The sequence below is a fragment of the Microtus pennsylvanicus genome, chromosome 1, assembly GCF_037038515.1.
Source record: "Microtus pennsylvanicus isolate mMicPen1 chromosome 1, mMicPen1.hap1, whole genome shotgun sequence".
NCBI lineage: Eukaryota > Metazoa > Chordata > Mammalia > Rodentia > Cricetidae > Microtus > Microtus pennsylvanicus.
The window spans coordinates 150,468,969-150,541,057 of NC_134579.1; the positions used below are offsets into that span (position 1 = coordinate 150,468,969).

The following is a 72,089-nucleotide window of genomic DNA, read 5'->3' on the forward strand; positions in this document are numbered from 1 at the left end:
TGCCTAGGTAGGTAATCTTCAACCACTTCAAAGAGCTACAGAATATGGCATTTAAATAACTTAGGTTCTGTTGGAGTGAGACAAGATTGCTCCTGGCAGCATCGGTCTATTTCTGAGAGAATATTGAGCAGCGAAGACACTCCACTTGGAGCTTGTTTTCTTCTTGGCAAAACTGGCCTTTGGGCAAGGAACTGCTCATGCATTGACTACTGACAAAATGCACAATGTCTGGACAAGACAAGCAGGATATAAGAAAAAAGACTGTCAAATCTTGCCAAGACAGGTAAGTCAGTTTTGAAAAATTTTCCTGCCACTGAACATGGTCTGTCAGTTACTCTAGGCCTTAGCCAAAGTTGGTTTCTCCAACATTGCAAAAGAGACTTGGGTGATTGCCCAGGTAGCCAGTTGTCTCTATTATTTGTTGCATATTTTGGAAGTTGCTTGATTGCACTTCATGATTACTCAAGTAATATTATTTCCCTTCTTGGGCTTCCATGGGGTTGAAGACTAGATAGTTGCAGTTACTTTCCTCTCATGACTTGGCCAAATTATTTATAATACAAGATTTAGACTCCTTCGGATAGATAATTATTGAAATATTTATCACATGTTTCTTGCTTGATATTTTTTATGCTGGTTGTAATTAAAATTTTTATGCCTGATATTTGTTCTTTTGTATACAATTTTGTATTAGGTTTAGAACTCTCTTATTTAAACCAAAGGGGGAGGTGCTATAGGAAATCCTTCAGCCAGTAGTCTTTAAGATACCAGCCCACTTGGGTGTGGCCTCTTATGCACTGGCTGCCCTCTCTCTTCCAGCTGCTGGATTCAGTTGCTCTTCCTGAGCGGAGGACTGTGATCTGTGAGCCCATCCTTAAACAAATAACCCTTTATTATACTCAATTCTGACCTAGTGTTGGATTTCTTTTTAGCATCCATCTTCATGGAACTAGCTCTTATAGACCAGCCTGGCCTCGAACTCACAGAGATATGCCTACCTCTGCCTCCCAAGTGCTGAGATTAAAGGCCTGCGCCGCCACCAGTGACTTAGAAAAATAGTTTTATTATCCATCAGTGTGACCCAAAATGTTTCCTAAGAAGGCCCCAGTTCTCTGGTCGGACAGTGCACCCTTCATGTCCTCAGATATTCACATGGGAAAAAATTCATTGGCAAAAGAAGTGAAATTTATTTATTTACTTACCTACTTATTTATTTTTGGTTCTTCAAGACAGGGTTTCTTTGTACAGCTCTGGCTGTCGTCTGGTCTCAAATTTGCAGTGATCTGTCTGCCTCTGCCTCCACAGTGCAGGGATTAAAGGTGTGCACCACCACCCCAGGACTTTTTTAAAGATTTATTTGTTTTATGTATGAGTTCTCTGTCTGCATGTATGCCTTTATGCCAGAAAAGGGCATCAGATCCCACTATGGATGGTTACGAGCCACCATGTGGGTATGGTGGGAATTGAATCAGGGCTTCTGGCAGAGCAACAAGTGCTCTTAACCACTGAGTCATCTCTCCAGCCCCCGCAATAGAACTTTATTTTATGTGGCTTTCTGTATGTTAATTTTTATACAGGTGAGACAGGTCCTGGAAAGCGTTCTCAAGTCATCTCCAGCTACCCACAGCCACACATAAAACCATAAACACGATGAAAATGACATTTAAATTTATTTTTTTTTTGTTTGAGTGCTAGGGTTTTTTTTCCCTATATCTTTGCTAGTTCTCTGTTTTACATAGAGAAATCAGGTTCACCCTGGAAACAACCTAAATGCCCTTCAATGGAAGAATGGATGAAGAAAGTGTGGAATATATACATATTAGAGTACTACTCCGCGGTAAAAAAAATGACATCGTGAATTTTGCATACAAATGGATGGAAATAGAAAACACTGTCCTGGGTGAGGTAACCCAAACCCAAAAAGATGAACATGGGATGTACTCACTCATAATTGGTTTCTAGCCATAAATAAAGGACATTGAGCCTATAATTCGTGATCCTAGAGAAGCTAAATAAGAAGGTGAACCCAAAGAAAAACATATAGTTATCCTCCTGGATATTGGACAAGATTGCTGGGCAAAAATTGGGAACCGGGGGGTGGGGTGGGATGGGGGAAAGGGGAGATGGGGAGAGACAAGTGAGAAGGGGAGGATGGGGAGAGCTTGGGGGAATGGGATGGTTGGGATAAAGGAAGGGTGGATATGGAAGCAGGGAAGTATATATCTTAATTACGGGAGTCATTTTAGGGTTGGCAAGAGTCTTGACTCTAGAGGGGTTTCCAGGGGTCCAGAGAAATGTCCCCAGCTAGGTCCTTGGGCAGCTGAGGAGAAAGAGCCTGAAATGGTCCAATCCTATATCCATACTAATGAATATCTTGCATATCATTATAGAACCTTCATCTGGCAATGGATGGAGATAGAGACAGAGACCCACATTGGAGCACTGGACTGAGCTCTCAAGGTCCAAGTGATGAGCAGAAGGAGGGAGAACATGAGCAAGGAAGTCAGGACCGCTCACCAAGGCCAGCTGGACTGGGACTGAAAAAGCATGGGATAAAACCGGACTCTCTGAACATGGCGGACAATGAGGGTTGCTGAGAAGCCAAGGACAATGGCACTGGGTTTTGATCCTACTGCATGTACTGTCATGTGTCTTTGAGCCTGTTTGGATGCTCACCTTCCTAGACCTGGATGGAGCGGGGAGGACCTTGGACTTTCCACAAGGCAGGGAACCCTGACTGCTCTTTGGACTGGAGAGGGAGGGGGAGAGGAGTGGGGGAAGGGAGAGAAGGGTGGGAGGAGGGGGAGGGAAATGGGAGGCTGGGAGGAGGCAGAAACTTTTTTTCTTTTTCTCAATAAAAAAAAGGGAAAAAAAAGAAAAAAACAATGTCAGACGCATTACTTTGAGGGAGGACCAAGGCCCTCCCCCTATATCTAAGCTGAGCAAGGGATCCCTCCAGGGTCAGTGGGCTCCAAAAGGCCAGTTCAAGCACTGGTCCTACTGCCAGTGGTTTGACAGACTTCCCAAGCCACACAACTGTTGCCCACATGTACAGGGCCTAGTTTGTCCTGTGCAGGTTCCCTCACTGTCAGTCTGGAGCCAGTGAGCTCCCACTATCTCAGGTCAGCAGTTTCTGTGGGTTCCCCATTATGGTCTTAACCTCTTTGCTTATATTATCATTCCTCTCTCTCTATGATTGAACTCTGGGAGCTCAGCCCAGTGTTTAGGTGTGGATCTCTGCATCTGCTTCCCTCAAGTGCTGGATTAAGGTTCTATGATAACAATTAAGATATTCATCAGGTCCCCGGATCATTGGGCTACCCGGCGGCCCTGCTTAGGTGCTGTGGAGTTCCATCTGGACGGGTGAGTGTGTGCTATCCAGGGGCGGATTGTGCCTGAAGAGAGCACAGTCCCCCCTCCCCCAGCTTCTTCTGCAGGGCTGTCTTTCTTGCACGCGACCCCCCCTCCCAAGCCTGCATTTTCTGCTGGGTCCTTTGCTTGGGAACAGTTTTCTGCTCCTACACTGGGGCTGCCCACCCAGAGCAGTGAGTGCCTGCCTACCGGTTGGGCCTCAGGGACCCCCGAAAGGGAGCACGCTCACCTCCAGCTTTGGGGGCAGGGTGTCCTGTGTTCTACTCGTCCCCGCCCTGCCCCCCAAGTTCTCCCTTTTGTCTGCGGGTCATTGGACTACCAGGCGTCTATGTTTCGGTGCTGAGGAGTTCCATCTGGGCAGGACGGTTCCTGCTTCTACACTGAAGAGATACACCCAGAGAGTCAGTCACAGCAAAGACTGGACCAAGACACCAGGCCTCTCCTGGCTCCATTTGAAGGAAGAGATGGGAAGGCACCAATGCAAGAATTCCTCCAACAGAGCCTAGGCAGTTTGGATGTTCAACTTACTAGACCTGGATGGAGGTGGGGGTTCCTTGGACTTCCCACAGGACAGGGAACCCTGATTGCTTTTCGGGCTGGGGGGGACTTAATTGGGGAAAGGGGGGAAATGGGAGGCGGTAGCAAGGAAGAGACAGAAATCTTTAATAAATAAATAAATTTAAAAAAAAAGAATTCCTCCAACAACCTGAAAGGCAACATGACATCACCAGAATCCAGTGATCCCGAAACAAGAAGAATTGTACACCCTACTCTAGAAGAATTAGAAGAAATCGACTCAAAAGTGAATTATATGAAAATAATAGAAGACCTTAAACAGGAGATGAAAAACTGCCATAAACAATTAGAGATCACAAACAAAAAGGTAGAGGAAATGAATAAATCGCTCAAAGAAACCCAAGAAAACCAAGAGAAACAAGAAAAATTAATCAAACAGGTAAGGGAAGCGGTTCAAGACTTGAAGAATGAAATGGAAGTAATGAAGAAAACATAAACCGAGGGAAGGATGGAGATGGAAAATCCGGGTAAGCGAAGAGGAACTACAGAGACAAGTACTAACAACAGATTACAAGAGATAGAAGAAAGAATTTCAGACACTGAAGATACCATAGAGAAAATAAACACACTGATCAAAGAAAACAGCAAGTCCAACAAACTCTCATCACAAAACATTCAGGAAATATGGGACACAATTAAAAGACCAAACCTAAGAATAATTGGGATAGAAGAAGAAGAAGAAGTAAAGCTCAATGGTCCAGAAAATATTTTTAATAAAATTATAGAAGAGAACTTTCCAAACGTAAAGAAAGATATTCCTTTGAAGGTTCAAGAAGCATAAAGAACACGAATAGTCTGGACCAAAAAAAAAAACATCTCCTCGACATATAATAATAAAAACACAAAACATACAGAATAAAGAAAGAATATTAAGAGCTGCAAAGGAAAAAGGCCAAGTTACTTATAAAGGTAAACCTATCAGACTTACACCTGATTTCTCTATGGAAACAATGAAAGCCAGAAGGTCCTGGATAGATGTAGTGCAGAAACTGAGAGACCATGGATGCAAGCCCAGACTACTATATCCAGCCAAGCTTTCGTTCACTATAAATGGAGAAATCAAAATTTTCCAGGATAAAAACAAATTTAAACAATACGTGGCCACAAACCCAGCATTAAGGAAAGTAATAGAAGGAAAATCACAAACCAAGGAGTCCAACAAGGACCACAATAACTCAAACATCTAGAGATCCTTCATCAGTGCAAATCAAAGAAGGGAAACACACAAACCCTACTACTAAAAAAGTGACCGGAGTTAACAACCACTGGTCATTAATATCACTTAATGTCAATGGACTCAACTCACCTATAAAAAGGCACAGGCTAAGAGATTGGATACGAAAACAGGATCCAACATTCTGCTGTCTACAAGAAACACACCTCAACCACAAAGACAGGCACCTACTCAGAGTAAAGGGCTGGAAAAAGGCTTATCAAGCAAATGGACCTAAGAAACAAGCAGGTGTGGCCATACTAATTTCTAACAAAGTTGACTTCAAACTTAAATCAATCAGAAGAGATGGAGAGGCACATTTTATACTCATAACAGGAACAATTCATCAGGATGAAGTCTCAATCCTGAATATCTATGCCCCTAATATAAAAGCACCCATGTACATAAAAGAAACATTGCTAAAACTCAAGGCTGCCATCAAACTGCACACACTAATAGTATGAGACTTCAACACTCCACTCTAACCAATGGACAGGTCAATCGAACAGAAACCTAACAGAGAAATAAGAGAATTAATGGAGGTAATGAATCAAATGGACTTAACAGACATATATAGAAAATTCCACCCAAATAGGAAAGAATATACCTTCTTCTCTGCAGCTCATGGAGCCTTCTCGAAAATTGACCACATACTTGGTAACAAAGCAAACTTCCACAGTTACAAAAAAATATGCGTAACCTCATGTGTCTTATCAGATCACCATGGATTAAAGTTAGAATTCAACAACAAAGCTACCCCCAGAAAGCCTACAAATTCATGGAAACTGAACAGTCAACTACTGAACAACACCTAGGTCAAGGAAGAAATCAAGAAAGAAATTAAAGTCTTTCTTAAATTCAATGAAAATAAAGAAACAACCTACTCAAACTTATGGGACACTATGAAAGCAGTCCTGAGAGGAAAGTTCATAGCACTAAATGCCCACTTAAAGAAAACAGAAAAAGCTCACATTGGAGACTTAACAGCCCACCTGAAAGCTCTAGAAAAAAGAAGCAGACTCACCTAGGAGGAGTAGAAGACTGGAAATAATCAAACTGAGGGCTGAAATCAACAAAATAGAAACACAGAAAACAATCCAAAAAATCAGTGAAACAAAAACCTGGTTTCTGGAGAAAATCAATAAGATTAATAAACCCCTATCCAAACTAATCAAACGGCAGAGAGAGAATATGCAAATCAATAGGATCAGAGATTAAAAGGGGGACATAACCACAGACACAGGAAATTCAGAGAATCATTAGATCTTATTACAAAAGCCTGTATAACACAAAACTGGAAAATGTAAAAGAAATGGACACGTTTTTAGATAAATACCATATACCAAAGTTAAACCAGGACGAGGTGAACAATCTAAATAGACCTATTAGTCGCGAAGAATTAGAAGAGGTTATCAAAAACCTCCCTACCAAAAAAAGCCCAGGACCAGATGGTTTCAATGCGGAATTCTACCAGAACTTCCAAGAAGACCTAATACCTATACTCCTTAATGTATTTCACAATATAGAAACAGAAGAGTCATTGCCAAATTCCTTTTATGAAGCTACAGTCACTCTGATACCAAAACTACACAAAGACTCAACCAAGAAAGAGAATTACAGGCCAATCTCACTCATGAACATCGACGCAAAAATCCTCAACAAAATACTGGCAAACCGTATCCAAGAACACATTAGAAAAATTATCCATTATGATCAAGTAGGCTTCATCCCAGAGACGCAGGGCTGGTTCAACATATGAAAATCTATCAATGTAATCCAGCATATAAATAAATTGAAAGAAAAAAACCATATGATCATTTCATTAGATGCTGAGAAAGCATTTGCCAAAATTCAACATCCCTTTATGATAAAAGTCTTGGAGAGATTAGGGATACAAGGGTCATACCTAAATATAATAAAAGCTATATACAGCAAGCCGACAGCTAACATCAAATTAAACGGAGAAAAACTCAAAGCCATCCCAGTAAACTCAGGAACACGACAAGGCTGTCCACTCTCGCCATACCTCTTCAATATAGTGCTTGAAGTTCTAGCAATAGCAAATAAGACAACATAATGGGATCAAGCGGATTCGAATTGGAAAGGAAGAAGTTAAACTTTCGTTATTTGCCGATGATATGATAGTGTACATAAGCGAACCCCAAAACTCCACCAAAGAACTTTTACAGCTGATAAACAGCTTTAGCAATGTGGCAGGATACAAGATCAACTCCAAAAAATCAGTCGCCCTCTTATACACAAAGGATACGGAAGCAGAGAGGGAAATCAGAGAAGCTTCACCTTTCACGATACCCACAAACAGCATAAAATATCTTGGGGTAACTCTAACCAAGGAAGTGAAAGATCTATTTGACAAGACTTTAAGGCATTGAAGAAAGAAATTGAAGAGGATACCAGAAAATGGATGGACCTCCCTTGCTCTTGGATTGGGAGGATCAACATCGTGAGAATGGCAATTCTACCCAAGGCAATTTATAGATTCAATGCAATCGCCATCAAGGTCCCATCAAAATTCTTCACATATCTGGAGAGGACAATAATCAACTTTATATGGAAAAACAAAAATCCCAGGATAGCCAAAACAATCCTATACAATAAAGGATCTTCTGGAGGTGTTACCATCCCTGACTTCAAACTCTACTACAGAGCTACAGTAATGAAAACAGTGTGGTACTGGCATAAAAATAGAGAAGTCGAACAATGGAATTGTATAGAAGACCCGGATATTAACCCACAAACCTATGAACATCTCATTTTCGATAAAGGAGCTAAAAGTATACAATGGAAGAAAGAAAGCATCTTCAACAAATGGTGCTGGCACAACTGGATGTCAACCTGTAGAAGAATGAAAATTGACCCATATCTATCACCATGCACAAAACTCAAGTCCAAATGGATTAAAGACCTCAATATCAGTCCGAACACACTGAAAATGATAGAAGAGAAAGTGGGAAGTACCCTACAACAGATGGGCACAGGAGATCGCTTCCTAGGTATAACCCCAGCAGTACAGACATTAAAGGCAACATTGAATAAATGGGACCTCCTGAGACTGAGAAGCTTCTGTAAAGCAAAGGACACTGTCACTAAGACAAAAAGGCAACCTACTGACTGGGAGAAGATCTTCACCAACCCCGCAACAGACAAAGGTCTGATCTCCAAAATATATAGAGAACTCAAGAAACTAGACTTTAAAATGCTAATTAACCCAATTAAAAAATGGGGCACTGAATTGAACAGAGAATTCTCAACAGAAGAAGCTCAAATGGTCAAAAGACACTTAAGGTCATGCGCAACCTCTTAGCAATCAGGGAAATGCAAATCAAACAAATTTGAGATATCATCTTACACCTGTCAGAATGGCTAAAATAGAAAACACCAATGATAGCCTTTGCTGGAGAGGTTGTGGAGGAAGGGGAATCCTCATCCATTGCTGGTGGGAATGCAATCTTGTGCAACCACTTTGGAAATCAGTGTTTCGGTTTCTCAGGAAATTCAGGATCAACCTACCCCTAGACCCAGCAATACCACTCTTGGTAATATACCCAAGAGATGCTCTATCATATGACAAAAGCATTTGTTCAACTATGTTAATAGCAGATTTGTTTGTAATAGCCAGAACCTGGAAACAACCTAGATGTCCTTCAATGGAAGAATGGATGAAGAAAGTGTGGAATATATACACATTAGAGTACTACGTTGCGGTAAAAAACAATGACTTCTCGAATTTTGCATGCAAATGGATGGAAATAGAAAACACTATCCTGAGTGAGGTAACCCAGACCCAAAAAGATGAACAGGGGATGTACTCACTCATAATTGTTTTCTAGCAATAAATAATTGGTGAACCTAAAGAAGCTAAATAAGAAGGTTAACCCAAGTAAAAACATATAGTTATCCTCTTGGATATGGGAAGTAGACAAAATTGCCGGGGAGAAAATTGGGATCTTGGGGGTGGGGTGCAATTGGGGTAAAAGGAGATGGGGAGAGAAAAGTGAGAAGGGGAGAATGGGGGGATCTTGGGGAAACAGGATGATTGGATAAAGGAAGGATGGATAGGGGAGCACAGAAGCACAATTCTTAGTTAAGGGAGCCACCTTAGGGTTGGCAAGAGACTTGAACCTAGAGTGGCTCCCAGGAGCCCAAGGCGATGTCCCCAGTTAGTTCCTTGGGCAGCTGAGGATAGGGAACCTGAAATGACCCTATCCTAGTGCAATACTGACAAATATCTTGCATATCACCATAGAACCTTCATCTGGTGGTGGATGGAGATAGAGACAGAGACCCACACTGAAACACTGGACTGAGCTCCCAAGGTCCCAATGAGGAGCGGAAGGAGGGAGAAGATGAGCAAGGAAGTCAGGACCACGAGGGGTGCACCCACCCACTGAGACAGTGGGGCTGATCTATTGGGAGCTCACCAAGGCCAGCAGGACTATGACTGAAAAAGCATGGGATAAAACCAGACTCTCTGAACATGGCGAGCAATGAGGGCTGATGAGAAGCCAAGGACAATGGCCCGGGGTTTTGATCCTATGCAATGTGCTGGCTTTGTGGGAGCCTAGCCAGTTTGGATGTTCACCTTCCTAGACATGGACGGAAGGGGAAGGACCTTGGACTTTCCACAGGGCAGGGAACCCTGACTGCTCTTTGGACTGGAGAGGGAGGGGAAGAGCAGTGGGGGGAGTGGAAGAAGGGTGGGAGGAGGGGGAGGGAATTGAGAGGCTGGGAGAAGGCAGAAACTTTTTTTTCCTTTTCTCAATAAAATAAAAAAAAAGATATTCATCAATCCCATTACAGAGAAAGCCAGTTCAGGCACCCTCTCCACTATTGCTTAGGGTCTTAGCTGGCGTTATCCCTGTGGATTCCTGGGAATTTCTCTAGTTCCAGGTTTCTTGATAGCCCACAATGATCCCTCAATCAAAATATCTCTTTCCTTCTAGCTTCTAATTTTCATGTGAGTGTATTTATGTGAGGATGAATGTTCTCAACGCCAGGAAACTAGAAAGGAACCCAGGAAAGGTGGGGGGACGGAAGCTGTAGAGGAAAATGGTGGCAAGGATGATAAAAAGTGTGACCCTGAGATATTAAAGTGCAGAGGGAGTCACTGGGATGGGAAAGGGAAGCGGGGATGAAGGGCAGGGAGGTGGTGGGTGGGGAGGGGAGTCAACCAAGACTGTGTGAAAATGCCACAAGGAAGCTGCTGCTTTCTAAGCTCAACTCAAAAGCAAAAGGTGAACAAACTTGTCAGGGTCACTATTCGTCCTGGAAACACAGGTTTCAGAATGAGAAGCCATCTAACTCAAGGTCGTGCCAAAGAATAAAGAAGAATAAAGGAGATCACAGCTGCTCTTGCCTTGGACCTGGGTTTGGCTCCCAGTACCTGTGTTAGGGAGCTGGCTCTGAGGGAACTGTCACCCTCTTCTGGCCACAGTGGGCACTACACATACATGCACACATGCATAAAGAATATATGTAATAATAGTAACCCTTGGAAGAGATGTATAGAGTACACACTGAGGTATATTAACAGATACATACTGATGGAGAACTATTCAGGGTTTCTAAGGCAGCACATTATAGGAGCAACAGAAATAGAAAATCTAGTGTAAAAGAGAGATGCAGAAATGGCAGAATCTATGTGAGGCTGTTTCATATCAAGTGGGGAGTGCTCGAAAATCGATAAGGGCAACTCTGAGAAGGGTCAGTGGGTTAAAGCTCTTGCTGGTGCTGATCCAAGTTCAATCCCTAGGACCCACATGGTGGATGGGGAGAACTGACCCCTGAAAGTTGACCTCTGATCTCCGCACATGTGCCATGGTGTGCATGCATGTGCACGTACAGAGAGAGAGGGGGAGAGAGAGAGAGAGAGAGAGAGAGAGAGAGAGAGAGAGAGAGAGGAAAAGGGACAGGGAGGGAGGAAGAAAGGGAGGAAGGGAGGTAGAGAGGGAGAGAGCAAATAAAATGTAATGAGAAAAGCTTAAACATTCTTTGAAAAAATATTTATTATTTCACACGCGTTTGCATGCAGTGAGAGGCCAGAAGAGGGTGTCAGATGCCCTGGGACTGGAGTTACAGATGATTGTGAGACACTATGTGGGTGCTGGGAATCAAACCTGGGTTCTCGACAAGAGCAGCAAGTGCTTTTAGCCATGGAGCCATGGTCTAGCCCCCAAAAGACAGTTCAGAGAGAGGCTAGGCAATATATATGTGGATGGGATCGCTATGGTAAGTCACTCAATGAAACCATATCCGCACATCACATCATAGAGGCTCAAAATTTACATATGTATTAATTTGTGGAAGAAAATAGAGAAGAATAATTAAATTTCAGGGTTGGAAAGATCATCATACAGAATGAGATTGATCCAATATGTTACATTAAGTTTTAAAACAATTCTACTCTCTCGATACCATAGACAATACATTGAAAAACCCAAATCTTGGGATGATTTGAGTCTCCACTTAATTTGTATTTATATATACATACCACACATGTAGAGTCAAGCTCATGTATGATTTTATATATTTCTAAATTGTATATAATTATATTATATGTAAATATATTTAATTTAAATATGCTCAATTTAAATATATCTTAATTTATTTTGTCTTTTACTGTATCAAATAATATATTCTGCATGTTTATTCATATATTATGTATATACTTTATGTACATTTATTTATGTATATACAGATATAGAGTCAAGTTACATCGTCATATTTAGAAGAAAAAACACGGGCTAACTGACACCATCACAACAACCACAGTCATTTCCATCACTGACATCTTCTTCATCATCTTCTCCATCTCCATCCTCATCACCAACAGCACCATATTTATTAGAATAGCCATTTTCCACAGGAGGAAGTTCAGCTATTGCTTGTGGCCACAGGAATCACTAAGAATAGGACCCAAGCAATGAACCTCCTTTACTCTCTTCAGGATCCCCAGCACTATAGACACTTTGATTCATTAACTGGTTATTGTTTACTTATTTATCTACTGTTTTGTGGATGTGTGTGCCTATCCATGTCACATATGTGGGGATCAGAGGACAGCTTAGGACTTTGTTCTCTCTGTCCATCTTCATGACATTTCTGGAGATTGAACTCAGAGTGTTAGTTTTGCCCAGGGGATGCTCTACCCACTGAACCATCTCACCAGACCTTAAGATATAAGGGGACGGAGGGAAGGACGCAGGAAGGAAGAGAAAGATGGAAGAAGAATGGAAAGGGGAGAAAGAAAGAAAGGAGATAGATAGATAGATAGATAGATGATAGATAGATAGATAGATAGATAGATAGATAGATAGATAGATGATAGATAGATAGATAGATAGATAGATAGATGATAGATAGATGGATAGATAGATAGATAGATAGATGATAGATGGATGAATAGATAGATAGATAGATAGATAGATAGATAGATAGATAGATAGGGGCAATGAGATAGCTGAATAGGTGAAGGCTTTTGCCACCAAGATGACAACCTGAGTTCAATCCCTGGCACCTAACAAGGAGACAACTGGCTCCCCCATGCTGTCCTCTGACCTTCACAATCCACCCTGGCATCTGCATGCTGTCCAATAAATAAACATAATACAATTTTACAAAGACACCTGACACAGTCTCTCTAATGTGTTACCTGTGATACAGCTAAGGATCACTAGGAAAGCCAAGGTGGGCGAGTCAGATCAGAGTTTCAAGAGAGGACTAAGGTGTTGGATGGCGAAGGAGATCGTGGGGGGAAAATGGGTCAGGAGGCTCCAAGCTCCACTTCACCAGGTACAACTGAGTCCCTTCTGCCCCACACAGGACCTTCTAACAAGGTCCAGGTTTGCTGAAGGGCAGTGGTGCTCAATCTGTGGATCCTGAGCACCCAACGACCCTTTACAGAGTCCTGAGACCTTGGAAACCACAGATATTTACCTTGTATTTCATAACTGTAGCAAAATTACAGTTATGAAGTAGCAATAAAAATAATTCTACGGTTCGGGGGTCACTGTAACGTGAGGAACTGTATTAAGGGCCTCAGCATTAGAAGGTGAGGATCCCTGCTGTGGGGCAATGGAGAGAGAGAGTTAACATGTGCGCTGCCCAGGCAGCGGTTTCCTCAGCTGTAGCCTCTGCTCTGATGCCTTCAAGTGCTTGGAAAGACAGGGAAGTGACGTTACCGCAAACATATGCCAGGTAGATAGGGTGGCGCCCTGATGAGAAGGACCTCACTCATGTTATCAGCTTTCGTCAGATGCCAGAGTTGCAAGAGGAACTCAGGGTGCTGACAGACACCCAACAGTGAGTGTCTGCGCTTCATAAATGGAACCAGTCATTCCCGAAACATCGTCCTTTTCCTCACACACCATACTAAGACACCACTGCGAAAATTCAGACCCACAAATCACAAAATAAAAGAAGCCAGCTATTCAGATTAAAGCAGAACAGAAGCCATGACCACTCTTGCTCATCAGGAGCAGAAGGTTGTTCAGAGAGGCCCTAAGATTACACTAAGGACACGGTGTGATACTGTAGAAATGGAAGTCACATTAGTAGCAGCATCTTGGGAATTTCCCGTGGGCAGCCTGATGGTGATCGTTTACACTGGGGCCTAAGAGCACAGGCAAAACATTTTGACCAAGCCTGCAGCCTATGATAGAGCCATAGCAGCCAATGAGAGGGAGAGAGTCTACTGCCAATAAAAAGCTAGCTTGGCTTCTTCCTAGTTTTGACGGTGGCCTTTGATAAGTACCAGCCCACAGGACTCTTTCCAGACCGGGGAAGGAGTCATTTCCACCAGAGAATTGTCTTTACTGCCTGTTTGCTCCACTCGGTGCTTTACTGGCGGCTACTGAACCGGAGTTCCTTTGGCCCTCGTTCAGTATCGACTTTGATCTGCTCGAGGTCTATGTAAGTCCGTACGATTAATTACACCATCGCTGTATTGTTTCTCAGCAGATCTCTTGTTTATTTAGGGAAGTGACCAGATGTGGGGCTCCAGAGCTGGTAACCTCTTTCCCTGTGCTGTTGCCTGGAGGAACTCTGAAGAAAAGCAAGGGGATTTAGAGAGATTTAGAGTCCCTTGAAGTGACTAGGTTTGCCTCAGGCTGGTGAGATGGCTCGGTTAATAAAGGTGTTTGCTACAAAGCCTGACAACCTGAGTTCCATCTCTGGTACCCAGGTGGCAGGAGAGATGAGACCCCCACAAATCGTTCCCTGACTCTCACATGAGCACTGTAGCACATGCGTGTCCGTACCCCACACAAAAGTGTAGAAGGCTGGTCACGGTGGTACATACCTTTAGTCTCAGTTCCTGAGAGGTAGAGGTAGAAGGAGGCCGATCTCTGAGTTGGAGCCAGTCTGGTCTACATAGCAGTTTCAGGCCAGATAGGGCTACAAAATGATACCCTGCCTCAAAATAAATGGAGGTAAAATTGAACTTCTATGTTTTCAACTCTAAGTTGTTTGAAAGAAAATAATTCTTCTAAAAATAGTCATCAGTCTATAGTTATTATATATTTTAAATTAATTATGGCTAAGAAAGTCACTTAGCAGATGCTGTCCTGGCAGAATAAAGTCTGGGGTTCCTTCTTCAACATTGTATCAAACGCTTAAGGTTGTATTCCCAGCACTTGAGAGATAGATACTGGAAGATCAGAAGTTTAGGTTAATCCTAAGATCCACGGTGAGGCTGCGGTCTGTCTGCCTTCCATGAGACAATGTCATGAGGCTATTAATTGAATTCATAGAGATTTGGAAGCCGTGGTGTTGGAGAATGAAGGGTGAAAGGAGAGACCACTGAAACTCAAGTTTCTGTTTCTCAGACATGGTGGCTCTGAGGTCCTGATTGAGAGATGAACGAAACCTGGCCAGGGAAATGAAAGCAATGCTCTTTCACAGGGAGAAAGTGAATTTGGTATAAAAGGTGTTGCTATGGTGATTTGGCTTGTTGGCTCTGAAGTAAATTTATAGTAGCCAGAAGTTCTTGGAAATCCTAGCTTTGTGTTAAATGATAGGGATTTCATTTCATCCTCAACCTTTCTCTGTTGACCAGAAGGGTCGTGATAATAGGTGGAGTGAGCCAGGTGGTGCCCTTGATGCGAAGTGAGGCAGGTGTTGGCAGGACCACTGAGGTCTATGGCTAGAAGATAATGAGATAGAGCCTAAGGTCTGCGTGATGGGTCGATACAGTGTTACGACCATCAGTGAGGATCCTTCTGTGAGCCTAAGGTCTGCATCATGAGTCCATACAGTGTTATGGGCATTAGTGAGGACCCTTGTGTGAGCCTAAAGTCAGCAGGATGGGTTCTTGAAGTTTTAAGCATCTCCATGAGGACTCCAGGGAGCAGCCTGAGGGGTTAAGCTGATTAAGAAGTCAAGCATTTGAGACATCTGTGGGAGATCCTGAGCCTTCAGGGAAGATCTCTAGCCCAATAGGAAAAGATGATTGGAGAGACATCTGGGGAATATGAGGGGTTAAACACCTTGTGGTAAAATACACTGGAGTGATATCCACCACTTAGCCATTGCTAGGAATGTGGAACCACTGCTCAGTGGTTTTAATATATTTGCTTTGTTGGGTACCCTTCGCATATGTCCACCTCCAAAAACTGGTCAACGTCCTAGTTGGAAGCTATATATCTTAACCAGCTTGCCTTTCTCCCCTTCTTCCTCTTTTGGACTCTACCTTCCATACCTAAGAATTGGATCTAAGTACCTCAAATGAGTGAAATGTGATATTTTATAAGTGGATGGTTTTCATATACCTGTTCATAGGTCTGGCCATGCTCTAGCATACGCCAACGTTTCCTCCCCTGTGGAGGGCAGATAATACCCATGTGTTGAGATAGACCATGCCTTTTATTGATCCTCTGTTGTGTATTTAGCCACGCCCAGCTCTTAGTTTATAATGAACAATGCCTTTGTGAATGTTGGCATACGATGAAAAGTTTTACTCATCAGGTGAACGTGTGTGGTCTTCATTCTATTAGCAGACGTTTTGAGAGGCACAAAGGTGATGGTCTAGCACATTGAGGACTCCCTTGTGGTCTCTGTCAGGAGTGTGAATCCTTTTGTGTAGCAGGTAAGAGTCCCCTTTGGGTCATACCCAGTCACCTTTTAACCTCTGGTTTGTTTAATTGCATGAATTCATTGAACCATTATTTGACTATTCTCATATTTATGGGTATTGAAGTTTGGGTCTTCTAGAACATTATTTAAAACTCCGCAATGCTCGTTTATTCCAGCATACATCTTTGAGCATGTGTGCAGTTGTTACTTGGGAATGGATTCTAGGTGATGAAGTGTGGGACAAAGGCGGGGTTCCCTTTCTGTTTTGATGGAGGAAGCGGGCCAGGTTTCCACCCAAAACTCTGTCCACACATTTATTTTTATACAATCTGCCTTGCATGTGGCTACCTAGAATTTTTGTCACTTTATAAACTTTTTCATTGCATTTCTCAAAGGAAGACTGTGATTTCTGATGTGGGAAGATGTTTGAACACATTTTTCTGATGCTTTGATAGTTCCTTCCTGGTGGATGGGAAAGGGAGTCCACTGGAAGTTTCGATGGTTAGTGATGTGGAACACTGTGCATGGATTATTGGGCATGTGTTCACCTATTCTGAATCAAATCGCTTCTCTTTGCTGCTGAATTTTGAGTGTTGTGTAGCCAAGACAGTATTTCTTGATAACGTATATGACTCAAGCTAGCTCCTCTGTTAGGGATAATCAGAAAAGGCAGATGGCATTGAGTCCACTCCTCAGAGACTCTTCAGTTAATCAAAGTTCTAAAGGCGGGAAGTTGATCTCATAGGAGCAGAGAGGAGAAGGGATAGCACTCTGGGGAGAGGAAAGAAGGGGGTTCAGAAAGGCTGCCCAATGACTTCTATGCTAGGTTATAAGAAAACTGAGTTCTAACAATGAAAATGTGGTATGGAGAAACAATGGAGTATTATTTATTTATAAGATGGAAGAAATCTGGAAATTTGCAGGAAAATGAAGGAATAAATCATGAAATTTGTAGGAAAATGGATAGACAAGGAAAGTATAATATTAAGTGAGATGACCAAAACTTAAAACAAACAAAAAAGGCACAAGTTCCCTCCTGAAGGGCCTCGCCTATAATATCCTAAGAGCAAGGTTTTGCTACTGGGGCTCAGCAGTTAAGAGCACTGGATGCTCTTCCAGAAGACCAGGGTTTTGTTCCCCACACCCACATGCTGGCTCACAACCATCCATAGTACAGCTATGTAGTAGCAATGGAAACAGTTTTATGGTTGGGGTCACCACAACATAAGGAGCTGCATTACAGAGCATGGCATTAGGGACATTGAGATCCTCTGGGCTCAGAAACTAGATAGCCTAAGATGGTAGAATAAATATTAAGAGTTTAATTTCCCCCCTCTTCTTCCTCTCCCTCCCTCTTCCTCTCCTCCTCCCACGTCTCCCTGTACCTTCATTCCTCGCCCTCTTTCTCTTCAAAGTTCTGGGCCTCAAACCAGGGACTACAAACTCTACAATTTTCATTTCTTAATAGGCTTCCCTCTTGTAATAGAACAGAAAGAGCCTAGGTAAATACTTATTGTAGACTATTTGAAGATGAGTTTTTCTCTGAACTGTCTATATTAAGCATTTCATGAGGAATTTTGTGGATCGATTCCCAACTTCTCTGAATGCAAATCATGATATTCAATGTAAAACTCACACTATGAGCTTTGATGATTGACATTTAAATGCCATTTTTCTTGGCCATAAAAGCTATTTTAAGTTTTGAAAGTCTGGGCCTGAAAAAAGCAGTAGCCACTATTCACATATACTTAGTTATAAAGTATTTAGAATGAGTGTGTTAAATTTAAATTTTAATTAACGTGAATTTCATGTACAGTAACTGATTCTGTCATGAGAAAGTTTATGGAATTATGGAACCCTACCTTTCAGTGTTCCCTGAACATTTTCACATACCCAGAGGATTTTTGTTGATTTCACTTTAAGACGGTCTTTAAGGGGCTGGAGAGATGGTTCCATAATTGAGAGCACTGGCTGCTAAGAGAATCCATTTCCAGCACCCTCTGATGGCTCACAGCCAACAGCAAGTGCAGTTCTAGGGGATCTGATGTGCTCTGCTGGGTTCTATGGGTACTGCATGCATGGACATGGTGCATACACATAAATGCAGGCAGCACACATACACACACACACTCAAACACACACACAGAGGCAAACACGCACACACACACGCACACAGGCACACACACTCACATGCGCATACACACGCACACACAAACTATTTTATTTAAAACCTTTTTGAAGTTGGGTGTGATGGCTCATGCCTTTAATCCAAGTACTCCAGAGACAAACTCAATTGGTTTGAGCCAGCCCGTTTTACAGAGCGAGTTCCAGGACAGGCAGGACGAGACCCGACATTGTTTAAAAATACCCACTATCACTGTGTTAGAATTGATAGAGGGGTTCTCACTAGAACCCGGGTTTATTTTTCTTTTCTAATTGAGGAAAATATCTTTTTATTGATTTTTATTGAGCTTTACATTTTTCTCTGCTCCCCTCCCTAATTCTGCCCTCCTCCTACAAACCTCCCCCAAGGTCCCCATGCTACCAATTTACTCAGGAGATCTTGTCTTTTTCTACTTTCTACTTCCCATGAAGATTAGATCTATGTAAGTCTCTCTTAGTGCCTGCATTGTTGTCTAAGTTCTCTGGGATTGTGGTTTGTAGGCTGGCTTTCTTTGCTTTATGTTTAAAAAAACACCTATGAATGAATACGTGTGATAATTGTCTTTCTGTGTCTGGGTTACCTCACTCAAAATAAAGTTTTCTAGCTCCATCAGTTTTCCTGAAAATCAAGGTGTTATTTTTTTCTGCTGTGTATACTCCATTGTGTAAATGTACCACATTTTCCTTATCCATTATTTGATCGAGGGGGATTTAGGTTGTTTCCAGGTTCTGGCTATGACAAACAAAGCTTCTTTGAATATAGTTGAGCACCTGTCCTTGTGGCACAATTGAGCATCCTTTGAATATATACCCAAAAGTGGTATTACTGTGTCTTGAGGACGGTTGTTTCCTAATTTTCTGAGAAGTCACCACACTGGCATCCAAAGGGGTTGTACCAGCTTGCATTCCCACCAGCAACGCAGAAGTGTCCCCTTTTCCCCACAACCTCTCCAGCATAAGTTGTCATCAGTGTTTTTTTTTAATTTATTTATTTATTAAGGATTTCTGCCTCCTCTCCGCAACCGCTTCCCATTTCCCTCCCCCTCCCCCGGTCAAGTCCCCCTCCCTCATCTGCTTGAAGAGCAATCAGGGTTCCCTGACCTATGGGAAGCCCAAGGACTGCCCACCTCTATCCAGGTCTCCTAAGGTGAGCATCCAAACTGCCTAGGCTCCCCCAAAGCCAGTACATGCAGTAGGATCAAAAAAAAACCCACTGCGATTGTTCTTGAGTTCTCAGTATTACTCATTGTCCGCTATATTCAGCTAGTCCGGGTTTATCCCATGCTTTTTCAGACCCAGGCCAGCTGGCCTTGGTGAGTTCCCGATAGAACATCCCCATTGTCTCAGTGTGTGGGTGCACCCCTCGTGGTCCTGAGTTCCTTGCTCGTGCTCTGTCTCATTCTGCTCCTGATTTGGACCTTGATCATCAGTGTTTTTTATCTTGGCCATTCTTACAGGTGTAAAATGAAATCTCAGAGTTGTTTTGATGTGCATTTCTCTCATGACTAGGATGTTGAACATTTACTTAAGTGTCCTTTAGCCATTTTAGATTCCTCTGTTGAGAGTTCTCTGTTTAGGTCTGTACTCCATTTTTTGTTGGATTATGTGTTCTTTTGGTGTCCAATTTCTTGAGTTCTTTGTATATTTTGGAGATCAGGCCTCTGTTTGATGTGGGGTTAGTGAAGACCTTTTCCCATTCGGTAGGCTGTCATTTTGTCTTGTTGACTGTGTCCTTTACCTTCCTGAAGCTTTTCAGTTTCAGGAGGTCCCATTATTGTTTCTCTCAAAGTCTGTGCTACTGGGGTTCTATAATCAGTTCTGAGACGTGTTCCTAAGAGCATAGAGAGGCAGGGACAACGGCAGTGCCCACCCTTCTTCTTTGGTTCCATTGTTAACTTGGTTGCTTTGTTGATATTTTCCAGTTGATTATCATTCTCTTTAATAGTGAACTTGGCACAAGGTTTATTTTAGCACTGGATTCACAGGAATGGAAGGGAAAGGGTGAAGGATGAGCCACATAGACCTGAAGGAAGGGATGCATGATATCAATAATTTTGAGACTTTTCAAGTTGAGATCTCCCATGTCATTCTTGTCCAGGTATCACTTATTTCTTCATTTTGAATATATATTAACCTCTGAAGACTGAGCTCAGCATCCAAGATGGCAGAACCATCTGATTTGGGTGTGGCTCACTGCCTAAAACAGCTCAGTGATGCAACGTTCCTACACTTCAAAAATCTGCTCATCAAAGAACCAGAATTGCAAGTCAATCCGGTGCTCTGTGCAAAAATTAAGCTAGCTTCGAGAAAAGACCTGATAATGCTGTTGCACGCATATTATCCAGGGCAGGTATGGGACATGATGTCAAGAACATTTCTACAGGTCAATCGGAGAGACCTCTGGACCAAGGTTCAAGAGCTGAGGAGAGGTAAGCGAGCGTGGAGAGAGAAGGGACACATGGGAACGTTAGTCACATAGGAGCTGCTTTTATTTTTTAGTTTATTCTTCTCTCCTACAATACCTCCCATCCTCCATTCTTCCCAGTCCTCCCCACCTCCCACTCTCCCGGATCCACTTGTCTTCTGTTTCCCTTCAGAAATAAAGCAGGGACATCAACCAAACACAGAATAACAAGATGCAGTAAAACTAGGCACAAAGCCTCATATTAAAGCTGGACTAGGAAGTCCAGTAGGAGGAAAAGGGTCTCTTGAGCAGGTGAAAGAGTCAGAGACACCCCTACTTCCATTCGTAGGAGTCCCACAGAAACACCAAGCTAACAACCATAATGTGAAACTCGTGCTGAGGAAGGGTTGCACTGAAGAAACCTGTGGATGTTGTATACTTCATCCTTTAACTGGAGTGGGGGAGGGTCTCCTAATGCACATGACCATTACCAATAAAAGAAAATGTAGGATGGTTGAAACAAATAAGGCAGATCCCAACATTAATGCTGTTTTCTTCAGCTGACCAAGAAAAATGTTCTTTCGTTTGCTTTTTTAAAATTAGCATACAAAACAATGCATTTCCTCTTGGCATTGTTCCCACTCTCTCCTTCCTCCTCTCTCTCCCTTGCTTCCTCTGTCTCTCCCTTCTCTTGTTTGTTCTTTCTATCTTGGAAAATGTCTCACTGTGTCGCCCAGGCTGGCTTAAAAGTCACTCTATAGACCAGACTAGTCTTGAACTCATGACTTCCTACCTCGAGTTCCTGAGTTCTAGGGATCCAGGTACTCGGTGCCACACTCAGCTGAGATGAGGTTCTATCTATTATAGCACTGACTCATCCTTTTGACCAGACACGTAGTGCTAAGAAGAGGTCTTTGTCCTCTTTCCCAGAGACATTACCTTTATTTCCTATGAATTTCTTGAGACTATGGAAGAAGCCCTCAAATATACAAGCTGAGATCATGTCCAGGTGGAGGGCATGTCACAGACCTTCCAGAGGGAATATTTTACCAGGAGCTCATCTCCCTTTTCATGTGCATATAAGCTGTCTCCATATTCACTGGGTTTGCTGTTCATGCATTCTTTGGCAGAACTATGATTTAACAGTAGCCAAAAGTGTCCACAAAAATGGTTGTGAATCTGGAACCACGTGCTTTGTTCGGCTGGTTCTTAGTCATGTGACTTGTCTAGTCAGCTACAGCAAGATGATCAATGTCACTACATCTGTTTCCTCTTGGGGATAAAGACACCAGTAATTTACAAGGACCTAATACTCACAAGCATGGAAGACATGGAGAATAACATGTCATGGTTATTGTATCAGTTAATTTCTGTTGCTGTGATAAAACACCGTGATCAAAAGTGACACATGGAATAGGTTTATCTCGGCTTATGGTTCCACAGTGGTGAGAGAGGCATGACAACAGGCAGGCATGGTGGAGGAACAGGAAGCTGAGGTCACGTCTCAGCTGCGAGCATGGAGCAGAGCGAGGGAGCTGGAAGCAGGGGGAGGCTATGAAATCTCAGTGCCTGCCCCAAACAACATCCTTCTCTAGCAAGGCCACACCTCCTAATCCTTCTGAAACCTCACCATTAATTGGGGAACAGATCTTCAAGTTTACCAACCAATGGGAACCTTTTTACCCAACCACTAGCACAGCTATGCATTCTAGCCCCTTCTAGAGCTTCAGAGGTAGAGGCAAATGGGAGGGTGTGAGCATGTAATGTCAGCCTTGACTACATGGCTAGGCTGAGGTCAGTGGGCATTCTGGGCTGCACAAGACCCTGTCTCTAGAAACAGAAAGGCAAAAAGAGAATCTACACTAAATCGGGGCAAATTCTAGCTAACGTCAGCTCTAGTTTTGGTCCTGTGTAGTCTACTGCCGTAGGAGTGCTTTCGGGTTGGGAGCCACTTACTGGCCTGTAGTACAATCTTAATTAGTCTTCTTGAATAAAACCTAGAATCAGATATCGGGGTAAATGGTGAAAGATGAGAGAAGTAAAGGAGTCAGGCACTAGAGAGACCTTTTGCCTCTACTGGAATCCTTAGACCGAAGAGGGTAAGACTGTCTCCTTGAACCCTCAGACTGAATGGGTTGAGCGCCTGACTCCTCCCACCTTACATTCCTCTCTCCATCTAGTCATATTGCTTCTTGTCTCTACCTCCCTATGCTGGGATTAAAGGCGTGAGCTGCTACATCTTGGTTCTGTTTCTGTTTGAGACTGACTCAAACTTGTGTAGACCAGGGTGTTTGGAACTCACAGAGATCTGTCTGCCTCTGTCTCTCTGGTACTGGGATTAAAGATGTGTGCCACCACTGCCTGGTCTCTATGACTAACTAGTGACTAGCTCCACACTCTGATCTTCAGGCAAGCTTTGTTATATCACAAACAAAACTTCCCCACACTGGGCCATGGAGCTAGAGTTGTTCCTACAGGTTGAGATTTATGATTGCCTGGAAACACACACGGATGGAATGATATTCTTCTGTTAACCATTCGTCTGATTAAATATTTATACCTACGTCCCTTTTTACAGGAGCTGAATTACATACATGACAAGTTCAACTCAATTACAAGAAATGTGCAGGCCCGCATAAACCCCGGAGCCTGCAACAGATTGGGCAGATAGCAGATTCTCTTAGGATGACTTAAGTGTCCGTCCTCTGCTGACCTATGAAACCTTTCCATCTAATAACAAAGTTTCCCAGGCTTTTTGAAAAGATTTTTTAAATATATATTTAAACATATATTTAATGAGTAATTATATATAATTATGTAGTTTTATATATAATGTATGTAAGTATTTGCTAGCATATATGGATAGGAAACACATGCATGCAGTGCCTTGTGGCCAAAAGAGGACAGGAATCCCTGAAACTGAACTAAACCTCAAGTTATCAGTGACTGTCTATGTGCTTGGAGCTGAACCCAGGTCATCTAGAAGAGTAGCAAGTGTTTTAAACGTATTGAACATTTCTAATGTACCAGTCACTGATAGAAGTCCCAGTAAATCTCAGATACAACAGTAGGCTCTTGCCCTCAGAAGGCCTAGTACCAAAAATTCACTGGAAATATCAAAGTGTGCTACTGATGACTTGCCAGCTGCCTGCTAACTACCTCCATGAATGGAAAGGGAAATACTTTCTAGTAATCCCATTTCGCTTAGGACGTTGATCCAGATACATTAAATAATGCACCTTAAACTGTGAGATACATGTGGTTGAACCCAGAACAATGTGACACCCCATCAGGATTGTTATCTGTAGATGTGAATGCATAGAACCCCAGAGGTAATTTCACTCTGTCTTTTGCCTGAATCAAATCTTGCTTTGACTAAGCATCGGATTGTAAACATGTACAGAAAACTGAAGAATTTGAAATAGATTGACCTGTAATGACTACTGGGGGTATGAAAGCCTTAGGCTGAGTCACAGGATTCTGAGCCCTAACTCATGAAGTTGTGAACAGATGAAATACTTATGGCCGTTGCCCTGGGAAGGTACCAGGCCCTTTGCAAATTTGCAGTGAGGTATCCAGAATTCATGCTGTACCACAGCTGATAGCCCTGCCTTCTGGAGAACCCCCTTCTCTTCTATTGGCCCTAAAATATTTATAGACCCCCCTTTAGCACAGGGATTTGAGTCAGGCATGAGTCAGTCAACTCTTCCATGCATGTTCACAAGCATGGAAAGACTTGCATGCAATAGAGGTCTCTCTCTAGAGGAGTTGGTGTAAGAAGAACGGGCTAGTTGGTTGGGGCTGGGTTGGGACCTAACTATTCTTTGGAGGGGAGGAAAACCCTGTATCAGTTGAAGGGAAATGGAAACTTCTTACAGGGAAAGGTGGGTGGCTCTCCTCCTTTTCTGTCCTCAGGACCCACGGCCTCACGGCTCATCCAGGTGTGGGAATCATTCACTAGACGTGTATTTAAGAAAACTGTGATTCATTCTCAGGAGTGTCCTAGTCCTAACTGTCTTGTGTTCTGATTTCATCAATCTCAGATAAAAGGACATACAAAGAGATTATGAAGACTGCATTTCACCACATCTGGACCTTCGAAAACAACCTTTATGTGCTGGATGCAGAATACAAAGTTGTTACAGACATGCAGTTCAAGGTGCTGCAAGAAGTATTTTATCCTCAGTTAAAGCCAATCACTGCAGTCCTACTGGGTGCTGAAGCAATTGGAAAATCCACGTTCTTAAGAAAAGCCGTGTTGGATTGGGCATCAGGAAACTTATGGAAGAACAGATTTCAGTATGTTTTCTTCTTTTCTCTCGTCTCACTTAACAGCACCACAGAGTTGAGCTTAGCTCAGCTTCTCTTAAGTCAGTTGTCGGCATCTTCAGAGACACCTGATGATGTCTTATCCGATCCGAGGAAAATCTTGTTTATCTTGGATGGATTTGACCACCTGAAATTTGACTTGGATATCCGGACAAACTTGTGCGACGACTGGAGGAAGATGCTGCCAACACAAATTGTCTTGAGTAGTTTGATACAGAAAGTAATGCTCCCAGAATCTTCTCTGCTGCTTGAATTGGGAAACCCAAGTATACCCAAAATCTATCCCTTGCTACAGTATCCAAGGAAGATAACTATGGGAGGATTCAGTGAGAAGTCTATAAAGTTCTACTGTATGGACTTTTTCAATGACTTTGAGAAAGGCTTAGAAGTCTTTGGTTATTTACAGAGCATGCAAGCATTGCTCGATTTATGCATTAGTCCCTATATGTGCTGGATGTTCTGTAGGACCGTAAAGGGGCAGCGTGACAGGGGAGAGGAAATGAACCTTGTCTATGAGCCAGATTCGGCTTTGTACACAAGCTTTATGGTGAGCTCCTTCAGATCTGTGTATGACTCCCGTCGATCCAGACAGAACAGAGCCCGACTAAAGACTCTGTGTACCTTGGCTGCAGAGGGAATGTGGAAACAGGTATTTGTGTTTAAGTCTGAGGATCTCAGGAGGAATGGGATAACTGAACCTGAGGAGAGATCATGGCTGAGAATACGTTTTCTCAGTTACCGGGGTGACTGTTTCATGTTTTACCATCCGACGCTACAGTCGTATTTTGCTGCCCTGTTCTATTTCCTCAGACAAGACAAAGACACACCTCACCCCATCATAGGAAGCCTACTCCAATTCCTAAGAGAAGTCTATGCTCATGGCCAAACCCAATGGCTCCGGACAGGGATGTTTGTGTTTGGAATTGCCACTGAAAAAGTTGCTGCCATGCTGAACCCACACTTTGGCTTTATACCATCCAGAGATGTTAGAGGTGTTATCTTCAACTGCTTTAGAAACATGAATCAAGAAGAGTTCAGTAAGACACTGAGGGCCCAGAGTTTGTTCAAGAGCCTATTTGGCAACAAGGAAGAAGAATTTGTAACACAAGTGATGGGTCTATTCGAAGAAATGACTGTTGATATTAGTAATGTTGATGTACTCACAGTAGCTACCTACAGTCTGCTGAGATCTCAGAAGCTAAAGAAACTTCATCTACATATACAAGAAAGAGTTTTTACAGAAGCATATAACCCAGGAGATGGTGACATAGACACCTTTAGACGACACAAGAAGTGAGTACATCTCTGAACCCGGTCTTCAGTTCCTCCAGTTTTGCCACAGTGTCAAGTGCATTGTTTAAGGTCTGTTTGTGTGAATGCTGTCAGAGGAAGATGTGGGGTGCCTTTCTCCATTGTCCCCCACTTTAATCCCCTGAGACAGGCTCTTACCAAACTTGAATCTAACCATCTTGACTAGGGTAACTGGCCACCAAGACACCCGGATCTACCTGTTTCTCCTTTCTAATGTGGGGCAACAGCCTCATGCAACCATGCCCAGCTTATGTTGGTGTTGTGGATCTGAACCCAGGTCTTCATGTTTGTACAGCCCACACTCCTACCCACCAGTCCTTCTCTCCAGAACAGAGTTTCTAAGTTCTTTTATGTCTATTCCTGAGTGTTTAGATGGCATGGTCAGGAAGGCTTTCTGTTGAGTCTTGGCACTGCCGTTTGGAGCTCTGTGGCCCACACAGCCAAGTCCTTGAGTTCCTTCATTATACTGAGAGCAAATTTGTCACAAGGCCAGTGAGATGGAAATGTGAGCAGCTTCTGTGTAGCGTCTGCCTCTTTCCCGTCATCCATAGTGTGTTTAGTGTCCTGTATATTGCTTTTATTATGTTTAGATATGTTTTTTCTATCCCTCATCTCTCCAAGACCTTTATCATGAAGGGGTGTTGGATTTTGTCAAATGCTTTTTCACCATCTAATGAGATGAGCATATGTTTTTTTCTTTCAGTTTATTTATATGATGGATTAAAATGATTTTTATAAGTTGAACCATCTCTGTATCTCTGGGATGAAGCCGACATGATCATGGTGGATGATTAATTTTTTTTATGTGTTCTTGAATTCGGTTTGCCAATATTGAATATTTTTGCATTATCTATAATTCTCTTTCTTGGTTGAGTCTCTGTGTGGTTTTCGTATCAGGGTAGCTGTAGCCTCATAAAAAGAATCTGGCAATGTCCCTTCTGTTTCTATTATGTGGAACACTTTCAGGTATTAGCACTTCTTGGAAATTCTGGTTGAATTCTGCACTAAAATCATCCAAGCCTGGGCTTTTTTGGTTGAGAGGTTTGTGATGACAGCTCCTATTTCCTTACAGTTTGAAGGTCTATTTGAATTGTTCACCTGATCTTGATTTAATTTTGGTATATGGTATCTATCCAGAAAATTGTCCATTTCTTTTATGTTTTCCAATTTTGTAGAGTATTGGTTTTTTTTTTATTTTAGTATGACCTACTGATTCTCTGGTTTTTCTCATTGTCTGTTGTTATGTCCCCCTTTTCATTTCTCATTTTGTTTTTTGGGATGTTCTCAATCTACCTTTTGATTAGTTTGGATAAGGATTTGTCTCTATTGTTGATTTTCTCAAAGAACCAGCTCTTTGTCTCAATGATTTTTTGTATTGTTTTCTTTGTTTCTATTTTATTGATTTCAGCTCTCAATTTGATTATTTCCTATCTTGTACTTCTCCTGGATGAGTCTGCTTCTTTTTGTTCTAGAGCTTTCAGGGGTGCTGTTAAGTCTCTAGTGTGAGCTTTCTCCACTTTCTTTGTGTAGGCACTTAGTGCTATGAACTTTACTCTTAGCACAGCATTCATAGTGTCCCATAGGTTTGGGTATGTTGTACCTTCATTTTCACTGAAATCTAGGAAATCGTTAATTTCTTTATTTCTTCCTTTTCCTGGGGGCAGTTGAATAGTTCTGTTCAATATCCATGAGTTTGTAGGCTTTCTGAGAGTAGTGTTGTTAAACACTAACTTTAAACCATGGTGATCCAATAAGACACAAGAAGTTACTCCAATTTACTTAGATCTGTAGAGGTTTGCTTTGTTGCTAAGTTTGTGGTCAAGTTTAGAGAAGGTTCCATGAGGTTCAGAGAAGAAGGTATATTCTTTCCTGTTTGGGTGGACTATTCTATAGATATCTATTAAGTCCATTTGATTCATGACATCCAGAAGTAGTTCTCTTACTTCTCTGTTAAGTTTCTGTCTGGTTTACTTGTCCATTGGTGAGAGTGGAGTGTTGAAGTCTTCTGCTATTAATGTATGGGGTTTGATGTGTGATTTAAGCTTTAGTAATGTTTCTTTTACGTATATGCATGTTCTTGTATTAGGGGCATAGATGTTCAGGATTGAAATTTCATCCTGATGGATTGTTCCTCTTATGAATATAAAGTGTCCTTCTCTATCTCTTCTGGTTGATTTTAGCTTGGAATCTATTTTGTTAGATATTAGGATAGCTAGACTCATTTGTTTCTTATGTCCATTGGATTGGAAAACGTTTTCCCAATTTTTACTCTGAGGTAATGTCTGTCTTGGTGGTTGAGGTGTGTTTCTTGTATACAGCAGAAAGTTAGATCCTGTTTTTGTATCCATTCTCTTAGGCTGTGTCTTTTTTTTTTATTGAGAAAAGGAAAAAAAAGTATCTGCCTCCTCCCAGCCTCCCATTTGCCTCCCCTTCCTCCCACCCTTCTCCCCCTCCTCCCACTCCTCTCCCCCTCCCTCTCCAGTCCAAAGAGCTGTCAGGGTTCCCTGCCCTGTGGGAAGTCCTAGGTCCCCCCCTCCGTCCATATCTAGGAAGGTGAACATCCAAAATGGCTAGGATCCCACAAAGCCAGAACATGAAATAGGATAAAAACTCCGTGCCATTGTCCTAGGCTTCTCATCAGCCCTCATTGTTCACCATGTTCAGAGAGTCCAGTTTTATCCCCTGCTTTTTCAGTCACAGTCCAGCTGGCCTTGGTGAGCTCCCAAAAGATCAGCCCCATTGACTCAGTGGGTGGGTGCACCCCTCGTGGTCCCGACTTCTTTGCTCATGTTCTCCCTCCTTCTGCTCCTCATTGGGACCTTGGGAGCTCAGTCCAGTGCTCCAGTGTGGGTCTCTGTCTCTATCTCCATCCATCACCAGATGAAGGTTCTATGATGATATGCAAGATATTCATCAGTATGGCTATAGGATAGGGTCATTTCAGGTTCCCTATCCTTAGCTGCCTAAGGGACTAACTGGGGAGATCACCATGGGTTCCTGGGAGCCACTCTAGGTTCAAGTCTCTTGACAACCCTAAGGTGGCTCCCTTAACTAACAATTGTGCTTCCGTGCTCCCCTATCCAACCTTCCTTTATCCCAATCCTCCTGTTTCCCCAAGTTCCTCCCATCCTCCCCTTCTCACTTTTCTCTCCCCATCTCCCCTTACCCCCATCCCACCCCACCCCCAAGATCCCAATTTTCTCGCCGGCAATTTTGTCTACTTCCCATAGCCAAGAGGATAACTATATGTTTTTCCTTGGGTTCATCTTATTTAGCTTCTTTAGGTTCACCAATTGTAGTCTCCGTGACCCTTATTTAGGGCTAGAAACCAATTGTGAGTGAGTACATCCCATGTTCATCTTTTTGGGTCTGGGTTACCTAACTCAGGATAGTGTTTTCTATTTCCATCCATTTGCATGCAAAATTCGAGAAGTCATTGTTTTTTACCGCAGCGTAGTACTCTAATGTGTATATATTCCACACTTTCTTCATCCATTCTTCCATTGAAGGGCATCTAGGTTGTTTTCAGGTTCTGGCTATTACAAATAATACTGCTATGAACATAGTTGAACAAATGCTCTTGTCATATGATAGGGCATCTCTTGGGTATATTCCCAAGAGTGGTATTGCTGGGTCCAGGGGTAGGTAGATCCCGAATTTCCTGAGAAACTGCCACACTGATTTCCACAGTGGTTGCACAAGATTGCATTCCCACCAGCAATGGATGAGGGTACCCCTTCCTCCACAGCCTCTCCAGCAAAGGCTTAGCCTGTGTTTTTTTATAGGTGAATTGAGTCCATTGATATTAAGAGATATTAATGACCCATGCTTATTAATTCCTGTTATTTTTCGGTGGTAATGATTGTGTGTTTCCCCTTTTTGGGTTTTACTGATGAGAGTTTATCTGTTTCCTATATTTTTGTGGGTGTCGTTAGCATCCTTGGGTTGTGTTTTCCTTCTAGTACTTTCTGTAAGGCTGGGTTTCTGGATATATATTGTTTAAAACTGGTTTTGTCGTGTAATATCTTGTTTTCTCCATTAATGGTGACTGAAAGTTTTGCTTTGTATAGTAGTCTGGGCTTAAATACATGGTCTCTTATTGTATGCAGCACATCTACCCAGTATCTTCTGGCTTCATGGTTTCCATTAAGAAGTCAGGTGTAATTCTGATAGGTTTAACTTTATATCTTACTTGACCTTTTTCCTTAGCAGCTCTTAATAGTCTTTCTTTATTCTATATGTTTTGTGTTTTGATTATTACATAGCGAGGAGATTTTTTTTATTGAGAAAAGGAGAAAAAAAACAAGTTTCCACCTCCTCCCAGCCTCCCATTTCCCTCCCCCTCCTTCCACCCTTCTCCCCCTCCACCCACTCCTTTCCCCCTCCCTCTCCAGTCATAAGAGCAGTCAGGGTTTTCTGCCCTGTGGGAAGTCCTAGGTCCTCCGCCCTCCGTCCATATCTAGGAAGGTGAACATCCAAACTGGCTAGGATCCCACAAAGCCAGCACATTTCGTAGGATCAAAACCCCGTGCCATTGTCCTTGGCGTCTCATCAGCCCTCATTGTTCGCCATGTTCAGAGAGTCCAGTTTTATCCCATGCTTTTTCAGTCACAGTCCAGCTGGCCTTGGTGAGCTCCCAATAGATCAGCTCCACTGTCTCAGTGGGTGGGTGCACCCCTCGTGGTCCTGACTTCCTTGTTCATGTTCTCCCTCCTTCTGCTCCTCATTGGGACCTTGGGAGCTCAGTCCAGTGCTCCAGTGTGGGTCTCTGTCTCTATCTCCATCCATCACCAGATGAAGGTTCTATGATGATATGCAAGATATTTGTCAGTATTGCTCTAGGATAGGGTCATTTCAGGTTCCCTATCCTCAGCTGCCCAAGGAACTAACTGGGGACCTCGGCTTGGGCACCTGGGAGCCCCTCTAGGGTCAGGTCTCTTGCCAACCCTAAAGTGGCTCCCTTAACTAAGAATTGTGGTTCCGTGCTCCCCTGTCCAACCTTCCTTTATCCCAATCCTCCTGTTTCCCCAAGGCCCCACCTCCTTCCCTTCTAACTTTTCTCTCCCCATCTCCCCTTACCCCCATCCCACCCCACCCCCAAGATCCCAATTTTCTCCCCGGCAATTTTGTCTACTTCCCTTGGCCAAGAGGATAACTATATGTTTTTCCTTGGGTTCCCCTTCTTACTTAGCTTCTTTAGATTCACCTATTGTAGACTCCGTGACCCTTATTTATGGCTAGAAACCAATTATGAGTGAGTACATCCCATGTTCATCTTTTTGGGTCTGGGATACCTCACTCAGGATAGTGTTTTCTATTTCCATCCATTTGCATGCAAAATTCGAGAAGTCATTTTTTTTACCGCAGCGTAGTACTCTAATGTGTATATATTCCATACTTTCTTCATCCATTCTTCCATTGACGGGCATCTAGGTTGTTTCCAGGTTCTGGCTATTACAAATAATACTGCTATGAACATAGTTGAACAAATGCTTTTGTCATATGATAGGGCATCTCTTGGGTATATTCCCAAGAGTGGTATTGCTGGGTCCAGGGGTAGGTTGATCACGAATTTCCTGAGAAACCGAAACACTGATTTCCATAGTGGTTGCACAAGATTGCATTCCCACCAGCAGTGGATGAGGGTACCCCGTCCTCCACAGCCTCTCCAGCAAAGGCTATCCTTGGTGTTTTTGACTTTAGCCATTCTGACAGGTGTAAGATGATATCTCAAAGTTGTTTTGATTTGCATTTCCCTGATTGCTAAGGCAGCTGAGCACGCCTTTAAGTGTCTTTTGGAGATTTTTTTTTTGATCCAGTATATTTAGTGTTCTGTAAGCTTCTTATACCTTCATAGGAATATCCTTCTTTAGGTTGGGAAAGTTTTCTTCTATGATTTTGTTAAATATATTTAGGTTTGGTTTTTTTCATGGTGTCCCAGATTTCCTGGATGTTTTGTGTTAAGAATTTATTAGATTTACTGTTTTCTTTGACCAATGAAACAATTTCCTCTATAGTATCTTCAACACCTGAGATTCTCTCTTCCATCTCTTGTATTCTGTTGGTTATACTTGCCTCTGTAGTTACTGTTCATTTACCCAGAATTTTCCAGAATTCCCTTAGTTTGTGTTCTTTTTAATTGCCTCTATTTCAGTCTTCAAGTCTTGAACTGTTTGATTGTTTTTTTCTTGGTTTTCTTGGGTTTCTTTGAGGAATTTACTAATTTCTTCCAATTTTTTTGTATTTCTTTTCTTCCATTTCTTCACGGGAGTTTTTCATTTCTGATTTAAAGGTCTCCATCATCTTCATAAAGTTATGTTTAAAATTATTTTCTTCTGCTGCTTCTGGGTTAGAATGATCAAGTCTTCCTGTTTGGGACCACAGGAATCTGGTGTTGCTGTGTTTGCTTTTTAGGCTGTTGGATGAATTCTTACATTGGTTTCTTCCCATCTCTTCCTTCAGATGATGCCCGCAGTGTCTTTGCACCTTGGTCCAATCCTTGCAGCGTCTGTTGAGTCTTTGGGGATTGCTCTTGGTCTGCTCTATACTGTCACTGTCTGTGTCTCTCTTGGTCCAGCCTGTGTCATCACAGCTTGTGCTTTAGAGTTCCTCTCTTGGTCCACTCTCATGGTCCTCTCAGCAGGACCAAGATAAACTGATGCAGGTGGGGGAGGTGCCCGGTGTTATGCCCCACTATGGAGGGCCTAGAGAATGGGGTCTCCTGCCCGGTCCAACTTCTTCCTTCCAAGTTCTTTCGTCACACTGATGTCTTTTTGTTTGGTCAGCTATAAGTTAACTAGGGTCATCAGTGTGTCCAAGGGTTTGGAGCTGTGCATTAGATCCTAGTGGGCTGACTTGTGGGTACAAAACTGGAGATGACTGCTCCTCCCCCAGAGCCGACCAGTTGTCAATATTCCAGCAGGGAGGGCTGGGACTGTGCAAGCCTCTCCCCAGTTGTTGATTGACAGGAACAGGCCCGGTCTTTTGCAGGCAGTGGAGGGATCCATAGCTCTACCAGGATTAAGACTGCAATGGCTATACAATGCCCAGAAGAGGGCATTTTCTCCCCCACATTGCTCACCCTCTCCTCTCTGTCTCATCTGCTCCTTTTTCTTTTTTGTAAAAATTTATTTATTTTTATTATTGTGTATGAGTGCTTGGGATGCCTGAATGTCTATGTACCATGTGTACCTCCTCAGGTGGTGGGGCTCATCTTCCCATCTTAGGAGTGTCTTGATTGCATTTAGCCACCAGAGAATAACAATGTGTTATCTCATTGCAGAATTGCAAACAAATATTGGCGTTCATTATGTGGAATTTTCTGGAACTTACAAGTGTTGGATCTGGACAGCTGTAATTTCAATGAAACTGCAATTCAGCATCTTTGTGAATCGTTGTCTCCAGCTCCTTGTATACCTCTGAACATGTTTAAGCTCCAAAGCTTGTCGTAAGTTTGACAGTCACTCATCCTTTCCATAGATAGAATTTCCCTCTCTGCCTTGATAAGACTAATTCATAAATAAATTCAGAACTAAAATAAAAAGTAGAAAATACAATATTACTAAGAGTCACATATTTGAAGTTCTCTGTCACACACATACATGTGATTTACAGGTGGTGTGTAAATGCCTATACAACTAGTATGTGTGTATGTACCTCTAGTATATGTGTGCATGTGTGTTCATATACATCTAGTATATGTGTGCATGTGCGTGCATGTACATCTAGTATATATGTGCATGTGTGTGCATGTACATCTAGTATATATGTGCATGTGTGTGCATGTACATCTAGTATATATGTGCATGTGTGTGCATGTACATCTAGTATATGTGTGCATGTGTGTGCCTGTACCTCTAGTATATGTGTGCATGTGTGTGCCTGTACCTCTAGTATATATGTGCATGTGTGTGTGCATGTACATCTAGTATATGTGTGCATGTGTGTGCCTGTACCTCTAGTATATATGTGCATGTGTGTGTGCATGTACATCTAGTATATATGTGCATGTGTGTGCATGTACATCTAGTATATATATGCATGTGTGTGCATGTACATCTAGTATATGTGTGCATGTGTGTGCCTATACCTCTAGTATATATGTGCATGTGTGTGTGCATGTACATCTAGTATATGTGTGCATGTGTGTGCCTGTACCTCTAGTATATATGTGCATGTGTGTGTGCATGTACATCTAGTATATATGTGCATGTGTGTGCATGTACATCTAGTATATATGTGCATGTGTGTGCATGTACATCTAGTATATATGTGCATGTGTGTATGCATGTACATCTAGTATATATGTACATGTGTGTGCATGTACATCTAGTATATATGTACATGTGTGTATGCATGTACATCTAGTATATATGTGCATGTGTGTATGCATGTATATCTAGTATATATGTGCATGTGTGTATGTATGCATGTACATCTGGTATATATGTGCATGTATGTATGCACGTACATCTGGTATATATGTGCATGTATGTATGCATGTATATATGTGCATGTGTGTATGTATGCATGTACATCTAGTATATATGTGCATGTGTGTATGCATGTACATCTAGTATATGTGTGCATGTGTGTGTGCATGTACATCTAGTATATATGTACATGTGTGTATGCATGTATATCTAGTATATATGTGCATGTGTGTATGTATGCATGTACATCTAGTATATATGTGCATGTGTGTATGCATGTACATCTAGTATATATGTGCATGTGTGTATGCATGTATATCTAGTATATATGTGCATGTGTATATGTATGTACATCTAGTATATATGTACATGTGTGTATGTATGCATGTACACAGACAGCTAGAATCGACTGTGTTCTAGAGACTGTATGAATGTTAATTAAAAGTCCACTTTTTAACATTACTGTGATTGTATGTGTGTATGTGTGCATCTGAATTGGGCCTCTGGAGTCAGAGTTATACTAAGTTGTGGGCTGCCCAACATAGGTGCTGGGAACAGAACTCCAGTGCTCTGCAAGAATGGTGTGTGCTCTTAACCACCCAGCTAGCTGTCCTGCCCACTGATAACCTCTTAGTCATTATGCTGACATCTATTTCTTATAAGGAAACAGGGCCAGGCATAAGTTTGACTACATTTTCCCAACCTTGAAAAGAAATATATACAAAAAGAAAAAAAAGTCACGTTTAATTTTCTTGACTCTGAACCCTAGTCTATGACCATTATAGACAGTGGTGCCTTTAAAAAACACTGGTTCCTACTAACCTGAGCTGTGGTGGTACACACCTTCAAACACAGTCCTTGGGAGTCAGAGGCAGGCATATCTCAGAATTTGAGGCCAGCCTGGTCTACAGAGTGAGATTCAGGACATCCAACGTTACACAGAGAAACCCTGTATTAATCAACAACAAAAATACTAGTAAATAAGGAGAAATGGGCCCTTCCTTGGGACGCACAGCAGGGAACATTAAATGATACAATCATCTGTTTATACATAAGGAGTTACTCTGGTTTGCTTTTTGCTGCTGGGATAAATACCATGACCAAAAGCAGCCTAGAGGAGGAAAGGGTTTATTCCATTTTACCACCGCCAGGTCACCATCCATCACCAAGGGAAGTCTGGGCAGGAACCTGCAGGTAGGAACTGAAGCAGAGACCATGGAGGAATGCTGCTTCCTGGCTTATCTCCCCCAAGCTGCTCAACACTCTTCCTATTCACATCAGACCTACCTGCCCAGGGGTAACGATGCTCACAGTGGCATTTCTCCACCAATTACCTATTAAGAAATGCTCCACAGACATGGCAATCTGATGAGGCAATTCCTCAATTCAGGTTCCCTTTCTCTAGATAGTGTTGAGTTGGAACCCTTGATTAGCCATGACAGGCTATATTCAGAATTTAATATGAAGGTAAGTATGAGTCTTCTGAGAATGATCTGGGTATTATGCAGGAGTGGGGGAAATAGAAGAAAAGGGAGAGAGATGAATAGCTCGAGCCTCCATGTCCGTTTGGTATCTGGAGACAACCAGTGAGAATTTGGGGGTAAGCAGGGTGCCCAAGCAACCATGGTGTGTGAGGGACAGTGTGGGAGAGGATTGTACAAGTTGCTTTGCCATGAACCCACACCCCCTGGTATAATGTGCAATTTGGCCTTATTCCACAGGTGTTCCTTCATGACTAACTTTGGGGATGGTACGTTATTTCACACAGTTCTTCAGCTGCCTCACCTGACATCCCTGAACCTCTATGGCACTAATCTGTCTTATAATGCAGTTGAGAAAATGTGCTCCGGGCTGAAATCGCCAACATGCAACCTGGAGGAGCTGCTGTAAGTCAGTGTGCTGTCTACACTCAGGAGCTGCTTTCAAATTGTTTCTAAAATCACGTCTAAGGATTAACTGTGAAAGTTTTGCATTGTATGAGCACATATTATACAAAATGAGTTTCATTATATAAATTTCTTTTTCTCCTTGTTAACAGAGTGTGTGTGTGTGTGTGTGTGTGTGTGTGTGTGTGTGTGTGTGTGAGCGTGCGCACGGGTGCCTTCAGAAGCCAGTAGAGGGCTGTGAGCAACCTGATGTGGGTGCCTGGATTTGAACTCTAGTTCTCTGTTGAGGCAGCAAGAGCTCTTCACTGCTGACCCGCCTCTCGGGCACCCCCGTGACACCATTCCACACACATTTGTATGGACTTTGGTCACACTCAGTTATGTTCTCTTGGCTCCCGTTCCTTTCTAAGAAGTTCCCCTTGCACTCTGATGACTTCCTCTTTGGCTTTCTAATGGTTTTAATACCATCATAACAGCATATCTAGATCTGCTACACTTAGATACCTAGGGTGTGGCTCAGCTGTGGAAATTAGAGGTGAACTTACAGAGGAACTATACAATAGCTACCAGCAGAGAAACGCTCCATAAGTAAAACCCCACTGGCCTTTCATGGTAGCTAGAGAAGAAACTCAGAGGCAGCCATGCAGGTGGGCTGGGCGGAAATGGCAGAGAAGAGTGGAGTAGCCAGGGTACTGAGGATCTGCTGTTTTCCAGCGACACAGTAGCGCAGAGTGAGTTCCTCGCCGTTGTCGCTTGAGCTGTGGGGGCTTATGTGGAGAAACATGCAAGGCACTCTTTTCCTCAGGCGATGTAAAACAATACGAACATTTGTAATTTCATGATCAGATCAGAATCATCTGTTCTGGTATTTGGACTGTTGCCTTGATTCCCGACACAAAGCTTTCAAACTCTTGGTGTTCTCTGGGTGATAGGATCAACTTTTATTCTGAAGAGATAGGTGGTGTTTGATGCACTACTGCATAGTGACCAGTCCCCAGAAGAACCACGCTAGGTCTATGTCTGTAACTGTCATTATCACCCCCATCCTCAGTGAGTTCAGTTTGAAGTTTGTCTGTCACGCTCACATGATAAAGACTCCACTGAAAAAAATTCCCAGAAAGTTTGGAGCATTCCGTCCTGCTGTGCACTAACTGTCAGCTTGATTTAGTTCAGTGATTGTCTTTATCAGGTTAGTAAGCTGGGGCATCTGTGCGGGATTTTATCTTGCTTGTTAACTGAAAGAAGATGAAATAAGTAGGCATGGTTCAGGAGGTTCTGGTCTTTAGGTCTGATCTCCAAAATATATAGAGAACTCAGGAAACTAGACTTTAAAATGCTAATTAACCCAATTAAAAAATGGGGCACTGATCTGAACAGAGAATTCTCAGCAGAGGAAGTTCAAATGGCCAAAAGACACAAAAGGTCATGCTCAACCTCCTTAGCGATCAGGGAAATGCAAATCAAAACAACTTTGAGATATCATCTTACACCTGTCAGAATGGCTAAAATAAAAAACTCCAATGATAGCCTTTGCTGGAGAGGCTGTGGAGGACGGGGTACCCTCATCCATTGCTGGTGGGAATGCAATCTTGTGCAACCACTTTGGAAATCAGTGTTTCGGTTTCTCAGGAAATTTGGGATCAACCTACCCCTGGACCCAGCAATACCACTCCTGGGAATATACCCAAGAGATGCCCTATCATATGACAAGAGCATTTGTTCAACTATGTTCATAGCAGTATTATTTGTAATAGCCAGAACCGGGAAACAACCTAGATGCCCTTCAATGGAAGAATGGATGAAGAAAGTGTGGAATATATACACATTAGAGTACTATGCTGCGGTAAAAAACAATGACTTCTCGAATTTTGCATGCAAATGGATGGAAATAGAAAACACTATCCTGAGTGAGGTATCCCAGACCCAAAAAGATGAGAATGGGCTGTACTCACTCATAATTGGTTTCTAGCCATAAATAAGGGACACGGAGCCTACAATTGGTGATCCTAAAGAAGCTAAGTAAGAAGGTGAACCAAAGGAAAAACATATAGTTATCCTCTTGGCTATGGGAAGTAGACAAAGTTGCCGGGGAGAAAATTGGGATCTTGGGGGTGGGGTGGGATGGGGGTAAGGGGAGATGGGGAGAGAAAAGGGAGAAGGGGAGGAAGGGGGGAACTTGGAGAAAAAGGAGGATTGGGATAAAAGAAGGTTGGATAGGGGAGCATGGAAGCACAATTCTTAGTTAAGGGAGCCACCTTAGGGTTGCCAAGAGATTTGAACCTAGAATGGCTCCCAGGTGCCCAAGCCGAGGTCCCCAGTTAATTCCTTGGGCAGCTGGGGATAGGGAACCTGAAATGACCCTATCCTAGAGCAATACTGACGAATATCTTGCATATCACCATAGAACCTTCATCTGGTGATGGATGGAGATAGAGACAGAGACCCACACTGGAACACTGGACTGAGCTCCCAAGGTCCCAATGAGGAGCAGAAGGAGGGAGAACAAGACCAAAGAAGTCGGGACCACGAGGGGTGCACCCACCCACTGAGACAGCGGAGCTGATATACGGGGAGCTCACCAAGGCCAGCTGGACTGTAACTGAAAAAGCATGGGATAGAACTGGACTCTCTGAACATGGCGAACAATGAGAGCTGATGAGACGCCAAGGACAATGGCAAGGGGTTTTGATCCTACTTAATGTGCTGGCTTTGTGGGATCCTAGCCAGTTTGGATGTTCACCTTCCTAGATATGGACAGAGGGGGAAGGACCTAGGACTTACCACAGGGCAGAAAACCCTGACAGCTCTTTGGACTGGAGAGGGAGGAGGAAAGGTGTGGGGGGAGGGGGAGAAGGGTGGGAGGAGGGGGAGAAGGGTGGGAGGAGGGCAGGGAAATGGGAGGCTGGGAGGAGGTGGAAACTTGTTTTTTTTTTCTCATTTTCTCAATAAAAAAAAAAGAAGTCTAGCTAGCTAAGCCCGAACCAGCAAGAAGCTCACTCATGATTCCTGTGTCCAGGTTCCTGCTCTGACTTCCTCAATGACGGACTGTAACCTGGAAGTTGAAGCCAAACCGTTTCCTCTCTTAGTTGCTTTGGACAGAGAGTTTATCACAGTACTGGAAGGGAGCCAGAGCCGGGTCTTCTAGCATGCGAATATATCAACACAGAACACTCTGCATCCATAAGGCAAACCTTCTTGGACCCGGGATCCTTGCAGATCTCACTCCATGCACATGATCTGACTGCATCCTCCGTCATAGCTTCTGAATATTCTCAGCTGTCAAGCGAGATGACAGAACCCATAAGCTTCATGATCTCCTCTGTACTTTAAACACAAGGAGTACATGTTAAGAATGTCCATCACAATGGGCTTTGTAAATGATCCCTGAAACCTGGAAGGGAAGGCCACTGTGAGATTCAAGAAGTAAGTGTGTGTGTGTGTTGGTGTGTGTGTGTGTATGTTGGTGTGTGTATGTTGGGTGTGTGTGTGTGTTGGGGGGTGTGTGTTGGAGTGTGTGTTGGGGTGTGTGTTGGGGTGTGTGTGTGTTGGGGGTGTGTTTTGGGGTGGGTGTGTGTTGGGGTGGATGTGTGTTGGGGTGAGTTGTGTTGGGGTGTGTGTGTATTGGGGTGGGTGTCTGTGGTGTTGGGGTGGGTGGGTGTTGGTATGGGTATGTGAAGGTGTTAAGAGTGATATTGGTAATCAAACATGCTGGGTTATAGACCAATTTTAGTGTGTGCATTAAAGGATATGGCTTCTACCAACTACATTCCAGTAACACTCTGTCTTTCTGTTGGTTGTTTGACAATCAATAACGTCACCAAACATTTCCAAATTGAGAGTAAAAGTCACCCATGGATGGAAACCACTTGCTTGGGCTTTTTCTCAATCAATAGAACTTCATGACTCACAGTGATAGTCACATGATTGCACTCATGAATTCAAGAAGTCTGTGATGTAAATGTGAGCTGGTATGTACAGTATTAGGAGCTGGGCATTTGTTTGGACAACAAGTAGTCTTACATAGGCCTTCTAAAGATGTTGTTCCTAACCTGTGACATGTATCTCACATGCAGGTTGGGGAAGTGTGGCATCTCAAGTAACGCTTGTGTTAAAATTGTGACTTCCCTAAACTTCGGCAAGCTGAAGCATCTCTCATTGGTTGAAAACCCCTTGACTAACAAAGGAGTGATGGTACTGTGTGAGATCCTGAAGGATCCGAGATGCGTCCTGGAGAGACTGATGTGAGTTGACTGGGGAAGCATGTAGATGGAGCTGTGGGCCGCTTTTCACCTCCCAGCTCCGGGCTACCAGCTAGCTTTACCCAAAATAATTACACAGAAACTGTATTCTTTTAAACACTGTCTGGCCCATTAGTTCCAACCTCTTCTTGGCTAACTCTCACATCTCAATCAACCCATTTCTAACAATCTGTGTAGCACCATGAGGTGGTAGCTTACCAGGAAAGATCTTAACCTGCGTCTGTGTCGGAGAGAAGAATCATGGCGACTGCCTGACTTGGCTTCTTTCTCCCAGCATTCTGTTCTGTCTACTCTGCCTACCTAATTTTCTGTCCTATTAAAGGGCCAAGGCAGTCTCTTTATTTAACCAATGAAATCAACACAAAACAGAAGACTCTCCCACATCATTTCCCCTTTTTCTGTTTAAACAAACAGAAAGGCTTTAATTTTTTTTTTTTTTGGATTTTTCAAGACAGGGTTTCTATGTTGCTTTTTGGTTCCTGTCTTGGAACTAGCTCTTGTAGACCAGGCTGGCTTCGAACTCACAGAGATCTGCCTGCCTCTGCCTCCCAAGTGCTGGGATTAAAGGCTTTAACTTTAACATAGTAAAATTACATATAACAAAACAGTTATCAAGCAAGAATTCCAGTTAGAATGTTTACATCTATTTTATCTTTTATCATAACTAAGGAAAACTATAACTATAACTAACCATTCTTCAACTCCATCAAAGACTTCAGAAGGATATAATATTACCTAAGTAAACAAGAAGCAAGTAACTTCTAAAATTCTAGAAATGACAGAGACATCTTGCTCTTTGTACAGCACCCAAAGTTCTTTTGTACTGTTGGGGCATCCATCTTAAGCCTTCAGGCCATAGTATCCAGCAGACCTTTCCATGAAGCAGGAAATTTCAAAGACAGTCAGTCACTTTCTGCTGTGTTCTGCAGAATGTCTCACAGACTCTTTCATGAGTCAGGAACCCCGAAAGACCATCTCACGTTTAGGCAAGATCAGCAGTCCTCTTTCCGTGGTTTTTTTGTGTCCAGTTCATGCAACAGTCCAGGCAAGAGCAGTTTCTTGCCCAAATGGCTAACCAACTCCATTAAGAGCCTCTTCAGTGCCCATCTTCCTCTCGAAGTAGATTGGTGCTTCCAGGAGCAGATGTGTCTCATTGTCATGAAAAGCCCTAGGTTATTAAAACATTAAATGCCATATTCTGTAGTTTTTGAAAGATATGAAGAATGTCTATCTAACTGAAATATATCTCTATATATCTAGAAAATCTAACTAACATGACTACAAGCTTGACTATTATCGATGATTATCCATTAGCAACCTATATTTCTTAATTATATATTACATTTTAAAATGAACTACACAATCACAATACCTTAATCAAGAGCAGAAATACATATAACAAAATTGACCTTAAAATCCATACCAATGTAAATTATTCATATCTATATCATATCCCCCTTTAAATGTAAAAGAACATTTATAAACAATATTTGGGAACATGGGCACAGTTTTTTCTCTCCAAATTGCTTCCTGCTGAATGGGGGCACTGTTAATCAGATTTTTCATGGTGTAACCTGTTGGGTGAAGTAATTTTCTGAAGGTGTTCATGGTGGTCTTTCAGGAGGGTGTGATTTATCATACCATATTGGGATAGAAGCAATCCACAGGGTATCATCCTCTGTGAAAACAAAAGAAGACCCTCTCCAAAGCATCATATCTTTAGACCCAAATTTGGAAGTCATGATACCTTTAGAACATACATGTAGTTTGGCAGACCACACAGTGAAATGTCTCTCTGTATTTAGCTCCTTCACAGTCAAAAATTTTAAAGAAAACACAATGTACATAATCCAGACTCTCTTTGAATTTTCCATTTTTATGTGGCTTATTTTTACTCTATCACTTTACTTTATTCTGTTTCTTTAAAGACTTTACCCTTTTTTAAGACATTAAGTTTATTCTCTATTCTTTTTCTTCTCTCCCAAGCCTACATACATTCATCCAACACTTTGACCCATTTACAAGTCTTTTATGTCTGAATCTGTCCCATTGTGAATCTGTAATTCTTTACTTTCGAGGAGCATTTCTTAAAATGTTAAGCACTTCTTAAAAACTTAAGTTGCACCATGTAGAGGTAATACGGTACTGCCTGTTTACTGCCAGTCTAAACCTTAATTGTGCTGTTATTAGGATAATTACGATAGTTCCCGCCTGAGGTCAGCACAGTTCAGTATGGCTCTGATCTGCCGAGCAGGTAGGCTGCTCAGGATGTTGGCTCCACCTCTCTCCAATTTCAAAATGCAGGACATACCATTTTTTGCTGGCTCTGGGGCCACCAGGTAGGAACTGCACTCAGCACTTTAACTCTGAGACTGAGTGTGCGGCACAGAAATTCTTTTGATCCAAGTTACAGCGAAATCTGACATGCAGACCACTGCGCAGTCAGAAAACATCTCTGTGTATGGCGGCAGGAATCCACCATGCTCTCCTGCCTGCCTAAGCCTGATTCTGTAGTCTGCCCAGGCGGGGAATGCAGGCATGGTCTCAGAGTGCTTTCTTCTCAATCCTGAGTGGGAACACAAACATCCAGGCCCACAAATGCACCATAGCCAGAGTTTGTACCGGCAACAGGGCCCAGGAAGCTGCGTTTTAAAACCACGCTTTTTTTTAAGGCTGCCGAGTCAGGAAATTCTCTCTGCGGCACATCACCCACAAACAGCAAAAAGCTGTCTTAAACTCTGTTTTTTGTGTGTTTAAAATTAAGCTCTCTCAGGTTTTACGTGGAGTTCGTTACTACATTGGGCACCACTCTGTAGATGGAGCTGTGCGCTGATTTCTGCCTCCCAGCCACCAGCTAGCTTTACCCAAAATAATTACATAGAAACTGTATTCTTTTAAACACTGCCTGGCCCATTAGTTCCAGCCTCTTATTGACTAGCTCTCACATATGGATTAACCCATTTCCAACAATCTGTGTAGCACCATGAGTCGGCAGATTACCACCTGCATCTGTCTCAGAGAAGAGAATCATGGTGACTGCCTGACTTGGCTTCTTTCTCCCAGCATTCTGTTCTGTCTACTCCGCCTCCTTATTTTCTGTCCTATTAAAGGGCCAAGGCAGTCTCTTTATTTAACCAATGAAATCAACACAAAACAGAAGATTCTCCCACATCAGGAGCATGCCCTGGAGATATTGCAAAACCCTGCACATAGGTAAAACCATCATAAAGGTGATCAAATTGCCACGAAGGAGGCAGGAGAACGTGGGATGTGTCGGGATCTCGGTCACTTGTCCATGCCTAAGTTGCCATGTCAGCAAGTGGAGCAAACGAGAACAGATTTATGAGACCAACTTCTGACTAGACAAGACTAGCTCAGAAATTCCTCATATATAATTTTTAGCTTAATTTATATGATAACCATGGAATATGGTGATACACTTGGAAAGAGACTGGCTGTAGGGAAGAGGAGACTATAAATAAGAAGAAAATATTCCCTACAAAGGCAGGGCTTTCTACGTCTTACCTAAGTCACTGTAGGCTGTCTCCTGCTCTGAGGTTGACATTGGTTGCTCATCATAGCACACTGCCAGACTGTGGTCCCAGGGAAGTCATAAAGATAACTTATTGTTCCATCCATCAAAGGCCTCAACATGGGGAATGTGCTCAAAGACACCTGGGTTCAGGAAGAGAAAGAGTATACAGACCCAATCCATCTGTGTCCTCTGTGATCACGAATTCACAGTAGCATGTGTGTGTGGCTCACATCATGAGCATGCAGATAAAACCGTAAGGGCACTGGATATGGACAGTAAGGAGAAGCCTGTTTAGAACAGGAAACGCATGCAGACGAAGTGCCTCCTGCATGGGCTGCTCATGACTAGACCAGAAATGTTCCAGGTCTCATTTAAATTTCTTTTGGAATTTTTGCAAATTGTGAGTCTTGGTGACGCTCCCTAAGGCCAAACATGAAAGTATTTGCACAGTACAGAAATCTGTCACATGGCTTGGGGATAGTTTCATATGATGCTCTCTGTGCCTTTGTGTTTTGTCCTAAACTGGATACATGAGAGCACTTGTGGATTTTCCTACCTGTGTACTCAGGGAGTTCCTGAGCCTGCAGAGGCAGAGGAGGTGAATAGTCCCCTGGAACTGTAGTTACAGGAGATTGTGAGCACCATGTAGGTGTTATATGTTTCATGCTTAGAATTGAACACCAGGTTCTCTAAAAGATCAACAACTGGTCTTGAATGCTGAACCAACTCTCCAGTCCTAAAATGAAACTTGTAAAAAAAGAGAGAGAGAGAGAGAGAGAGAAATGTATTCTAGAAAGTTGAAGGATGTTGCTAAAGAGGTAGGAAAAACTAACATTAGAAAACAAAAGTTTTCAGTTATTTCTCTACTAGTTACTATAGAGTAGATTGAGTTAAATTACACTTGATGACTAGTAAATAAAAATAGCTACATTAAGCATGAGTTATTTCAAATATTATCTAGTCTTTAAAATACTAGCCATTCACCCACACATGTGACAGCATTAGGAAGAATCTGTAAAAAAAGTAGCAGGACCGGGTGGAGTAATAGCAAAGGAGGTCAGACACTTGCACCCTAGCATGATGACCCGAGTTTGACCCCCAGGACCCCAGGAGTGACACAGTGCAGAGGTGGGGACGGCAGGAACCCTGGGGCTCACTGGACAACCAGCCCAGTCTCATGAATGAGCCCCAGGCCACTGAGAAACCCTGTCTCAAAGAGGGCGGGTGGTGGTGTTCAGCGTGTGACATCTGAGCTTGTCCTCTGACCTCCACACACACCTGCAGAGAGACGTACACACACTCACAAGAACAACAAAAATGAGGGCAGGGTTCTGCAACATGGTGAATTTCTGGTATAGGTGGAAGTATTGATTGTCTTGCAAATAAGTTGATGAATTAGTCAATTTTGGAAACATCTGTGGTGATCTACAAGCTCAGGTGTTCAAAACTTTTATTTGAAAATGTTTTCATCGTGTGTGTGTGTGTGTGTGTGTGTGTGTGTGTGTACGAGCACACATATGGAGGACAGAAGATGATTAATGGGAGTTGGTATTTCATTCCATTGCGTGGGACTGAACTCGGGTCCTCAGGCTTGGTGGCAAGGTCCTTTACCTGCAGAGCCATATTAGCGGCCCATTTGTGGAAATTCAGTGTAGGGAGAACACGGAAGCCTTTGCAGAGATCTATGCTGTGACAGTGAGTGACCTGCGCTGTGTGATTCTCTTCACAGGTTGTCATATTGCTCTTTCAACTCCATTATCTGTGGCCATCTCAATGAAGCCCTTGTGCGCAACAAACACCTCTCTCTGCTTGACCTGGGGTCAAATGTCCTAGAAGATTTGGGGGCAAACATTCTGTGTGAAGCTTTGAAAGACCCAAAGTGCCCCCTTCAGGAGTTATGGTAGGGCTGTGTTCTCATCCATCCCTGGGGATGCAGTATCTAATGTTGGCATTCAGAAGAAAATGGGAGGGTAGAATTGTCTGGATGTCAGTGTCCCCTCAGAGTCTGTGGTGAAGCCTGCCATCCGTGATGACTGTCTTAAGATTGGGTCATAAGGGTGAGTTCCCATGAGTAGATTACTGCTGATAAAAGAAGGCACAGAATCTGCCTCACCCATTCCATCATGAAACCCGGATCAATGCCCACCACCTATATCTATATCTCTTCTTTTCTATAACCATCTGCATATCACCTATTCATTATCAATCTATATATTATCTACTAATTATTTTATGTTCACTGTGCATCTAACATCTGCCTAATGTCTCTATTTACCAACTACACACTCATCATCTAGTATTCTCCATTCTTCACCTGTCTTTTACCCTTTATCTTCTTTCTCTCCCCCAACCTCTCTCTTAACCATATTGAAAGCGCCATGGGAAACCATGAGCTTCAGGCTTGAGGAGGGTTTGAGGTTGCATTATATTAAATACTGGCAGAAGTCCACCTCATGATGACATCTGCACAGAAATCTGAGATCGGCGACCAGGTAGCCCCACTGATTTTCAGGGTATCTCTATTTGAGCCAGGGAGGACGAGAGTAGTGACATCGGATGAAGAGAGGAAGGCAGAAGAATTGCAGTGGGCCACAGGGAGCAGTGTAGCCCAGATGGAGAAGCAACGCCAGCATTTCAGTACTGCTTGGGCATTTCCGGTTCCTACAAATAAATCGAAATATGCCAAGCTACTAAGATAGGATCTTATGGCCTAGGGATGTGGCTCAGTTGGTGAGATGCCTACTGACCATACACAGAGCCCTGGGTTTGATTCTCCAGCTCAGCTTTGAAAAAACAGGTGTGATAACTACATACCTGCGATCTCAGCACTGGGAGGTAGAGGTAGGAGGGTCAGAAGTTCAAGGTCATCCTCAGTATGTAATGAGTCTGAAGCCACACTAGATACATGAGACCCTGTTTCAAAAAGAAAAGGCGGTCAATGAATGCCTGCTGAGGGGGAGAATGGTCTCCTCCAGGAACAAGCTCTACTGGGTCATACAAACCCCTGGAGTTGTGCACACACAAGCTAAACTAAATGGGCTTAATAGGTTACTTATGCATGTACAGGTGTGCAGGCATGAATATATATTCACATATATCCATATGTGTACACACGTATCAACAATAAAGAGAATAATTTGGGATCTGGAAGGAATTGGAGGTAGGTTTGGAGGGATGTATATACCGAGCTCATATAAAGTTCCAAAATATAAGATAAATAACAGATCAAAACAAACGCATCGGGCCTCAGAAGTCAGTACGTTTGCGTGTGTTTTCCCCAGGTTGTCTGGTTGCTGTCTCACATCAGACTGCTGTGAGCAGATCTCCACTGTCCTTACTTGCAATAAAAATCTAAAGACCCTGAAACTGGGCAACAATAACATACAAGACAGCGGTGTCATGCGGTTGTGTAAAGCGCTGAGGAATCCGGCTTGTAAACTGCAGAGTCTCGGGTGAGTCTCCTGACTCCCGTGGGGGGTGGCTCCCAACTGAGTGAGGAAAATCTAGAGGGTTATAGGTGTGATAGTTTGTAAGAAAATGGCCCCCAAAGGGAGCTGCACTCTTAGGAGGGGTGGCCTTATTGCAGCAGGTGTGTCTTGTTGGGGGAAGTGTCACTGTGGGGCGGGCTTTGAGGCCTCCTGTATGCTCAAGCCACACCCAGTGAGTCAGACTGCCTTCTGATGCATGCAGCTCAGGAAGTTAGAAGCCTCTGCTCCTTCTCCGGGACCATATCTGCCTTCATGCCACTATGTCCCACCGTGATGACAATGAACTGGAAAAGAGCCACCACAATTAAATATTTCCTTTAAGAGGTGCTGTGGTCATGGTGCCTTTTCACAGCAACCGAAATCCTAAGACAATAGGGTTAAGAATTCCACCTAGCATAGTCTCAAGGGTTGAGGAAAACGTTAACACCCAGGTCATGTACGAACAACAGCATCTGCTGGGGGTTGAGCACCACGCCCTTGTCATGGTTTGCCCACCACAGCATCTGGTCTTCTGGCCTCTGGGTCCTCTTCTATGATGTTCCCTGAGCCTGGGGAAGGGGTGACACAGATGATCCATTTGAGACCGAGTCCTCTGTCCTCAGTCTCAGAATGCAGACCAGCTGTGCGTCTCTCTATTAACCAGGCCATTGCAAAAGTTGCTTCTCCCATGAGGCTTGAGAGCTGACCTAACACAGAAATAACTCTAAGTGGTTAGAACAATGGTTCTCAACCTGTGGGTCCGACCCCTTTGAGAATTAAATGACCCTTTCACAGGGGTCACCTAAGACCATCAGAAAACACAGATATTTATGTTATGAATCATAACAGTATCAAAATTACAGTTACAAAGTAACAATAAAAATCATTTTGTAGTGTGGGGTCCCCACAACACGAGGAACTGTATTAAAGGGTCGCAACACTAGGAAGATTGAGAAGGTGGTTTTATGTTATGTCCCCTTAGCAAAGCAATAGTAACGGGTTCTGCCTTAGGGCCTACAGCTTGCCCAGCCATGGGCTCTTCACCAGTTTACAATACCTGGCATGAGTCAAGTAGTCAGCACTCCACAGTGGATGGTGGAGGCCCTCAAGAAGCCCCAGCCCAGCTGAGGAGCTATTGGCAGCTGATGGCAGCTGATGGGAGGAGAGCCAGTCTTCAGAGAAGGAGCCCTGGCCACCTGTGCTGCAGGGGATTGTCCTAATCCCAAGCACCTAAGGCAATGCTAATTGAGTTAGTGCAGTGGTTCTCAGCCTTCCTAATGCTGTGACCTTTAATACAGTTCCTCACATTCTGTGTGGTGATGCCAACCATTAAATTATTTCCATTGCTACTTCATAACTGTAATAGTGCTGCTGTTATGAACTGTATGTAAATACTGACTGCAGAATATCTGAGATGTGACCTCCATGACAACGTCATTCCACCCCCCAATTGGGGTCATGACCCCCTGCCAGGTTGAAAACCATTGACTTAGAAGGTTTAAAAAGGTATCATATTGGGAAGGCTGTGGATAGGGAGGTCTGGGAGGAGTTGGAAGTGTGGGTAGTAGACAGATGTGATCAAGACACGTTGTATACATATATGATTCTCAAATAAAAAGTACTGCTCTGGCCGGAGGGTGGTGGTGCAGATCCCAGTACTCAGGAGGCAGAGGCAGGAAGATCTCTGTGAGTTCAAGGCTAGCCTGGTCAGGACATGCTCCAAAGCTGCAGAGAAACCCTGTCTCAAAAAAAACTATATTTGCTTAATGTTTTTGCTTACTGTGGACATTTGGGTCTGGTTAAGTCTTTGCTCAGAAGCCTAGAACTGGTACCAAATTCTGCATCCTTTTTCTGGTGTTTCCCTGTCACAGGTTAGACATGTGTGCGCTCTCCACGGCCTGCTGTGCAGACCTCGCCTCCGCTCTCAGCACATGTAGAACACTGACCAGGCTGACCCTCGACTGGGTCACTTTGGACCACTATGGGGTGAGGCTGCTGTGTGAGGCTTTGGCTTGCAGAGGCTGCAGCGTGAAGGTACTGGGGTGAGTGCTCACTGTGTCCCTGGGTCGGGAGTGACTTTGGAATAGCTCTTCTCTAGCAGTTGGCTCAAGCTGAGCCCTGGTGACACGGGGCTGGGGAGTTGTGTTGTGCAGGAAACCTTTATCCTCAAGAAGACTGAGGACCATCCTTGATCTCTAGCCATTCATAGGTACCACCCTTTGGAGGTGATTAATCCAAATATCATCAAACATCTTCTTTAAAAAGAAACAAAAAAAGTGGCTTATTTATTTTTTTAATTTTTTAAAAATATATTATTATTATTTCTTTTATTTTTAAAAAGGAAACAAGCTATCTTTTTTCACTTGGCATACCAATCCTAATTACCACTCCTTCCCCTCCTCCCATCCCCTCCACCTGTCCAACCCACCACCCCTCCAGTCCTCAGAGAGAGTAAGGCACATTGCTTTAGGGAAGCTCCAAGGCCCTCCCTACTATATCTAGGCTGAACAAGGTATCCATCCAAAGAGAATAGGTTCTTTAAAATCACTACAAGCAATAGGGGAAAATCCTGGTGGCACTGCCAGTGCCCCACAGTCTGCCCAGTCATACAGCTGTCATCCACATTCAGAGTGACTAGTTTGGACCTATGCTGATTCCTTCCCAATATACCTGGAGTTGGTGAGCTCCCTTAGCTCAGGTAGACTGTTTCAGTGAGTGAACCCATCATGGTCTTGACCTCTTTGCTCATATTCTCACTCCTCCCACTCTTCTACTGGACTTTGGGGGCTTAGCCCAGTGCTCTGCTGAGGTTCTCTGCCTCTGTTTCCATCAGTTGCTGGATGAAGGTTCTATGGTGACATTTAAGATATTCATCAATGTGACTACAGGGCAAAGCCAGTAAGGGCCCCCTTTCCTCTATTGCTTAGCATCTTAGCTGGAGTCATCCTTGAGGATCCCTGGAAATTTCTCTAGAGCCAGATTTCTTGCTAGCATCATAATGGCTCCCTCAATCAAAGTATCTCTTTCCTTGCTCTCATCTCTGTCCTTCCCCCATCTTGACTATCCTGTCCCCACATGTTCTCCTCCCAGCTCCTCTTCTCCCACTTCTGCCCCTTCCACCCTCCCTTTTTCCCCACCCCCATGCTCCCAATTTTGTCCGGCAATCTTGTCAATTTTCTCTTTCCAGGTAGATCTATTTATGTTTTTTCTTAAGGTTCACCTTATTACTTAGCTTCTCTAGGATCATGAAATATGTGCTCAATATCCAATGCTTTACAGCTAGTATCCACTTATGAGTGAGTACATACCATGTTCATCTTTCTGAATCTGGGTTACCTCACTCAGGATGGTTTTTTCAAGTTCCATCCATTTTCATTTAGATTTCAGGATGTCATTATTTTTTATCACTGAGTAGTACTCCAATGTGTAAATGTGCCACATTTTCTTTATCCATTCTTCAGTTGAGGGACATCTAGGTTGTTTCCAGGTTCTGGACATTACAAACAATACAGCTATGAACATAGTTGTATAAATGTTCTTGAAGTATGATTGAGCATGTTTTGGGTATATGCCCAACAGTGGTATTGCTGGCTTATTTCGTAAAATTATCATTCAGCTCTATAAAGAATGACGAAATCAAAATATTTATAGAAAAGGAGTGTTCTTAGAAGGATAGCAAATAGGGTGACCTAATTGCAGAAATAAAAACCACATATTCTCACTCGCATATGGGCCCTAGTCTATAATGTACATACACACATACACACATTGTAAGCAAATGTTACATGTGGGTATCATATAACATCTTAAAAAACAAAAAGTGATAATAAAACTGACAAAATATGAGTTTGAATATGTAGTATACTTTGTATATGCCATTTAAATGGTTTCTCAAGGTATTCAATACCAAATTTATTTTTAAAACATTTTTATATACAAGTGTTTTCTCTGCCATGTAACTCTGTGTACCACATTCCTGCCCGCTGCCTGGAAAGCAAGAGGAGGGCATCAGATCCCTTGGGACAGAGTTACAGAAGTTGTGAGCCACCTTGAGAGTGTTGGGAATAGAACCCTATCACACCTAGAAGAGCATCCAGTGCTCTTAACCGCTGAGCCAACTCTCCAACCCATGTTAATCTTAATAATTTTTACTTATTCTTTCAAATTCTCATACATATACATGTTTGGATAATATCCTACCCCTACTACCAACCTCCAACACCCCCGAGACCCTCCAATCCCAATTAATAACCCCTGACTCTAAGTCCTGTTGACTGTGCTTATGGATATGGGATCATCCACTGGGGCATGGGAAACCACCCAACACGCCAATCTTAGAAGTCATTCTCACAGAACACCAATCAGCTACCAATAGTTCCTGGGCTAGGGGTGGGGTTCATTCCCATGTTGGAATTTTGAATGCAGGTCTTGTGCCAGCAACCTCAGCATCAACTGCGAGCTGATGCATAAACACGCATGTCATGTCTAAAGAGAGAATCCCATAGTGCTTCTCCACCTCCCGGCTCTCACAGTCCATCTGCCCCTTCTGTCATGACAATCCCTGTGCCTGGCAGGGCAGGTTCACCAAGGACGCATCTACAGCTCAGCAGTCACAATCACTTGCTCTCAGCACTTTCGACAAGTTGTGATCCCTGAACTGAAAAGTTCTTAGACCACAGTTGCGAGAAGTACAAATCTATGGGCACAAATGTATTTAGAAGGCAGCTTGACACAGGCCCATTTAAGGGAACTGCAGTAGGTTTCCCTCTGGGGCCTGTGATGCCCTAAGCCACGGGATGTTGACAGTGTTTACAGTAACAATCATTAAATCTCCCCATGGAGCAGGCGTCATAATCCAATCAAAAGTGATCAGCTACTCCTATAACTGCCATGGCAGCAGGCTACCACTGGGCACAACGTGGCTGGTCATTCTCATGTCTTCCAATCACACAACAGAGGTGGTTACGAACACCGCCTCCCACATCCAGTGTCTACCCATGAATGTTCATCCCAGGCTAGCGTTGGGAGGGGTCTGACACTGCTGTACAGACTTCTACATCAAAGTTCTGCTGAGAACTTACTCTGCGTGAGCAGGTTGATGATATGAGTGCTGGGAAGAGGGTGGAGGAGCATCCTGTGAGGAAAATGGTTTCCACCTCTGCCCCACTGACTTGGATCCTGTCCTGGGGCTACAGAGAGTGATGCTCAAGCAAGGATGAGATGTGGGGAGCCTGGGGTGTGGGCAGAGAGGAAAATCGGGGTGAGAATGCTGCGCTTGGGGCGGCATTGCCTGAACGGGAGGCTGGAGAGGCAGGGGATGAAGTGAGCAGCAGATCTGAACGAGCCTGGCATTTCTCTGTACTAACTCTTTGTAGTTACAGGTCACATGACTTGTGGTTATGAAATACCAGGGAAGACAAGAGCAGACAGAATGGGAAGAAAATTGAGGAAGCCAGCTGTACTTCTCTGAGGAACTCTGTTCCAATCTTAATTTGTGAAATTCGGGGGGAACTACTGCACAAAAACCTAAGGGAACATTTTGCAGAAAAAAAATTAACCATATTGAGTGCTGACTGCTTAAGACATTACTTTTTTAAAGGGGCTGACCCCTTACGTCCAAGGGTCAGGGCACATCGAGGAAGAGGGGGTAGGGAGATTGTAAGAGTCGGGAGGACTTCTACAAAACAGCCTCTTCTAGACTTGACAAGGCAGATACACCCAGGAACTGACAATAGCCATGACTGTCTGCATGACCCGTGCTCAAGTTCAGGCAGGTCAACATTCCAGCAAGGGTGGTGGAGGGGGTCTACCCGGACCCCTAGATGGGGAGCTAGAGACATTTGGTGGCCTCAGAGAAGGGAGAGTCGTGTTCTTCATGGATGTGGCCCCTGGTAGGATGCATATGCCACATGCATGCACCTCCCTCCACGCATGTGTGGGCATCACAACTGAGAGTCTGTGAGCTATTGGGGAAGAAAAGGACACAAAGTGTGGGAAGGAATGTAGATGGGTCAGAGAGGGGAATGGGGAAAGGATATGTTCAAAATCCATTGTATCCATGTGGAATTCTCAAAGAATAAACTAATGGATTTTGAAATATAGTGTAAAGATAATAAGCATTTGATAATTTTTATTTTTTTAGGTAAACTTAGTGATGACGGCATGGGGGAAGCAGGCAGAGGGAATAGCTAAGTATCAGCTGTATTCATGGGTGAGCTAAGGTGTAGGATAAACTGTGTCTCAGAGAAAGTGAGTAGAGACTCAAAAGACTTAACATAGATGGTGTGAGATTGGTGACAATGACATTAACTATACTAGTGTTCACAACTGAAAAAAGTCAACACTAAATAACACAGGAATAAGGAATAATAATGATCATGGTTAGGCATTTAAACAATGAACGGGTGAAAACAGTCATTTTTGCTTCAGTGGTTTGTAACTTTAGTCTTGACATCTAGATAAATGTTTTATACAGACGTCTGTATCTACATAGATGAGAGGGCCCCTACTCTGCAGGAGAGAATCAGACCTTCTCACATGCGGTGTCTTCCTTCCTTCACTCCTAGGGTAACAGAGAGGGCATCATGGGGGTAAAGGAGAGGCAAGTTATCGCCAACCAAACTTGGGTTGGTGGATGGCTCAGTGGGTGAAGGCACTTGCTGCCGAGCCTGATCACTCGGGACCCACATAGTAGCAGGAGGACGATGGAATCCCATGAACTGTCCTCTGACCGTCACACGTGCCCTGTAGCATGTGCCTGTATAAGCACACACGATTAGTAAACATAAAAAATCAACAGCCGTCTTCCTCCCTTCAGATTGGACAAATCTGCACTTTCTGAAGAGTCACAGAAGCTACTGCAAGATGTGGAAAAGAAAAGTAACCTGAATATTTTGCATTATCCGTGGGTCAAGGAGGAGAACAAGATGAGGGGTGTTCGTCTGCTCTGGAACAGCAAGAACTGATCTTGAAATAACAGCTTTTTCTTTGTTGTATTTCTCTAAACATTCCGCCCCAAGATGCACACTTGGTCCTGGTAGCTGGTTCCCAGGTTATTTCACAGTGCCCTGTCCCCATCCACCTTTATATATACTTCCCCTCACCACTTTACCATCTTTAGATGACAAACACACTCAATAAACTCTCAGCATGTTTGAGAATGAATGATTACTTAATGGCCGTCTTAGAGTGTTGGGGTTTGAAACTGAAGAGACCATGATTCTCTTTCAGTTCTGGTTGGGAGTGATGTTTGTGACACATTATACTTGCTGTCATTTGTCAGTGCAGCTAACATCACCTGAACTGTAGTTCACGCCATGATCCTAAAAGACACAAGCATCACCATGCAGAACAACCACAAACTCACCGGGCAGCAGGCTGACGGTGATGATACATTGCTGTCGAGTTATGAACGCCTTCCTGCAATTCAGTTCTGGAAACAAGGACATGCCCTAGATTCCATCATGTTTTTAAAAAATGTATTTTTTTTCAGAGTTTTGTGATGTGAGCTGCTAGGCCACCGAAAGAGACAGAATTCTAATCATTTCATTGCTGCGATAAAACACCAACCAAAAGCAATATGGGGAGAGGAGGGTTTATTTGGCTTGCGGGTCCATGATCTTGGGAAACTGAAGCAGGAACTGAAGTAGAGACCATGGAGGAATGATGCTTATGGACTTCTCCCTGTCACCTCCTGATTTTTTTTTCAGACAACCAAAGTTGCTTCCCCAAGGACAGCACCACCTTGAGTGGGCTGGGAGCTCCTACAGGATAGTGTGATGGAGGCGTTGTCTCAGTTGAGATTTCCTGCATCCATATGACCAAAAAAAATGAAGGAAGAGAGGGAGGGAGGGAGGGAGGGAGGGAGGGAGGGAGGGAGGGAGGGAGGGAGGGAGGGAGGGAGGGAGGAAAGAATGAGGCAGAGAGGGAGGGAGGGAGGGAGAAAAAAAGAAACGAATGAACGAACGACAGGTTTTTTTAAGTATGAGTAGCTAACACTGAGAGTTCTTGGAAGGTTTATTTACAGTCTTCCAACCAGACAATAAGGCTGTGGAGATGCAGTCCTTTAATCCCAGCACTAAGGAGGCAGAGGCAGGAGGATCTTCGAGTTCAAGGCCAGCCTGTCTACAGAGCTAGTTCCAGCACAGCCAGGACTGCACTGAGAACCCTGTCTGGGAGGGGGCGGGGAATCCGTCAGCAGTATTCCGACCAGGGGAAGAGACCAGGATCAAGCCTCGCCATCTTCTCCTGATAGACGGTGTCAAAGGCTTCACTCTGGGCCACAGTGAAGACATTCTTCCAGTCGCCACACGTGCCTGTCAGACACAGAAGGGAAAGAAGCAGGGAAATGAGTGAGCACCGCATGTGAGCAGCCCAAGCCTGTCTCCCTCTGATCTCATCCATCCAGTTCGTGTCTCTCTCAAGACCAAAAGGAATCATCCTACAACTTCCTGCTCTGTACCCACTGTCAGAACCATGTGAGAGGAAAAGGGACCGGACTTGCGATGATCTGAGGTCGGTGGCTGTGAGCGCCTGAAAGGTCACGTGGAAAATCCTAGTCTTGAAATTTTGAAGGAAAAACTGAAGTTTTCACAGCTGAACCTCAGTCCATCCCTCCATGTGGAAAAATGTCAACCATGTGATAGAGTAGCAGGCTACAGAATTGGCACCAAAGTGTGTGTCCTTCAACTATTTTTCCAACCAAGGTTGTATTCTAGTTAAGGGAATGTTCACACAGCGCTATGATCAGAAAGATCTCCACTAGGAAAATGCTGTGTTCTACATGACTTTTTTCCACATGGGATCTCTATAATTCGTTTCCACTGAAATGCATAGATAGTCCACTGCCACAAGCATCTCCCAATACTACTATCAAGTCTCAAACACCCTGGATCCCTGAACACCAGCAACATATTCTCTGCCTCTCCAATTGTCTTCTATTTTATGAATGTTACATAGATATATCGTGTGCAGATTTATGTTGTTGACTTTTGTCGCTCAGCATAAAGCCCTTGGAATCCATCCAAGTTGCTGCATGTGTGAGCAGATTCTATTACTGACGAACGACCATTCTGTCATATAGACATACCAATGTCTGCAGGGGTTGTCTGTTGTAATCACAGCACCCTCTGAACTGGACAGTCTTATTACTGCAGCTGTATCTCTGGTTTCTTACAGACGTGGACAATGTCCCTGCTGCTGAGTGGTCTAAGTGTATAGACATATCCGCTGCACAGCAGAGGCAGCAGGACACAGGAGCCTGTCATTCCTCCTCGGTGAACTCTCAGTAACGGATCTGTGGGCAGTGACTGCTCTCAGAGAATATGATGGGATGGGACTCTAGCTTCTGAGCGTCTGTTTCCGTGTCTCACGCTTTAACAAGTGTTGGAAACCTACCCATTTACAGTACAACTGTGACCCGCTATCCTGTCTCACCCTTTCTCAGCAATGGTATATTGTGGACCGTGTCATCTTTCGGATTTCTTAGCATTATACTGTTGGACATCGCGTTCTCTTTCATGGCTGAGAAGGACAAGTGTTGGACAGCAGAATCGAGTTGCTCTGGACTCAGAGGTTTGTCCAGAAATTGACACAATTTTTGCATGTTGCCTCTGAGATCCTGTGGGTGGAAAAAAAGGGATCAGGAGAGAGTAGATACCAGCACTGACAGAGACAAAGTGATCAGGAGAGAGTGACAGAGCCAGAGCCCTTGAGTGCTCATCAAGGTGAACACTTCCTTAGTGTGTGACCTGCTATTTTTTCCAACATCCTACATCATATATATATTTATATATAATATATACTAATATGAATAAATACATATTTATAAATTTATAGTGTATATTTATATTGTTTACAAGTTATATAATATGTATATACTATATACTAATATGTACTGTACTATGAAAATATAAGTTTATAATAAATGTATGTATAAATTTACAATATATTATATATATATATATATATATATATATATATATATATATATATATATATATATATGAAGCATGTACACTCAGTGCCCACTGAGGACAGATAATGACATTGGATCCCTTTGAGTTGGCATTGAAGGTGGCTAAGAGCCACCGTGCGGATGCTGGGTATCGAATCCAGGTCTTCTTAAAATGCAGTATGTACTCTTAACCACTGAGCCATTGCTCCAGTCCCACCTCCCCCAATTTTTATAACCCATCTTACATTGTGAAGGGATGAAGGAGTCATGAAAAGAAAACCCATTCCTTTGTCAAGTCTGCCTGCCAGTCATGAGCTTGGGGGGGGGAAGCTGTGTGTGGGGTGTGTGTGTGCGCGCGTGTGTGTGTGTGTGTGTGTGTGTGTGTGTGTGTGTGTGTCTGCGCGTGCACATAGGCCAGAAGAAGGTATCAGGTTCCCTTGAAGCTATTATTAGAGGCAGTTGTGAGCTAACTGCTGTGGGTTTGGGAGCCAAACTCAGGTCCTCTGGAAGAGAAGCAAATTCTCTGAACTGCTGAGCCAACCTCAAGCTCCTGGCTTTTCCTTTTCAAAACAGAATCAATTCTAAGTGTATAAAATGTAGGATTTCAGGATGCCACTTTATACTTGTGTACCATTGTAGTGAACTCATATTCACTCATCACCCATCATGCTTTGCTGTCCACCTCACCCCTCCTCATCATCCTCCCTTGCACCTGTATGCTCCACATACAGCTTATCTAGAGTTCATAGAAATACACAAGTCATTTTTCTGCTCCCCCCATTATGCCCATTGTTACTCCTGGCTGCCAACTTTCCACTGGCAAATTTTATTAGCAAAAACGAAATGCATGAATCCAGCTGGATCTAAATTTGGTTGAAAACTGGAGGTGGTAAATGAACAGGCACTTGCTCAAAACACTGTATACCACAGAAAAAAAATCAAAATTTCAATGGTCACCTGAGTTAAATGAGCCCAGAGAAGTGCACTTGGAAAAGAGAGAGTTCTATTAAAAAAATCACTACTGTTTGGAGCATTGAAATTGCTGCATATAATATAAAGTTTGCAATGATGAGATTCCTGTTGGCCAGTCCTTAGTTCTGACTTAGAACTCGAATCTGGAACATTCTCTGAAAGTCTATATGGAAGGTCCTTGCCCTAAGTTTTAAGTTCAATAGCCCATTTGGTTGTCCCTGGACTCCAGTGTGAAGCTGTCGAGGTGCCTGCATCAAATGTGTTGATGTGGTCAGGTTGTCAGTGTGGGATCCACTGTGACAACTTCCTTGTGCTAAGGATGCTGAGCTTGAACTCAGAGCATGTGCCAGGCTGGTATCCTCAACAAAAGCCATCTGAGTCTTACCCTGTAACTGAAGGATCGTTTAGACGAGGCACATGTCTTTAATAAGACATGGCTAACACTTACCAACCACACACAGCATGACTTTCCCTACTCTAGATATTTGTCGTTTTCCATTTCAGCTGAGTAGTGCTGCTTTTGCAGTTTCAGGTGAACAGTGAGTCTCGGGGTGGGTTAGAACTTGCTGAGTTTATGTAGGCAATGAAAGGCTAGGTTTTACACACCTTCCCTGAGTTAGTTTGATTCTCTGTTGCAAATAACTGACAAATAACAACCTGGGGGTGGTTATTCAGCTGACAGGTTTTGAGCATCACTGAGGGAAGCCAGGGTAGGAGCTTGAGGCAGGAACTGAAGCAGAGACCACAGAGGAGTGTTGTCTCCAACACCCTGTTGCAGCAAGGTAGAGAGAGGAGTTGCGTTTCTTCTGTGGGGTTAGTCTTTTAAAGGTGTAACTACAAAGTGGTTTTTTGAAGCTGCTTTGGCACATGTACAAGATCTTTTTGCTCCCTCCCATTTGTTAATTCAGCTTTTTGTTTTGTTTTCTTTATCACCAGGTAGTTGGCCGCCTGGGTTAAATGACCTTGTACTTGGAATCTCCCAGGTGGGAAAGGAGAAGGCCACTATCTTCCTGGGAAAACATTCTGCTAGGAAATTTCTTCTCACACCTTTGAGAATAAGAGGTGAGGGTCTTACAAGGAGTGCTGCTCACTGACTTCTCCCCCAGGCTGCTCAGTCCCTTTTTTAGATATCTCAGGCCCACCCACCCACCCATGGATATCGTCCCCAGAGTGGGTAGGGGCCCTATGCTAATCATTAACCGAGAAAATGCTCCCACAGACATCCAGTGGAGGCAGTGTCTGCATTGATTGTGCCTCTCCCGGCTGTGTCAAGTTGGCAGCAGATGCTGACTGTGACTGTCACCCACTTACTCACCTGATTGTTTACCCCTCAGAAAAGAGAGGAAAGGAAGAAAGGCAAATATGGGGATGTGGGAGCACAGTGGAAGAGAATTACCCTCTGTAACTCCTCATAGGACATGAGGAGGAAGTTCTCTGTGTCTCTCCTTGTTAGCCATCCAGTGGTATGATCAAACCAGGATCCCCAAGTCACTACGGAGACAGGGAGGAAAAGGAAAACAAATACTGAAATTTTATACCTCATGAATACTGATTCTTATCCCTGATTGGAAGATGGTGTTTACTCTGGGGAATGTAAGGGATGTTAAGTTTCCACATCTAGAGGTCTGTAATAAAATTATGACATTGGTGAAAAAAGTCTGCATCTGTTTTATAGAGGGAAAAAACTGTACATATTTACTATCTACATTTTTGAAAAAGAATTTTTTAAACCTCATTTCATGTGTATGAGTGTTTGCTGGTACGAATGTATGTATGTGCACTACATGGTACAGTGTTCTCAGAGACCAGAAGAGGGCATAGGATCTTTGGAAGTAGAATTACAAGTGTTTGTAAACCATCACATGGGTGCTGGGAACTGAACCTGAGCCCTCTGAAAAAGCAGAAAGAAGACTTAACCACTGAACCACCTCTCCAGCCCTGCTTCTTTGAACTTGGCCTAGAAAAGTGTTTAAAACAGCAGGATAAAATCTAAATACCTGTAAGAACTATTTTATGAAGTAATCATATGTTTATTAAATAATACTTCATCACCAATAAAACACCAAGAACTGATAAAATGGCTCAGTGGGTAAAGGCACGTGACCCCAAACCTGATGATGTGAGTTTGATCCCTGAAACTCACATGGTTGAAGGAGAGTACTGACTCCTACAAGTTGTTTCAGACATTCACACATGTACTATGACATGTGTGTAACCCCATATACATACACACTAAATGAATTAATATAATGTTTGGAAACCATCAACTGAAAAATATAAAAATAAAAGATAGATGATCATTCACACCTAAATGGTATATCATACAAGAATTGATTTTCTAAGTTAAAAGTGTATTAAATGAAAATCAGATTGTCTATAGAATCTTTGACATCCCATAGTATAAAATTTTGAAGTATTTGTTTTTGTTGTTTTAAATTGCATTCGTGTGTGTGTGTGTGTCTGTGTGTCTGTGTGTGATTATGTGCATAAATGGGTGCATGCAGTTTTGGGGGATGCCAGAAGAGGGCGCTAGACCCCTGGAACTGGAGTTACTTGAGGGCAATCTGACATGGATGCTAGCTCCCAATCTTGGACATCTACAAGAGAAACACACATTCGTTTTTTTTTTTTTTGTTTTTTTTTTGTTTGTTTTTTGGGTTTTTTTTTCTTTTTCGAGACAGGGTTTCTCTGTGGTTTTGGAGCCTGTCCTGGAACTAGCTCTTGTAGACCAGGCTGGTCTAGAACTCACAGAGATCCGCCTGCCTCTGCCTCCCAAGTGCTGGGATTAAAGGCGTGCGCCACCACCGGCTGCCCGGTAGAAACACACATTCTTGACAGCTAAACCATCTTTCTAGTCCCACACTGTGTAAATTGGAAACAATGTGATCCACAGATTTAGTTTTTAAACATGCAACACAAATCTCCAGTCTTGGCTTGATTTCAAAATATGAAATTGATGGTCCTGGTTCCACTCACGTTCACCTTGGATAAATGCATTAAGATGTTCTTCAAAAGTCTGCTGATTATACAAAAGGGACAAATGTTTTCTTATATAATAACCAGATGTAACAACATCTTTTGGATTCCTGATGACATAAATAATCTAAAACAGAGAGAGAAAGTTTATTAGAAATGTCTGTCTTCATTTCATCATTTCATATTTCCACAAATCCTAATCAAACATCTTAATTCTTTACACAAAGCCACAGCACACATGTGGAGGTCAGAGGATGACCTGCATCCTTTCCCTACATCCATAACTCTCTCAGTGTTAGGTTGACTTCCCATCCACTATTTCCTTGACTCTGAGATAAAGGATGCTAAGTTGCTCTTCCATCTGGGGAATTTAATGAGCTGCCGCAGGCATGCATGGTTCACTGCTGCAAGAAAAGTTGAGGGGCTGCAGAAATGTCTGTTGTTACAGCAGTGGTTCTCAACCTGGGGTGCCCTAAGACCATCAAAGTACATACACACACACACACACACGTGTGTGTGTGCATTATGATTCATAATAGGAGCAAAATTGCAATTATGAAGTATCAATGAAAATATTCTCATGACTGGGATGACCACAACATGAGGAACTGAATTAAAGGATCCCAGCATTAGGAAGGTTGAGAACTACTGGCTTAAAATGTTTGCTGCACAAAAAAAAAATAAAGATTGAAATTTGAATCCTCAGAAACCCACATGTTATGGCTATTCTTGCTTGTTAACTTGGCTACATCTGGAATGAGTTACAAATCATAAATGGAGGGCACATCTATGACCTGGACCTTGAGGCAGGAAGACACACACTGCTACCATGAGGGCCAATCTCCAGCAGTGCAGGACTCGAAGGGGAGCCATAGAGTCTTACTATGACCTTTTATCTGAGGGGAGAGGAGAAAAGACACACACGTACTCTTGATGGTCTCCTTCCGACTTTTTCTTTATTCTTCTGTATTCTTCCCCTGCCCCTTTACTGGTGTTTTCTTCTTTAATTCTTGATGTTTCTCTTTTATGTCTCTGTAATGTTTTCCTTCTAACTCACTCATTCTTGATGCCTTTCTACTAACTTACTTTATTTTTTACCTTACAGTTTATATACCCCAACCAAAATCGTTCAAGCAATATAAAAATTAAAATGTGGTTACATTCCACTTTTCAAGAGAATGATTACAGTTAATACAGGTTAAAAACATGTTTTCCACATCCCTTCCATAATTAAACATTTTACATACTGCAGGTGGGAAACAAGTTGTCCCAAGAATCCACATGCATTCATATCCAAGCAACTTGTTAAAGATTAACTGAGTGTAAGCAAGGTATATTTCTCAGCCAGTTCTCCTACTGGCAGGCTACATATTGTGGTTACAAAAAGGAACAAACATTTTATTGTTTCTCTGAAACAATAATCTGATAAGAAATCTTAGAAAAATCACTAATCTAAACTTTTATATATGAAAAGTATCAGTCAGCTCTGTTTTAAAATCTCAGGGTGCATAGGCGTGCATCAACAGGACAGAAATAGGCACAAGGTGTTAATCATCATCTGTGGTCACCAACCACTCATTGTAAGGAAGGTACATCAGCTAATAGAATTGGGCTGCTTTGGTTCCCTGAGCTTAATGAATTCCTCACTCACCTATGTCCCTTCTGAAAACATTAGATTATCTTCTTGGGTTTCTCACCTGAAAGCTCTTTAACAAAAACATCTTAGTCTAACTTAAAGCTATTTTCAAAGCTTTGTTTCAGCTACAATGAACTCTGAACCCTTTGAACACTTCTCCCAACATTAAGATTAAAGGAACGTGGAAAGCCGGTGGTGGCGCACGCCTTTAATCCCTTCCCAGCACTCTGGAGGCAGAGGCAGGTGGATCTCTGTGAGTTCAAGGTCAGCCTAGTCTTCAAGAGCTAGTTCCAGGACAGACACCAAGGCTAAGGAATTTAAACTAGCTGGGCTATTGGGACTCAGTTATTTTTCTTCATCATTAACTTAAGCCACAGACTATAAGGCTCCTCAATAGAGACTCTAGCCATGTGACATGTGTTCTAGCCATGTGACACTTTCTTGCTTTATTATTTATCCTCTGCACCTTCAGTTTTATCACAGGCAGGGGCAACATGTTATCCTACCTTCACCTATGTTAGTTTTCTCACTAAATAACCTCTATCATAATGCATAATGCTTTATTTATCAAAAATCTTCAGTCATCAAAATCCTATTTAAACTAACACTGTTATTGTATAAAATCATTGCTTCAGTTAAACAGTACAGATTAGGAGGAATCATATTCATAATAATCCCCTGGTAAAAATGCCCAGCATAATGGGATATTTCCAAGAGGTGATCATAGTGCATTAAGGGCAGTGGGGTCTCCCCATGTCCATTCACATTGTGCCAGATACGAGAGAAAGATGGCAGTGGCAAGCATGGAAAGACCTAGAAATAGCAATAAACATTCCAGGGCCGAGACTCTTGGGACCTGGCCTATCAAGATGCATCCATCAGGGTTATGTGTCCGGGTGGAAACTGCTCTCTGAAGTCAATTGTTCTCTGCAGTTCCTCTGACGTGGCCACCAGTGACAGGCCTTTAATCTTGGCCACACCTTCTGCCAGAAGCCTATGTATGAACAGTGGAAGAAGGAAAGCTTGCATCTTTCTTTGCCTGCTTGCCCTCTCTTTGCCACTCATCCATTTCGTCATTGGCATTGGAGCCTGCTTCTTCAGGGTCCCAGTGTATACAGAAGACCAGCTGAGACACCCAGTCTCGTGGGACTGAGAAACTCTAGATTCTTGGACGTTCCATTCATAACTAGCCATTGTTGTATTAGTTAGACTGCTGCCTATAAGTAGTTCCAATAAAATGCCTTTATATATATGGAGAGAGATTCACTCCATAAGTTCTGTGACTCTAGAGAATTCTGACTAATATACCACATAAATGTCAGGTGGGTGAAAAGCTTTCCTGTATTCCAACCTCAGAAGGTGAGGACAGGAGCTCTCTAGAGCATTCTGGTTTCCAAGACTAGTCGTGCCAGTGAATTGTGTTTCATTGAGAGACCCTGACTCAAGAAGAATAAGGCAGGACTGGTAAGGTTGATCAGTGGGTATATGCACTTGCCACCAAGACTGATGGGCTAAGATAAATCTCTGGGGTGCACACAGTGGAAAGTGGGCCACGGAGGCATAAAAACAGAGAGGTTGACCAATGGAATTAAATCGAAGACCCAGATATTAATCCACACACCTATGAACAACTGGCTTTTGAAAAAAAGCTAAATTTATTCAATGGAAAAAAGAAAGTATCTTCAACAAATGGTGCTGACATAACTGGATTCAACATGTAGAAGAATGAAAATAGATCCATATCTATCACCATGTACAAAACTCAAGTCCAAATGGATTAAAGACCTCCACATAAAGTCAGCCACACTGAAGATGATAGAAGACAAATTGGGAAGTAGTCTTCTATGCATGGGCACAGGAACCATTTCCTAAATATAACCCCAGTAGCACAGACACTGAGATCAACAATATAAATAAATGGAACCTCCTGAAACTGAGAAGCTTCTGTAAAGCAAAAAACAAGTTCATAAGACAAAAAGACAGCCTAAGGAATGGGAAAGGGTCATCACCAACCCCACATCAAAGGACTGATCTAGAGAACTCAAGAAATTAGACATTAAAATTCTAAATAACCCAAATAAAACATGGGGTACTGAACTAAACAGAGAATTCTCAACAGAAGAATCTCTAATGGCCAAAAGATACTAAAGGAAATGTTCAACATCCTTAGCCATCAGGGAAATGCAAATCAAAATAACTCTGAGATACCATCTTACACCAGTCAGAATGGCTAAGATCAAAAACACCAATGATAGCCTATGCTGGAGAGGATGTGGAGTAAAGGAAACACTTACCCATTGCTGGTGGGAATGCAAACTTGTACAACCACTTTGGAAATCAGTATGGCGATTTCTTAGAAAATTGGGAATCAACCTACCTCAGAATCCAGGAATACCACTCTTGGGCATATACCCAAAAGATGCTCAAACATACTATAAAAGCATTTGTTCAACTATATTCATTGCAGCATTATTTGTAATAGTCAGAACCTGAAAACAACCTAGATGCCTCCCAAAGAAAGGATATAGAAAATGTGGCACATTTACACATTAAAGTACTACTCTGCATTTAAAAAAAAAAACAATGGGAAATGCAAATCAAAACAACTTTGAGATATCATCTTACACTTGTCAGAATGGCTAAGATCAAAAATACCAATGATAGCCTATGCTGGAGAGGATGTGGAGTAATGGGAACACTCATCCATGGCTGGTGGGAATGCAAACTTGTGCAACCACTTTGGAAAGCAGTGTTTCGGTTTCTCAGGAAATTGGGAATCAATCTACCTCAGGATCCAGCAATACCACTCTTGGGAATATACCCAAGAGATGCCCAATCATACTACAAAAGCACTTGTTCGTCTATGTTTATAGCAGCATTATTTGTAATAGTCAGAACCTGGAAACAACCTAGATGCCCTTCAATGGAAGAATGGATAAAGAAAGTGTGGAATATATACACATTAGAGTTCTACTCACCGGTAAAAAAACAATGACATCTTGAATTTTGCATGCAAATGGATAGAAATAGAAAACACTATCCTGAGTGAGGTAACCCAGACCCAAAAAGATGACTATGTTATATACTCACTCATTAGTGGAATCTAGCCATAAATAAAGGACATTAAGCCTATAGTTTGCAAGCCTAGAGAAGCCAAATAACAAGGTGAACTCAAAGAAAATTATTTATAGATCCTCCTGGAAATTGGAAGCAAACAAGATAGTCGGGCAAGAGTTGGGAGCATGGGGGGTGAGGATAGGGGTGGGTGTGGGGATGGGGAAGGGGAGAGGAGGAGAGCGAAGGGAGAAATGAAAGACTGGCGAGAGCTTGGGAGGAGTGGGAGGGTGGAGATGGAGGAAGGGCGGATTTAGGAACAGGGAAAAAGATATCTACATTAAGGGAGCCATTTTAGGGTTGGCAAGAGACTTGACTCTAGAGGGAATCCCAGGTGTCCATGGGGATATCCCCAGCTAGGTCCTTGGGCAGCAGAGGAGAGGGAGCCTGAACCGGCCTTGTCCCACTATCACATTGATGATTATCTCGAATATCACCATAGAATCTTTGTCCGTTAAAGGGTGGAGATAAAGACAGAGACCCTCATCAGAGCAATGGACTGAACTCCCAAGGTCCAGTTGAAGAGCAGAAGGAGGGAGAAGATGAACAAGGAAGTCAGGACCGTGAGGGGTTGGTCCACCAACTGAGGCAGTGTGCCTGTTCTAATGGGAGCTCACCGAATCCAGCTGGACCGGGACTGAACGAGCATGTGCTCAAACCGGACTCTCTGAATGTAGCTGACAATGGGGGCTGATTGAGAAGCCATTGATAAAGGCACTGGGACTTGTTTCTACTGCACATACTGCCTTTTTGAGACCCTAGTCTTTTTGGATGCAAAGCTTCCTAGGACTGGATGTAGGGGGGAGGGCCTTGGACTTCCCACAGGGCAGGTTTCCCTGCCCTCTCTTAAGGAGGGAGGGGGAGGGAGGAGGGGGAGTGGGGGAGCGGGAGGGAAATGGGAGGAGGGAAGGAAGTGTAAATTTTTGAATGGAAAAATAAAAAAAAGCAAACCAAAAAACCCCACAAAACAATGACATCTTGAATTTTGCAAGCAAATGGATGGAATTAAAAAACACTGTCCTGTGTGAGGTAACTCAGACCCAAAAAGATGAATATAGTATGTACTTATTCATAAGTGGATACTAGCTATAAACATGAGGCTATAGTTCATGATCCTAGAGAAGCTAAGTAATAAGGTGAACCCAAAGAAAAACATATATAGATCCACCTGGAAATTAGAAACAGACCATATCGCCTGACTTGGGAGCATGGGGGCGGGGGTGAAGGGAGGGTAGAATGAGAAGAGAAGGGAAGGAGGGGAGGGTTGAGGGAAACTTCAGGAAATAGGGTAGTGGAGATGGAGGAAGGACAGAGATGAGAGCGAAAGAGATATCTTGACTGAAGGAGCCATTATAGAGTTGGCAGAAAGCTGGCTCTAGAGAAAGTCCCAGGAATCCTAAAGGATCACACCACCTAGGACCCTGAGCAATAGAGGAGAGGGGGCCCGATCTTGACTTACTCTGTAGTCAGAATGATGATTATCTTAAATATCACCATGGAACCTTCATCCAGCAACTGATGGAGGCAAAGGCAGAGACCCACATCAGAGCACTGGACTGAGCTCCCAAGGTCCAGTTGAGGAGTGTAAGGAATGAAAATATGAGGAAAGAGGTCAAGACCATGTTGGGTTCACCCACTGAAACAGTTTACCTGAGCTAATAGGAGCTCACCAATTCCAGCTGGACTGGGAAGAAACAAGCATAGGACCAAACTACTCCCTCTGAATGTAGTTGACAGTTGAATTGCTGGGGTAGACTGACGGGCCACTGGCAGCGGCACCAGGATTTATCCCTATTGCATGTACTTGTTTTTTAGGATACCATTCTCTTTGGACATATATCTTGCTCAGCCTAGATATAGTAGGGAGGGCTTTGGATCTTCCACAAAGCAATGTGCCTTACCCTCTCTGAGGACTAGATGGGAGGTGGGGTGGGAGGGTGTGTGGAGGAAATGGGAGAAGGGAGGGAGGGAGAACTTGGATTGGTATTTTTTTTTTTGTTTTTCGAGACAGGGTTTCTCTGTGGTTTTGGAGCCTGTCCTGGAACTAGCTCTTGTAGACCAGGCTGGTCTCGAACTCACAGAGATCTGCCTGCCTCTGCCTCCCGAGTGCTGGGATTAAAGGCGTGTGCCACCACCGCCTGGCCTTGGATTGGTATTTTTAAAAAATCTAATAAATATTAAAAAAGAAAAAATAGGAAAGTGAACCATGGCATCTGAACACACACACAGGAGAGAGAGAGAGAGAGAGAGAGAGAGAGAGAGAGAGAGAGAGAGAGAGAGAGAGAGAGAACAAGGATTTTGAAAGAATAAGGTAGAAGAGTGATTGATAATGAATCCAGACATCAACCTTGGGCCTCCACATGCACCCATCCACAAGTGTGTATGCACCCCACACTCCTTTGCTCACACACATGCACACCACATATATACACATTCATACCACATATACACACATGCACACCACATATTCACACATGCACACCACATATTCACACATGCACACCACATATTCACACATGCACACCACATATACTCACATGGAAAAGGAAAAGAAAAAAAGCAAAACTGAAAGCTGACTCCTGAGTTAACAAGCATTCATCAACATTTATCATTCATTGCCCAGTTAATGAAGCACTGGGTTCAGCTATGTTTCCATACACGTGAGTATTAGGAAGATGGGCACACAGTCCATGGATCTGGACATGCCCTTGAGTGTGCCAGTTTATCAAATGAAAGAAGGCCCTCCTAAGATTTCATCACAGAGACCAGCATCCACTCACCTTAGCCTTGGATGTGAAGTAAGACTTGGGAAACAGTTGTATGGGCAGATGTGTAGACATGAGACGTGGTCCATCCTGGTCCAGCAATAGTTTCTGCCAATCTTTAGAATCGAGCCCTGGACACCTGGCATAATTTTTGACAGTTTGGACCCAAGTAGGGTCTCCTTTGGAGACTATCAGACTGACTATCTCAATCATCCAGTGTGTTCCTGGTTGTGGGACAATGGGAAACAATCAAATTTTGTGTTACATTAACATAGTAAAGGAAATGTTTCATATGTTGAATGATGAAGGTATTTTTATTTGGCTTTATTCTTAGGTTTCCCTTTCTCTGTTTTCTGTTGGGAGACAAGCCACATGGCTTCATTATATTTTAATTCTGGTTGACCCTTCCCCATTCCTCCATTCACATCTCCCCTCTTATTCCTAATCCTCACATCCGCATCCCTGTTTAAATCTTTTCACCCACAGTTTTACCCCTCTCTAATTTCTTTTGCCTTTGTTCTATTATGTCCTCCACGTTTAACCCCACCACCTCGGCTGGTTATTTATACATTTGTTTGCTTGCTTGCTTGTCTGCTTTTGTCAACTTGACATAAGCTAGTCACCTGGGAAAAGGAAACTGCAATTGAGAAAATGCCACCATCAAATTGGCCTATAGGGAAGCCTATGGATACAGTCTTGCTTAATGAGGTAGGAAGGACCAGCCCACTGTGGACAGTTCAACCCTGGGCAAGCAGTCGTAGAATGTATAAGAGAGAAAAGCAGACTGAGTAAGCCAAGAAGAGAAAGTCAGTAGGCAGCATCTCTCAATGGCCTCTGTTTCAGTTCCTGCCTCCAGGTTCCTGCCCTGTTTGAGTTCCTGCCTTGACTCCCAAAGTCAAAAACTTATATCAGAATTACAGATGGTTGTGAGCCACCATATGTAGCCACTGAGCCCAGGTCTCTGCAAGAGCAGGCACTCTTAATGGCACAGCCATCTCTCCAGCCCTGCCTCACCTCAGTTCCTATTTTCTCCACTGACATATTAAAGAATGTATAAATACTGTGGCAGAATGTAATGTAGACATTGCACAATTTGTATCATTTTAAACATATCTGCCTTTTCTGATGTAGGAATTCCCTTTGTATACTATGAATTACCATTGGTTAATAAAGAAGCTAATTTGGGCCGGTGCCATGCAGAATATGGCAAGGTGGAATATCCAAACACACATGTAGAGAGAGAGAATAGATGAAGTCAAAGAGAAGCCATGTAGCCACTGCAGGAGACAGACGCTGAATACCAGACGCTAGGCAGAATCTTACCAGTAGATCACAACCATGTGGCAATACACAGATTAAAAGAAATAGGTTAAGTAAGATGTAAGAGCTAGCTAGGAATATACTAGAGTCATTGGCCAAGCAGTGTTGCAATTAATAGAGTTTTGGTGTGATTATTTGGGTCTGGGCAGCCAGGAACAAACAAGCAGCCTCTGACTACAATTTGGCGCACCAATGTGGGGTTGACTACATCCATGTAAAACTTGAGAAAGCTTGGAAAGGAATTCAGGACACAAAAGGACAGAGTTAAGCACAGCTTCTTGGAAATCAGCTTTTTTTTTTGGATGGGCTCTATTTGCAGGGTCATCAAAGCTCTTTTAGAAGAAGTCTTCCTGTCCTGCATTAGCAGCAAAAAATTGCACGGTTTCAAAATGGCAGATTCCTGGTTCATGCTAGTTGCAGGAACAGCTCTGGCTCTTTCAGGAGACTGAAAACTTAAATGGGGTCTGTGAGCAGCATGCTATAAGTTGCTTAATGGTGACACAGACCAGCTGCAACCCTGGAGTGCATAGCTTTCAGAGGCAGTGAACCTGCCTCTACCATGTTGGACTGGGAGGACCACAGAGTTAGTCCTAGCCCTGCTAACTAAGCATTTAAAAAAAAAAGCTCTCCTGGTCAGAAAATAACTACAGACACATAAATAAAGACTGATTCAGATGAAAAAGATCTCTAAATGGGTCACAATGTTGGATAAATGTATGTGGGCTTGGGAGAGAGAAGAAATAGTTATAAAATTAAGCAAATGGTTTTTTAAAAAGTAAAGTCTTTAAAGAGACAGAGTACAGACAGTCATAGATTAAGGGAGTAAAGACAGATTATACACAGAGAGTCTGGATTATGTACATTACTGTGTTTTCTTTGAATTTTTTGACTACAGGGAGATATTTGATTCTGGGGTCTGCTAAGATAAACCAACATTTATGTCTTAAAGATATCTTAACTTAAAATTCGGGTCTAAGGATATGTGTCTTTGGAAGAGGTTCAGCTTTTGTTTCCACAAAGGATGAGAACCTATGGAATCCTTCCAGATTAATGTGGTTTGATGGTCCAAGATCCCCAAAAGGTCTCCTCAAAGCCTAAAATTACTTCACCCAACAAAAAGCAGGAAGCAGTTTGGAGATTACTAAAACCAAATTACCAAATATTGTTCATAAATGTTTGTTCACATTTTAAGGACAATATGCTATAGAGATGAATACATTGGTATGGATCTTGGTTTCTTGATACAAATTTAAGGTCAATTTTCTTATATGTATATTTCTGCTCTTAATTAAGGTATTGTGTTTGTGTGGCTC

General features: G+C 42.9%; 1 protein-coding gene across 1 annotated transcript; it reads left to right on the forward strand.

Annotated features, from left to right (window-relative positions):
- Positions 1-20,576: 20,576 nt before the first annotated feature.
- Positions 20,577-55,003, forward strand: LOC142837535 (NACHT, LRR and PYD domains-containing protein 9B-like). The gene is made up of 9 exons (XM_075952669.1): positions 20,577-20,844; positions 24,863-26,441; positions 33,742-33,906; positions 36,613-36,777; positions 40,851-41,018; positions 46,301-46,471; positions 47,853-48,023; positions 49,910-50,080; positions 54,856-55,003. The coding sequence occupies exons 1-9, from the start codon at positions 20,577-20,579 to the stop codon at positions 55,001-55,003; spliced, it is 3,006 nt and encodes a 1,001-aa protein (XP_075808784.1).
- Positions 55,004-72,089: the final 17,086 nt, after the last annotated feature.

Bases quoted from the DNA above. Each gene is read 5' to 3' on its own strand.
- LOC142837535 (XM_075952669.1), top strand. From the start codon at position 20,577: ATGGCAGAACCATCTGATTTGGGTGTGGCTCACTGCCTAAAACAGCTC. The intron at 41,019-46,300 runs GTGAGTTGACTG...TTCTCTTCACAG, and splicing joins TGCGTCCTGGAGAGACTGAT to GTTGTCATATTGCTCTTTCA. The intron at 48,024-49,909 runs GTGAGTCTCCTG...TCCCTGTCACAG, and splicing joins TGTAAACTGCAGAGTCTCGG to GTTAGACATGTGTGCGCTCT.